Source organism: Arachis hypogaea, chromosome 18 (genome assembly GCF_003086295.3).
Source record: "Arachis hypogaea cultivar Tifrunner chromosome 18, arahy.Tifrunner.gnm2.J5K5, whole genome shotgun sequence".
Classification (NCBI taxonomy): Eukaryota; Viridiplantae; Streptophyta; class Magnoliopsida; order Fabales; family Fabaceae; genus Arachis; species Arachis hypogaea.
In genome coordinates this window covers 131,757,611-131,818,686 of record NC_092053.1, presented here as the reverse complement: position 1 = coordinate 131,818,686, position 61,076 = coordinate 131,757,611, and the positions used below count along the sequence as shown (strand labels likewise).

Sequence of the window (61,076 nt, the reverse complement as noted above, 5' to 3'; positions counted from 1 at the left end):
TGAAAGAGTTTTAGATGGTGCAACACTTCTCATGTTTGGAAGAGTATCTCAAAGTCTTTTGTTACTCTTAAGGATACCTTCTCTTGGTGCATTGGGTCACTTGATCAATCTTTTTGGTGTGACAATTGGAGTATTAAGGGCCGAATTGTTCAAGATGTCCCTTTTGTACATATATCTGACTCTGATTTAACTATTAGAGACGTTTGAAAAGATGGTCAATGAAATCTCCATGATGTTTTCTCTAACATTCCAAAAGATGTCAAACAGTGTTTGAATGCTGGAGAGAGTTCGGGTTGGTCGTGGGTGTAGCATCTTCTAGACTTTACTCAGTTAGGAGTGGATACAGTTGGCTAGTCAAAAGAAAGTTTGACTGGAATGAGCGTGATAATTGGTTGTGGGTATGGCGACTGCATATTCCTGAGAAGTACAAGTTCTTGATTTAGCTCAATCTTTATAATGCTATTCCTACGGCAGAGTTTCGTTTGGGTCGTGGCTTAGCTTTATCTAGCACTTGTCATCAGTGTCAGAATGGTTCTGAATCCATTCTTCATTGTCTTCGGGAGTGTCCTAGTGCCAAGGAGGTTTGGAACCTTTTAGACCTGTATTCAGATAACTCAGATTTACATGATTGGCTCTACAGAGGTGCAAAGAGTGGAGATGTTTTCTTTTCTTTTCGACCATTTGGTGGATTTGGAGAAGCAGGAATCATGACTTATTTAATACAGATGACTTCTGGAGTGCTAGTAAAGTGGTGAGTTTGATTCGTAGTTCAGTAAGAGAGTTCCACACTATTTTTGCTATGCATCAATCTTTGTCTCCTCCTTCGCTTTGTTTGCATTGGGTTCCACCTCCAGTTCATTCTGTTAAATTGAATTATGATGCTAGTTGTTTTGCTTCTTTTGGCTATGCTGGATTTAGTTGTATCATTCGCAATTCTGATGGATGTTGGTTGAAAGGTTGCACTGAGAAAGTCAAAGTGTGCAGTATTCTTTTTGCTGAATTGTAAGCGATTTGGAGAGGTTTACTTCTAGTTTGGAAAAGTAGATTTCGTAAGGTTATTTGTGAAACATACTGTTTAGAAGCTCTTTTCTTGGTAAACCAAAGAATGCTTGGTAAGGATATCTCGGAATGGGATTTGGCAAAGCATATACAGGAGGTTATGAATTGGAATTAGAGAGTCTCTATTCTTTTAATTCAGAGAAATGTAAATAGTGTTTCAGATTATATGGCTAAAGCAGCTGCTTCTGGCGCGGACATTCACTCGAATTGGAGTCAACCATGGAGTGAGCTTCAACATCTAATAGATTTAGATATGAACCTAGCCATTTAATTTGTTTTTGTTTCTATTTTTTTTTTCTTTCTTTTCTGTTTAGTCACAAAAAAAAAACTATATTTAGACTTAGTTTGGTAAAACTTTTACTTTTTAAAAGTAGCTTATAAAAGCTAGCTTTTTAAAAAGTTTAGCATTTATATTTGATAAATCAAATTAAAAATGACTTTTAATAAATACAAGTAGCAACAATTAAGTTTGGTAAAATAGTTTTTAAAATTTAAAAATATTATAAAAGACATAAATTTAAGCGTTAAATTTAAAAATTAGTTAATATACGAGGTTATATTAGACTTTTAAATTTTAAAAAGTACAAGCCAACTTTCAAAAGTTATACCTTAGTTGCTTTCAAAAGTATCACAATTGCAAGTACAAGCACATAGTATTTTTGATTTACCAAATACAAAATGAAGAGTTTGTGCTTTTAAAAAACACAAACAGCTTTTTAAAAAATTTTACTAAACCAAGCCTTAGTCGTTTTAAAAAAAAAAATGAAAGTAAGATCAACAAGTTGTCTAACACAAAATATTATACAAAGGAAGAAGATTTAATTTAATGTAAGTCCTAATATTGTATTATTTAATTATTTCAATAACATTTACAATTTTACATAGAGTGTGATAATAATAACAAAATCACTGAATGTGTGATGAATAATTAAACAAGTAATACAAAAACCAAGGCTATATATATCGCGCTTTAATTTGAGTACTATAATTGTGAGCTGAATGCCTTGAATTTTGAAAGGTCAAGCAAGACACCAACCACTGATCCAACAAGAGCAGCAAGTGTTACTAAGAGACAAAACATACTCAAACATTGTAAACCAATCCATTTCTCACTCCATTTTTGGATTTTCATTTGTTTGATGTACATCTCCACAGGGAAATAAACTGTTAAGGGCCAAAATCCTAATGCTCCAATCACTCCCATTATGTCATTAAAGAATGGAACCAACATTGATATAAAAGTTGTTACCACAACAAAAAATGATCTCCAAACTAGTCTCAATTTGTTTAGTTTGAAAGAGGGTAAAAATGGTATTTCCACCTTGTGTTCAATTTCAAGACTTGGCCATCTCTTAGATGCATGTTCTTCAACAAATGCAAAGAGGGGTTGGGAATAAACTTGGTATGCTCCCACAAAGTGAATGACTAGTGCTAAATTTGCAATGTCAATAAGCCAAATTGGATTATCAAATGCTGTAAGTAAATTTCCTGGTGCTGAGTTTCCAAATGCACCATAACCTATGCATCCACATAAGACATAGAATGTTGTTGTTGTTGCAATGCTTATCCTTGTAGCAAACATCATTGTTTTTAGTTCAAAAGGAGACTTTATGGTATCCTGTTTAGTCAGAGAAATATCATTATTGTATACTAATCAATTTATATAATAATAGCCAAAAGATATATTAAAATTTGTATTATTAATTTCGTTAGATCCCTCGAAATTATTGTTTAAAAAAATTAGTATAATTAGATATTTTTTAAATATTTTTTTATTCGATTTTTAGAGGAGAAAGAAAATAAAAAATAAGTAATTTTTTGAATTTTTCGAACAATTAGTATATAAAAATAGATATTTAAATTAATTAAATAATAACAAATTTTTAAAAAGATTGATTAAAAACTAAATTTTAAAGAATAGGTAGTATTTTTTTTAGAAAAATACTAATTTTATTTTCAAGTTGGGTTTTTAAAAAGTCCAGCGGATAAGGGTTTAAAAAGTCAACAGAAACAATAAATTTAGATAAAAAATAATAGTTCGATAAGACAATAAAATCAATATTTAATTTTGTTGTATATAACTATATATTAGATTTTCATTTGTTACCATTTATTTCTAACGCTTAAATTGATAAGTAGAGACACAAGAGATATCTAAAACTATTGCTCTTTTTTTTTTTTTTCTTGAGGTAAGAAAAATACTTCAACCAGGGACGGATCCAGAAAGTTTAGTATGGAGGGGCCGAATTTTAGATAATTTTTTTTTCATTTCATAAAAATAATTAACATATAGTTATTAGAGTTAGTTTTTTAAAAAAATTATCAATATATATATATATATATATATAAATTTTTTCACAATTTTATTTTTAATACGATAGTTACATAAAAAAATATAACAATATTAATAGTACATTATAAAATTATAAAGTACTAATAATTTATAGCGTGTTTAGTTGAAAATGATCACATATCTTATTAATTAAAATTAATTCTTTCAAAAAATTTTTAAAAATTAAAAATAAATGATAAATTATTAATTATTTGAAAGACACAATACCTTTATAGAATACAAGATATAAGATGTTTATATAAAAGTTTTTTTTTCAACAACGTAAATTTAGAAGAAAAATAAGTATTTTCTATAAAAAAAAGAATATCTAAAGTACATAATGTGATTACCAAAATATAACTACATAAGTTATTATTAATATAATAATATAAATTTTAAATATGTTAATATAAAATAAACAAATAATTTTTTTAAAAATAAATATAGAGATTATTATATAAAAACTAATTTGAAAGTTACAAAGACTTGAGGGTATGATATTAAATTAGTTAAGTGAAAAATATTAGTGAATTAAACAATTAAGACATAATTTTTTTTTTTTACCAAAGATAGGAGACTCGAACCCGCAACATCTTAATTGAGTATGGAGAGACTATGTCATTTGAGTTATTACTCATTGACAATTAAGACATAAATTTATCACATAATAAAAAATAATACATATAAAAATTCTAAATTATATAATATTTTTTATTTTTTAAATACATATCTCATATATAAATATAATTTCTAAAAATTTTGGGGGGTCGAGGCCACTACTCGCCCCCCTTTAGGTCCGTCCCTGACTTCAACCATGTTTAACACAAAAATTAGTCATTAATTAATTATTATGTACAAATATATATTTAGTATTCATAAAAAAATTGATTATGCTGTAAAATAAAGTTTTGGCTATTCTGTTATGATAAATTTTATTATTGTTCTATTATGTCAGGTTTGATTATTTTAATAATTAAATATTTTATTAAAAATTATAAAATAATATATATAAATATATACAAATATATAGTAAATAATTAAAAATATTTTTGAAAATTCATAAATATTCCCTCTCGTTTCAAACATTCTTCCGAAATTATCCTTATTTTTGTAAACAAACACCACCTTAATATAATTTAGATGTAATTTCACGTAAATACATTAAATTTCAAGTTTATGAATTAGTAAAAAAAAGACTTTTATTTGTCAATGAATAATAGCTCAAATGGCATAGTCTCTCCATACTCAATTAAGAGGTTGTGCGTTCGAGTCTCCTATCTTTGGTTTAAAAAAAAAAAAAAACCTTTATTTGATTAAGAAATTAAAAATGATGTACCTGAATTTCAATGAGAATAAAAGAATATGAATATGCAAAGGCAATGTTTCCAAGAGCTAGAAATATCCCCCACACTTTATCAATCGGTAATTCTCCTTTAGCTCCTGCTAGGGTACCCATTACAGTACCATTTTCTGTTTCAAGAACCAACCATAAAAAAAATATTAGCCAATAATATATTTTTACTATACTCTTCTATAGGGGTGTTTGCGATGCGGTTTGGATCGGTTTTGAGTAAAAAACTCAGCCGATCTGAACACTAATTTTACTTGCGGTGCGGTTTGGATTGGATGCTTTTAAAAAAAATTCGATCCGATCCGATCCAATTTCAAGCAGTTTGGATTGGATTTGCGGTTTATAAATTAAAAAAATTAAATATATATAACAAGTCTCAACATCAAATTTTAAATAATCAACAATGACATAATAAGTCTCAATAATATCTTAAAAAGTCAACGATAACATAACGATAAAAATAAAATTATAGGTTAGTTAAAATAAATAAATAAATAATATTTTGAACATAAAATATTTATTAAATAATAATAATATATAAATAATATAAAAATCTATAAAAAATTGAACATGTTATAAGTATAATTGTAAATATAATAATAAAATAATAATATTATAGCACATTGTGCGGTTTGGATTAGATTGGATCGGTTATGAAAAATAGATCCGAAATCCGATCAAATCCAGCAGTTTGTAAAAAAATAGAATCCAATCAAATCCAAATTAGTGCGGTTTTAATCGATTTTCGGTTTGAATTGAATTGGATGAACGGTTTAATTTGAATCAGTTTGGATTTGAACACCCCTAGTCCTCTACATCTCAAAATGATAAGCCATTTTTATTTTTTATGCTATATTATTCATAAACTGTATAAAAATTCTAATTTATGATTCCTGAAATTGAAAATATATTTTTTAAAAATAAAATATTTTAATTTTTAAAATAATATATTTTTAATCTTTACTCATCAACCAACCATTAATATTTTACTAATATATCATGTTTAGCAATATATTAGTATATCACATGAATGAAACTTCTCTGAATCAAACCGTATTTTTTTTTTAAATACAACTTTCAGTTTAATTTATGTTTAAATATAATTTCGATTTAATTATAATATAAGTATGTGAAAAAATAGAGAGAAAAACTTGATGTAGGAAAAGACATATATAACCTGCCATTTTGATAATTCCAAGAATGAGACCAATTATGGAATATGTGAAGGACATGGCTGCAGCAAGTATTGAGAGCCATGAAATATTATGAAAATCAGGAAGTTGAGAGAAACCAAGTTGGATTATTCCAAACCCCATTAAATAACGGTTGCCATAAATAATACATGGGTCTTTTCCTTCAGATGAGTATATGCAATGAATTTTTGTTATTGCCCTGCCAAACAAACCATGTTAAATTTCATTTAAAAAACAATGCAATAGGATAAAGTGTTGTAACTAATCCTATCAATTATTTCTTGATATTGAAGTAATTTTAGTAACATGATGACTATATATACAGTTGAAATTATTTTAAAACTAAGCTTACAATTTCTCTTAGAGTAAAAGCTTGATTTAATTAGTCCTCTCAAATCTCATATGTAACTCAATTTGGTCCGTCAAATTTTAATTGACTTATATATGATGGTCAAATTAATTCCGCGACTTAGTTTGGCTTCTTGATTTCAAATGATCCAAATTCGATCTTCAAAATTTGATGATATATAATTCAATTTGACATTTTATGTAACATGTTACACCTTCACGAAATTTATGGAATGACAACGAAAAGATCAAATTAAATTATATTGTCAAATTTGGATGACCAAATTAAATTGTGGAGTTAAATTTTTGTTTTGATAGGTTATTATGCTAATTAATAATTACGAGATTGAATTGAATCACTCGAAAAATTTGAGAGACCAAATTAATAAATTCTTATTCCAATTATTTATTTCTCTAGTTTTATCCAAGAGTTAATTTTTTTTTTAAAATATCTAGTAACAAAAAAAATTTAATCAAAATCAGTCAGAATATAAATTTTGGCTATTTTTTTTCTCTTTCTAGTATTACCAATTTTTTTTATTATAAATATGTAATGACAACCTATATTTGATGAAATGTTAGCTTAAGAAAGTTTTACAAATAAAATAGAAATTAAACCCATTTTTCAAATTAAAATTAAATCTAGTGAACTATGACTAATTGATTTGAGTTGACATAATAAGAGGTAATAGTCGTAGTAGTCAATTTAAATTATTCCAAATCAAAATATTTAAATAATATCAACTCAAAGATAAAAAGTTAGGGTTAATAACTAAACTCACATCATGCTAAGAGAGGCCCCAATTGTATATCCTATTGTAGTTCCATAAAGATTTGCATATTGTATTATCCCACAAAAATAAACATTTTTCCCTCCTGCAATGGTATGCAACATTTATGTGACTATAGAGTTTTAAAATTATTCACTCAATAGAATCTAAAGAGATGAAAAATATTTTTCACATAATCCACTCAAAACATATATAAATAATTAATAACATGACACATCATATTGTAAAATAGTTTTGTTAGGGAATTAACTTTAATTTTGTCACCCAATAATCAACCCACAAAATAATAGTAACAGATGCTCAAAGGTTAAGGAGACAAAAAGAGAAATCTAAAAGAAGAAAAAAATGTTATTTTAAAAAAAATTGATTCCCAATCTTTTTCAATTAAGATTCACTTCAACCTATTTATTTATTCGGATCTTATTTTAAAAAATCGTCCAATTAAAATAGTCACAACATAGCTGTCTTATCATATTATATTGTAAAATTTCAGTATCAATATATTAATAATGAAATAATTTTAGGTTGTCAATCAAGATCAATATAAAATTCACTTAAGATGAAATTTTGTCGAGTTTATATTTTAAATATTTCTTTTAATAAAATTTCGGATATTCTTATTTTTAAAAATTTCAGATATTTTTTTCTTTTATATTAATGTTAATTGCATATTATCTATACAATGTTTAACTTTTAAGATTTTTTTTATTATTGAATTACTTAACATAACACGTAACATTTATTTTTTACATAAAAATTTGCTCAGACAACTAGCATATCTAACATAGTTTTGTTTGTATTTACCGAGAATGTTGCCAATGGCTTCCATGTAAGTGTAGCTCCTCTTGCCAGTAATAGGGTCTCCAGCACGATAACAATTTGCAAGAAAATATGAAGTATACAAAGTGACGAGACTAAAGAAGATCATAATAATAGGGCCAGCAATCCAACCTAATTGTGCTATCGACCATGCTACCGACAAAACTCCAGATCCAATCACTGCTGTTATTATATGAGAACTTACCGTCCACACAGTTCCTACACCAAAAAATATATAGTATCATAACAAATTATTCCATTTAAATAATAATTAATAAAACCCCATTGAAAATCTCTTCATATATAATGAAGGACAACTTCAATTATTCTTAGCCTAGTGTTATCTAAATAACACAGCTGTATTTCGTTATTTTCAAGGTACATTTATTGAACTATATGAATAATGTGTGTTTAATATTTATTAAGTAAATATTGTTTCAATTTTTTATTTCCGGAAAAATCTGGAAAATTTGAGAGCCGCTAGCAAATCCCAAACTAAAATTCAATTTAAAAAAAAAAAAAAGAACTCGAGAAAATAAAATAGAACTGATTACAAGAAAATCATAAAAGACTTGAATTCAATTTTTTTTTATTCATCTCCGTTGATAAAACTAAAATGAGAAAGAAAAGGAAGAGATTGTGATAACATTATAATAACATACATACATGGATTGGATTAATTTGTATTGTTACCTCTTCGTTTCGGGCGGCCGTCGTCGTCGTAAAGTGAGGCATCGTGATGGTGGCTAACGGTGGTTGTTGCGGCGGCGGAAGCGTTTTCATCAATCATCTTTGGTGTGTTATTCGTTGGAGACACCAAATATGAGTTTTCAGCCTTGCAAGTTGCAACTAATAAGTTGCATTCAAAATTTCACAAATAAAAGATGCAATGCGAAAAAAGGGTTTGGTTCGTTGAATTAAATAGGAGCAATAATTATGGCGCTTTGAATAAAAAAGGTCAAGGATTGACACATGTTTCAAATTTTTTTTTTTTGGTGACTAACAACACGTGCCAAATTTGTTGAACATATATTTATCTACTCATTTTTCTTTTAATTTTTAAATAATTTTTCAAATAAAATAATAGACATGTGTTTAAAAAAGTAATAAATGAATTTTAATGGGATTTAAAATTGTATTAATAAATAAAAAATATTTTTAAATAAATGAACACGTGTAATGTAATTAATATCTATTCAACTAAGTTAATTAAAGGTATTATTAGATATTTCGAGAAAATAAGTTGATATTTTTAATTCATTTAAATTAGGAGAGTAATTGTTATTAAAGATGTATAATAATATAATATTGTATCAGTAAATGATGCGAATAGTCCTTTAAATTTTTTATGTTATTCAGTTTAATTGTAACATCTCAGTTTTTCTTTATCATATTTATTATTCAATAACTAATTCATTAATTAAATTCATAGTAATTTGAATTTTACTTTCATGATAAAATATTAAAAGATAATATACTAAAAACACTAACATATCTAATTTAAAATTTGAAAAATATGAAAATAAATCCTAACTAACAATAAATAATCTTAAACCTTTTAAAATATAGTCATAACTAATTTTATATTTATTGAATTTGAATAATCTTTAGCTACATAAAAGGATAAGAAAAATATCTTTATTCTTTAAGTTTAATACAAAATCAAATTCAAATTTAATTAGGTAGATAAATCTGTTAGAAGATTAAACTAAAAAATCACACTATAACCAACCAGCCTGATATACTAGCAATATTTCGTGAATTTCTCAAGTTGTTGTTATGCGAATGACTTCGTTCAAAGTTCGTTTTAAAGCTAATTCAATTTTCTATAAATTTTGTCTAATAGCTATTTCTAAATTTCAAATAGAAAAAAAATTTATAGGGTTTATAAAGTGACGATTCAGATTGGACATTTTACTTAAACGCGGGTTAAATTTTTTTCTAACACAATATGTACATACCTAAGAGTCGAAAAATCATTATCTCTTCTCACTTCCTTACCTTTATTCTAAACCTTCGTCAAACTATCCACAAATTTCGATCCACTCATATATTGTTCGAGAATGTATCCTCTCTAAACTATGTAAACTATGGAGACCAAGAATATGAAAATTTTCTTTCTACAATAAAACCAATACGGACTCAAAGATTTGCATAAGATTAATATCTTCTGCAAACTCAATATTTATATTGAATTCATCGAAAGAATGAAATCTATCTATTAGTCAAAGATTCATCATACCTACATCAAAACACACACAAAGTCTAGCCATAGAACAAGTCTCTCTTCGCTAACATATGTGTGGTTCTTTTTCGAATGTAGTTGTTGTCGTCTTTGAGCATCTTCCTTTTTGCATTTGTTCTTCAACAACATCGTTATTATCGTCGTCTTCTTCGTCTTAGCTTCTTATTCTCTTATATATGTTTAGAAAATTAGAGTACATCAATTTTAATTCACATCATACAAATTTTGATGAATAGCACAAAAATTTTGGTGCACACGAAAAAATACACAATGCAAAAAATTTTGACAGACTACATGTCTAAAAACATTGACACTCAAATAACAAAATATATATGCCATAGAAATATTTAAAAGATCACAATTCACCCATCTAATTAACAAAATATCTGTGCTATGGATAAAAATTTTTATACTATGTGTACAGTTTTTTATGTCATATTAATAAATTTGTGTTATGTGTAAAAATATTTGTGCTATATGTAAATTTTTATGTTATGTCAATAAATTTATGTTCTTTCTAACAAAAAAATTTTGTGCTGAAAAAATACAAAAAAAATAATATATGCACGCATTTTTTATTAGATTTGTTCCAACTTAATTAAATTTAATTATAAAAATATTTATATATAGTATTTTTCTTTTCTTTTTTTTTTGGGAGGGGGGATTTTCTTCTATCGTAGCAATTCAAACCTCGACTAAACATTTTTATGAGTTACCATTTTTAAAACATTTTCTTATAATGTATTGTCCATGTTTATTCTTTCACTACTCTTTCTCTCATGTTTTCCACTATTACATTTACTTTTTAAGAGACCGAACAACTTATTTCCCATCTTCTTACATTATATACATATTTTTTTATCTTTCATTTCAATTTTTGTTTAATTCAAGTGTAAGGATTTTTGAAAAACTACACTTTGGAGAAATTAAACAATGTATGTTTTTAAGGATTTTAATTTACTTTAAAAATGCATATATAACCTACAAATTCACAAAAGTCTACCAAATTATTTTATCATTATTGTAGGGTTATATAGTAACGCGGTCATTTTGTTTAAGTAGTATGAAACCCTAATCAAGGTTATATTCGGAATACAAAAACTCTCTTAGGAGTTAGGACCTAGGAGTTTGAAACTTGAAAGTATGAATCCCTTCTGTGAATCTTGAATGCGTTGTTGTTACTCAAACCTAGGAAAAATCAATTGACATGCATGACCAATTCATGCATATGCTTTTCTTTGTTTTAGTTCATTAAAAAGCATTTCTTTCTTTTTGGAAATTATTGTAAGCAAAATTTTTTATTATATTATGCCAACGAATTATAGCTCAAATGTTATAATTTTTCCGTACTCAATTAAAAAATTGTAAATTTGAGTTTCACTCCTAATTTAAAAAAAAAAAAAACTTATTATATGACGTGATTTTTGTGTCCTGCATGTATTTGGCCGGCACCTCATGTTTTATTATAAAAGTTTGATGTCTAACTTACCACTGTATCCAACAACTAAATCCAAAACCTCCATGTATAAATTATAATACTATTTTTCCCACTTTTTTATTTTGAATCTAATTGTTGCCATAGTTGTAAACTTGACGTTTTTTATTTACGACAAATATTGATCAAAACAAGTGTTCTCATAATTACGTCTTAATTAACTTTCAATAAAAATATTTATTTTAAATATTACTATAAAAAATGTATTGAGTATTGTCAGATTTATCATTTAGTATTAGTTTTTATTAGCAGCTTTACCAATAGATTTTTTAACTATTATTACAATTTAAAATTTTTTTGAGTAGTATGTGATAATAATATTTATTTGTCCCTATTAGATTATTAAATTTGACCTCACAACAATTTTTTACTCAACTTTTGGTACTTAACCGTCAATTTAAGAATTTTATATTAGATGTTCGTTAGAATGATCAATTCTCAGATTTAAACGAAATTAGTGTTATTTCTTAGAAATCAATTCGAAAGAATATTATTTATCTTCTTTTGAAATTAGCTTTAATTTTTGCGTAGCAATTACATTAATTGAAATAATTTTTCTAACTATGGATATCAATAAGAGTCTGCTTCTAATTGTGTTGGGAAGTGAATTTTTAAATAATTGTTTAGTAATATATATAGAAAGAGAGAAATTTTGATGGTAGTGTTAAGAAAAAAATTACTTAATTTTTAAAAAATATAAAGTCTAAAACGATAGAATTTTAAATTATATATTATTATTTAAATTACTATTTTAGTGTTTTAATTGGTATATTAGATATTTTGAAGGCTAATCGTATTTTACAATAATAAAATATAATCATAACAATAATCATGCTATATGTACATAAAAAATAATTACTCATATAAAATACATATTAAAATACAAAATACACATTAAAATAAGTTAAATAATAATGTATTTATACACAAATACATAATGGTTAATAGAGAATTTAATATTTAATTTTTTATGTACATATATTATTTTTAATATAAAATTATTGTCATGTTATATAAACTTTGCCCCCATTATAAAAAGAGTAAAGTATCGTTTTTGTCCCTAACGTTTGGGGTAAATTCTATTTGTGTCCTTAACGTTTAAATCGTCCTATTTGTATCCCTAACATTTGTAAAAGTGATTCATTCTCAATTATGTCTCACTTGGATGTGTTCGATTTTAATATTATACCCACTATTTGTGTTTAGATTCAATTATATCCCTAGAAAAGTGAATTATGTAAATGTTGTAGGAATTAGTTTCAACATTTGATAAGCTATTTTTCGGAGTATATCATCGATTCTATCCTAGACATTTGTATTCTAACTTCAAGAAGAGATTTTTAAAACTCAAAATAAAGCGCTCATAATATGTAATTAATGCTAGGATACTATTGAATCACTCTTATAAACGTTAAGGATACAAATAGGACGATTTAAACGTTAGGGACACAAATAGGATTTACTCCAAACGTTGGGGACAAAAACGACAATTTACTCTTATAAAATGTTTCTAGATCTGTCACTGAGTCTAATTCTCTCCGTAATGGCTTTCACTCCTCTTCATTCCTTCATCGTCGTCGCGACTCCCAAAATTATTCACCCCTCAAGTAATTAACTTGAACACACTTTAACAGAAGTGAATCTAAAAAGTCTTCATTTTTATTCAATTTTCTCTTATCTCATTTGACAATGATATATAATTTTTTGAATAAAACCCAAAATAGCCCCTGACAATTACCTCGAAAGACAATGAGGCCCTTAAAAAAAACCAATCCAGCCCTTGATAATTACTTCGAAAGGATAACGAGATTCCTGTGCCAAAAAAAGTTAATGTTATTTTTTTGGCACAAGGGCTAATCAGTCCAAAAATAAAATATCAGAAGATCGAATTGGGTATTTTTTTTTTCTTGAAGACCTCGTTGTCTTTTCGAGATAATTGTCAGGGATCGAGTGGCTATTCACTCTAATTTTTTATATCGGTTTTATCTAGCACTTTTAGTTTGAATATGGAAGAAAAAATGGTGTTGGACTCAGTCAGTGAATAGAACTCGGACCATGCGAGTTCTTCCTTTCATACAAAAATTGATAATAACAAACAACTCGGAGGGTCCGTTTTCTAGCTTCCGAAATTCATATTTGCCTAACCACAAGTCGGACCATGCGATTTATTAAGCAAAATTTTAAAATCAAACAACTCGCATGGTCCGATTTGTATACTCTGAATTTTTTCAAATTTTTTAACACAAATCGGACCCTCCGATTTGTGTACTCTGAATTTTTTTAACTTTTTAAACAGAAATCGGAGGGTCCGATTGTATACTCCACAATTTTAAAAAACACCAAAAATTGCCATGTTAAAGTATATCACTCATTTTATTTCCATATCAAAATTTTTTACCCTTTATCTAGATCTGGTAAGATTAAAATTTTAGCATAAATAGTTAGATTCATTTAAAAATTTAAAAGTTCACCGATTTATAATTTAGTAAAAATATATTGAAAAAGGACAAAAAAAAATAGATAAAATAATAATATTCAAAGTATTTAACTACTATCACGGTGACATCGTGAACAATTACATTGAAGGGTGATAATTAATAATGTGCTTCAAGTAATGAGAAGTCAAAAGTGTTTTTTTAAAAAGAATAATTTGAGAGAAAAAAAGAAATTTGGTTATTAATATTTTAAAAATTAAATATTCATCCATTTTAAATAATAATTTTATTATGATTAAAATATTAACTCTAATTAAATTGAAGTAACTCAAGTTATAAGTATAATTAGTTATCAGATTAAAATAATATCTAATTAATTAGAAGTTGATACATTATAGAAAATAAATTACATATTATTTTAAAGAAGATCGGGTAGAATTTATCCGTATATATATATATATATATATTTTGTGTGGATGAACTTCTGAGGTATAACTCGTTTTTTGCGCTATTGTTATTCGCCTTTTCTTTAATGGGGTGAGAATAACTCGGATATCGAAGAACATAGTAAGTGGGTACTTACAAAAGACACTCCGACGCTTAAGTTAGTAAGTGTTTAAGAGGTATAAGAATTCTACGATTATAGAATGTTAAATATGAAATAAAACTTATCATGTGTGTGTCTTGAGATATAGAAATTGGTGCCTTTTATAGACATGGAGTTGATAAATAGAGTTGATATTATGATCGTTGGTCATTAAGTCAGAATAATGGTTATTGAGATCGTCCGTTACAAACTTAGAATGAAGGCAAATAAAGTCGAGTTATGATTTATAATGCACAATAAAGACCAAGCTATAAGGTGACGAATCAAAGCTCCCAAGTTTTGTCCGCCGATCATATGATCAAAGCTAAGCTTAGAAAATTAAATGAGTTATAACTCGGTAAAAAGTTAGGTGAATGAATAATGATATGGTGAGCCCCAAGCTTAGTCGGGTTATTATGTCGGCATTTATTCAAAAAATAATTGAGTAGTAAGAGTTATTCAATCAAAATAGTTGTGTGGGGATACTTTTCCACTTAAGAACAATTTTTCATGACATACATATAACATTTGATTGTATGTGAACTGAAAAGTTCAAAAATAGATATCTATTGACGGAATTGATTGTATGGTCCAAGGATATAATGGTTAATTGTCTTGAAAATTTTTTCGGCTCACAACAACTTATTGATGACTTTCTCGCTCAAAACAATTAGTTATTGAATATTTATAATTTATAGTGAAAGTCATATGACATGAATAAGATAAATTGAGAAAATGAATATGTATAAAGTCACAACATAGATTGAATAATATATATTGTAAAAGTAAAAGAGTTCAAAGTAGAAAAATATACCTTAAAAATTGATAATGGTAGAAAAAAAGACGATATACATAAATGTCATACATGTCAAATGTGAATTATTTAATTTTATTTGTTAATATTTAAACTTTATTTCATAGAATTTGCATTAACTTGTTAATTGAATGATATAATAAATTTTATTTAGCTATGAAGTATATTTTTTGTGCAAAAATAGCAAATTTGCATGTTTATAATTATTTTTTATTTAATTTTCTGCATTAGACAAATAATAACATAAAATTTAATAGCATAAAGTATAGAACATATATTGAGAGGTGAATATAACTAATAAATTAGTAAATATTAGTTACACAAAATATAAATGTAAAAGTATGTGTGAATAAAATATATAATTTTACTTATGTAAGTAGAGAACTTTGAAAAAGTTAGCGAAATTGATAGGCGAGTTTGTACTCAAATTGGTTGAAAATCGAGTTTGTTCTCGGATTGGTCCATTGATCGATTATGAAATGTGAAATATTATGATACGTAAAAGGGAAGCAATTTGAATATATAAAGTACATACTTTATAAAAAGTTACGATAGATTGAAATTTGATAAGAGGTATTAAATAAAATCTTAAACAAGATTGTTGAAATTGGTTCAAAAATTTGAATGTAATTTAAGTTTTATGAACCTGAGGGGAGTTAAAATTATTTTACTCGTCCCATAGACGGCGCCAATTGTTCTTGTGTGGATGAACTTCTGAGGTATAGCTCGTCTCTTGCGCTGCTGTCATACGCTTTTTTTTTAATGGAGTGAGAATAACTCGGACGTCAAAGAACACAGTAGGTGGGTAGGTGGGTACCTGCAAAAGACACTCCGACGCTTAAGTCAATAAGTGTTTAAAAGATATAAAAATTCTATGATTATAGAATGTTAAACATGAAATAAAACTTATCATGTGTGTGTGTGTTTTGAGATATAGAAATTGGCACTTTTTATAGACATGGAGTTGATGAATAGAATTGATGTTATAACCATTCGTCATTAAGTCAAAATAATGGTTATTAAGATCGTCCGTTACAAATTTAGAATGAAGGCAAATAAAGTCGAATTATGATTCATAATGTCCAATAAAAATCGAATTATAAGGTGACGGATCAGTTATAATGTATTAAACTGAATAGTATAACATGATATCACTACTACATATAAGTATGCTACCGACAACTAATCAGGACCGAAAAATTTATCATTGGCCAAATCAAAATCGTCAATAATATCTAGACTGAATATGATTATTTTTTTGATGTGCCAATTTTTTTCACAAGAAACTATATTTAGGCTTTGTAGTTCAGTGTATGGGAGTCTTCAATTTAAAAAAAGAAATATGCTTTGGGATTATTTGTGTTTTATTAATTTAGGCCATAATGGACCATGGCTGTCCGTTGGTGATTTTAATGAGATTGTGGTGCCAGACGAGAGTACGAGTGCTTATTTTTTTTCTCACAGAACTAGTCTATTAGCTACTACTCTAGATGATTGTGAACTCTTTGATCTTAAAGTAACTGGTAGGAGATATACTTGGTATATAACAGTTCAGGTTGGCAGAGACTTTGCTAAAAAATTGGATAGAGCACTAGTTAATGAGGTGTGGATGACAATGTTTCTTGAGGGTTATTCTGAAATTGTTAGCAGGATTCATTATGATCATTGCCCTATTTTAGTTCATTGTCATGGTGGCCCCAGAGTGAAAGGTTCTCGTCCTTTTAGGTTTCAGGTTGCATGGACAACACACCCTTCTTATAAACATGTTATTAATAAGGCTTGGAATCAAGGGTTTATAGGCGTTACTAAAAGGCATAAGATGGTTCAAAAGGTTTCTTTGGATTTTAACTCAAAAGTTTTAGGAAATATTTTTGGGCGAAAAGGTAAGCTGGAATATCAGATTGATCAGATTTAATGACATTTAGGGATTACCGATGTGTTGTCTCTGAGAATTAAAGAAGCTGAACTTTTATTGCAAGAGAAACTTTTTTGGTACCAGAAATCTAGAGAGCAATGGGTCAAGTATGGGGATAGAAACACTAAATTCTTTCATCTTTAGATTTTGGTGCGTAAAAACCATAATAAAGTACATTGATTATATGTTAGAGATGAGTCTTGGTCTACTGATCCAGATATTCTCCAAGAAGAAGCCCTCTCTTTTTAACAAGAATCTCTTTGGTACAACGAAAGAGGTTGAGGTTTATTGTTTAGGAGATGTTCCGATGCCCACTCTAAGCACCGAGGCTTATGCTAAGTTAATTGACCCTGTCTCTTCTGCGGAAGTCAAGTCAGTAGTATTCAGTATGAGTCATTTTAAGGCTTTGGTCCAGATGACTTTCAAGCTTATTTTTTTAAAAGAATATTGGAAGATAGTAGGCACTGAGATTTTAAATATTATTCGGAGCACTTTTTGCGAGAGTACTTAAATCCTAGCATCATGAAAACTCTGATTGTACTTCTTCCTAAAATTAATAACCCTACCTTTATGAAGGATTTCATGCCTATTAACTTGTGTTTATAAAATTATCACCAAGGTATTGACTAATCGTCTTCGGCTCTTTCTTCCATATATTGTTAGTCCTTTATAAGAAGGTTTTATTCCAGGTCGTGGTGCTCCTGATAATATTATTGTGGTCCAAGAAATTCTGAATTTTATGAAGCACACAAAATTTAAGAAAGGTACTCTTTGTAAACCCCGTAAAATTAATAAATAATTAACCAACAAATTAATTTTAATAAAGGAGATTAGAAATACAAATTTTATAGTAAAATAAGATAGTGCTAATTAAAACGAGAATTTTGACACTAATTTTAAAGAATTTGGCCTAAAATTGGGCCAAACAGGCTATATCGGACAAACCGGACCCAAAATGAGCCCAAAGGCCCAATCCAACCCAGCCACTTAATTAAACTCAGCTTCCCTTGTTCCCTTTCATTCTCAGCCACGCTGGAAATAATTTGGAAAGGGGGGAGGAGAACGTGTTACAAGTCTAAACCCTTGTCCTCAATTCAATTTGCTCTAAATTTCTACTCCGAGTTCCGATTGCCGCACCGTTTGCACCCACGCGACTACTGCGTCGAGCTCTATGAATCTATCAAAATAATTTCATAGTTAAGCCACTCTATCACTCTTAGCCTCTCCTTTCTCTAATTTTTTGAAATTATGTAAGTGGTATTGAGCTTTTGCCTCTTTGATGTATTAGGATCCGATTAGTTTGAGGAAAATATTCACTCTTGCTTATACGATGCTTGGGTAAGGTGAGGATACTAGAATTCTAGCTAATTTTTTGAATTGGTGTATTGGATATTGAATTTGGGTATATGTGTGTGATATATGTGAATTTAGGTGTATATATGTATATGTTGGAGCTTGAACTGTGAGCTTTGGAACTTGGAGGAGGTTGGGTGCTTGTGCTTTGGTGATTTTGGACTTTTTGGGGCTGTACTTGGTGTCTTGGTGGGTTGTCTCAGAAAATACGTGAAAATCGGCCAATGTATGATTTAGATTTTGCATATTTAATATATAATGTTCTGTGAAACCTTAGGGTAGAGGACCATAGGATAGGTTGGAATGATTAAGCATGTTGAGTGTTAGTGTTTGTGATAATGGTTGAAGACATGGATTGAGTATGTATTGGTGATTATGATTATGTTGGAATTAGAAAGCTAAAGTGGTATTTGAATAATGATTGGTTTGTTGATAAGGTTGTTTGTGCATAATTAGTGGATTGCTCATAGTCTTATTATTTAAAGTAAGAATTTAGGTACAAAATTATGTAATGTTGATGTATGATGGATGATAGCAGGATGCAAAATTATGTTTCTGTGATATTGCATATTTTAGGACTAATTTTTAAGTGTGGAATGGTTGATATTTGAATGGTGAATCAATGAAATAGAGGGTGGAAGGTTTTTGTGAAAATTGGTTTTCGAACGAACTTTGGCGAGCCATAACTTGGCTTCCGGACCCCTGAATGATTTCAAACTTATTTTATATAAAAATTAGGTTCGTGAAGTTTACACCGTTCGAAGAATGGAAGGAAAATGATTTAAAACGAAAACGTTATGCGCGTCAAAAGTTTGGATTTGAAATTTGAAATTCTGCAGCTTTTTCAGACTTAGTAAAATTTTTGGAAAAACGTACGCCCACGCGTACGCGTGACCTGAGATTTGTGTACGCGACCACCTGCTCGCGACACGTCCACCCTTTCGGGTTGGGATTCACGCATACGCGAGTAGGGAGCTTGTGTATGCAAGCATGGATTTTCGCAGCCCACGCGTATGCGTGACCCCTGTTTTAGCAAATCTGGATTTTGTGTTGTTAAGTCGAATTTTAAACTTCTAAACCTATATTCTCATCCTTTTAGCATTATATCATAGTAATAGCTCTAGTGATGAGTTGAAGCTAGGAAATGGAGGTAACTTAAGAGTGAAGTAAGACTTTCAAATGATAAATTATGTACAAAAATGCAAAGACATTAGATGTATAGGTGAGACCAGGCTATAATGAATAAATGTAAAGGAATAATGATTACGAATTTTGAGAATAGATGGACATAACAATGATATTGATGAGTTTTGTGGGATGTGAGGAAGGTGGTAGGGCACTAATCCTCCGACATATTCCCTCACATTCTTTCTCTCTCTGTCTGCAAGGTGGTAGGGCACTAATCCCCGACCGGTTTGGCACAGCCTCACTAGGGGAAGGTGGTAGGGCACTAATTCTCCGATTTATTTTACCCTACTGTATGCCTCCGGGAGAAGGTGGTAGGGCACTAATCCTCGATCTTGTGCCTCTTGGAGATGCGCAGTCGAGAGACAGTATCCGGGTTAGCTACCGAGTATGTCGGGTTCTGGCAGCTAACTGACGAGTGAGCTCACGGCCAGTAGAAAAGGCATACATCATGTGCATATTGTTTGCTTTGTTGGCTATGCATTAATTGGGAATGCCTAGTTGATTATACTATGTTAATTGTGATATTTGCTATTTGCACTACTAGTCTCTTACCTGTGCTTGCAATTGTCTGTTTGTCTGTCTTTGCAAACTCACCGGTGATGGAGGAACGGAGGAAAGGTAGAAAGACTTAGTGTTAAGGTCAAGTTTAAACTAGGCTTAGATATCCTTAGAAGACCACCTGTTTTATGGTTTCTGTTTAGTAATTTAAGCTTTGTAATCTGAGTGTTGGCATTCTAGGATTGCCTCTGGCATTCCCAGGACCTTATATCTTATGTGTGTGGCACCTATACCATGCTGAGAACCTTCGGTTCTCACCCTATACTATGTTGTTATTTTTCAAATGCAGGTCGAGCGGTACCTCGCTAGGCGTCTGGAGTTCTGCTACGAAGTGGTTCATTTTGAGGCTCTACTTTTGTTATTTTGATATATATATATATATATATATATTAGACTCTCCTTATATGTATATGAATACTTTATCTTTGGTACCTCTTAGAGGTTTTATGGAGAACTAGGGCTTTTAAACATGTTCTTTTGGGCTTTTATTATGTATATACTGTATGTAAATATTCTCCGGCCAGCCTTAACTTCGCAGGCTGAGTTAGGAGCGGCCAGCCTTAACTTCGCAGGCTGAGTTAGGAGCTTGTTATATCATTTTCTTGTCTCTCTACTTCTACTTTCTATTTAGTTATGCTTTTAAACCATAGATTTCTTTACACGCAAGTAATCCTGTTTTCTGGGCGTTGCGCTTTTTATTTTACGCTTTTTAACTTATCCGTTTTTCAAGGCTCTTCGTATACTATATCATTTTCAATATTATTATATATACTTTATTTTAGAGGTCGTAATATCACACCATATCTACTTTATGGTTTAAGCATAAAGTTTTGTGTGGTTGGGTGTTATACTCTTGCTTTTAAAATTGATCTTGAAAAAGCTTATGATAGGGTGGATTGGAGGTTTTTGGAGAATTCTCTCATTGCTTTTGGTTTTCCAATCATCACTGTTAATTTGATTATGAATTGTGTACGTGTATCATCTCTTTCTATTATCTAAAATGGGAATAAATTGGATAGTTTTGCTCCTAGAAGGGGGCTTAGACAAGGTGATCCAATGTCTCCTTTCTTATTTGTGCTTTGTATGGAAAGACTTGCTTGTTATATATCTCATAAGGTGGTCGAGGGTGTGTGGAAACCAGTTTGTCACTAGGGGTAGCCCAAAATTTTCTCATTTGATATTTGCAGATGATCTCTTACTTTTCTGTCAGACTATAAAGAGTCAAATCCAAATGGTCATGCATTCTCTTAACATTTTTTACAAGGTATTTGGCATGAAAGTAAATCTTAAAAAGTCTAAAACTTTTTGTTCTAAAAATGTGACTACTCGTAAAAGAGATATTTTTACTAGTGTTTCTTCAATACGTTTTACTTTGGACTTAGGAAGATATATTGGAGTTAACATTAATCATTCTCGTACCAGTAGGGCTTCTTTTCATTCGGTGATTGAAAAGGTGAGGGAAAGATTAGCTAATTGAAAAGGAAGGCTTCTAAATAAAGCAGGGAAATTTTGCCGGATCAATTATGTTGCAGCATCCATTCCTGTCTATCATATGCAGGTATCTTTTTTTCCAAATTGGGTTTGCGATAAATTGTCTTCTATGATGAGACAGTTCCTTTGGAATGGTCAAGTTGATGGCAGAGGTCTTTCTCTTGTTAGTTGAAGGACCGTGTTCACTCCAAAAAAATTTGGTGGCTTGGGTGTTAGAGATCCTGCGTGTGTTAATATATCTTTACTTGGTAAATTGGTTTGGCAATTTTTTCATTGTCAGGATAAGTCTTGGGTTGCTCTATTGAGGGAGAAGTATCTGAAAAATGAAAGAGTTTTAGATGGTCCGGTCCCTTGCAACACTTCTCATGTTTGGAAGAGTATCTCAAAGTCTTTTGTTACTCTTAAGGATACCTTCTCTTGGTGCATTGGGTCACTTGATCAATCTTTTTGGTGTGACAATTGGAGTATTAAGGGCCGAATTGTTCAAGATGTCCCTTTTGTACATATATCTGACTCTGATTTAACTATTAGAGACGTTTGAAAAGATGGTCAATGAAATCTCCATGATGTTTTCTCTAACATTCCAAAAGATGTCAAACAGTGTTTGAATGCTGGAGAGAGTTCGGGTTGGTCGTGGGGTGTAGCATCTTCTAGACTTTACTCAGTTAGGAGTGGATACAGTTGGCTAGTCAAAAGAAAGTTTGACTGGAATGAGCGTGATAATTGGTTGTGGGTATGGCGACTGCATATTCCTGAGAAGTACAAGTTCTTGATTTAGCTCAATCTTTATAATGCTATTCCTACGGCAGAGTTTCGTTTGGGTCGTGGCTTAGCTTTATCTAGCACTTGTCATCAGTGTCAGAATGGTTCTGAATCCATTCTTCATTGTCTTCGGGAGTGTCCTAGTGCCAAGGAGGTTTGGAACCTTTTAGACCTGTATTCAGATAACTCAGATTTACATGATTGGCTCTACAGAGGTGCAAAGAGTGGAGATGTTTTCTTTTCTTTTCGACCATTTGGTGGATTTGGAGAAGCAGGAATCATGACTTATTTAATACAGATGACTTCTGGAGTGCTAGTAAAGTGGTGAGTTTGATTCGTAGTTCAGTAAGAGAGTTCCACACTATTTTTGCTATGCATCAATCTTTGTCTCCTCCTTCGCTTTGTTTGCATTGGGTTCCACCTCCAGTTCATTCTGTTAAATTGAATTATGATGCTAGTTGTTTTGCTTCTTTTGGCTATGCTGGATTTAGTTGTATCATTCGCAATTCTGATGGATGTTGGTTGAAAGGTTGCACTGAGAAAGTCAAAGTGTGCAGTATTCTTTTTGCTGAATTGTAAGCGATTTGGAGAGGTTTACTTCTAGTTTGGAAAAGTAGATTTCGTAAGGTTATTTGTGAAACATACTGTTTAGAAGCTCTTTTCTTGGTAAACCAAAGAATGCTTGGTAAGGATATCTCGGAATGGGATTTGGCAAAGCATATACAGGAGGTTATGAATTGGAATTAGAGAGTCTCTATTCTTTTAATTCAGAGAAATGTAAATAGTGTTTCAGATTATATGGCTAAAGCAGCTGCTTCTGGCGCGGACATTCACTCGAATTGGAGTCAACCATGGAGTGAGCTTCAACATCTAATAGATTTAGATATGAACCTAGCCATTTAATTTGTTTTTGTTTCTATTTTTTTTTTCTTTCTTTTCTGTTTAGTCACAAAAAAAAAACTATATTTAGACTTAGTTTGGTAAAACTTTTACTTTTTAAAAGTAGCTTATAAAAGCTAGCTTTTTAAAAAGTTTAGCATTTATATTTGATAAATCAAATTAAAAATGACTTTTAATAAATACAAGTAGCAACAATTAAGTTTGGTAAAATAGTTTTTAAAATTTAAAAATATTATAAAAGACATAAATTTAAGCGTTAAATTTAAAAATTAGTTAATATACGAGGTTATATTAGACTTTTAAATTTTAAAAAGTACAAGCCAACTTTCAAAAGTTATACCTTAGTTGCTTTCAAAAGTATCACAATTGCAAGTACAAGCACATAGTATTTTTGATTTACCAAATACAAAATGAAGAGTTTGTGCTTTTAAAAAACACAAACAGCTTTTTAAAAAATTTTACTAAACCAAGCCTTAGTCGTTTTAAAAAAAAAAATGAAAGTAAGATCAACAAGTTGTCTAACACAAAATATTATACAAAGGAAGAAGATTTAATTTAATGTAAGTCCTAATATTGTATTATTTAATTATTTCAATAACATTTACAATTTTACATAGAGTGTGATAATAATAACAAAATCACTGAATGTGTGATGAATAATTAAACAAGTAATACAAAAACCAAGGCTATATATATCGCGCTTTAATTTGAGTACTATAATTGTGAGCTGAATGCCTTGAATTTTGAAAGGTCAAGCAAGACACCAACCACTGATCCAACAAGAGCAGCAAGTGTTACTAAGAGACAAAACATACTCAAACATTGTAAACCAATCCATTTCTCACTCCATTTTTGGATTTTCATTTGTTTGATGTACATCTCCACAGGGAAATAAACTGTTAAGGGCCAAAATCCTAATGCTCCAATCACTCCCATTATGTCATTAAAGAATGGAACCAACATTGATATAAAAGTTGTTACCACAACAAAAAATGATCTCCAAACTAGTCTCAATTTGTTTAGTTTGAAAGAGGGTAAAAATGGTATTTCCACCTTGTGTTCAATTTCAAGACTTGGCCATCTCTTAGATGCATGTTCTTCAACAAATGCAAAGAGGGGTTGGGAATAAACTTGGTATGCTCCCACAAGGTGAATGACTAGTGCTAAATTTGCAATGTCAATAAGCCAAATTGGATTATCAAATGCTGTAAGTAAATTTCCTGGTGCTGAGTTTCCAAATGCACCATAACCTATGCATCCACATAAGACATAGAATGTTGTTGTTGTTGCAATGCTTATCCTTGTAGCAAACATCATTGTTTTTAGTTCAAAAGGAGACTTTATGGTATCCTGTTTAGTCAGAGAAATATCATTATTGTATACTAATCAATTTATATAATAATAGCCAAAAGATATATTAAAATTTGTATTATTAATTTCGTTAGATCCCTCGAAATTATTGTTTAAAAAAATTAGTATAATTAGATATTTTTTAAATATTTTTTTATTCGATTTTTAGAGGAGAAAGAAAATAAAAAATAAGTAATTTTTTGAATTTTTCGAACAATTAGTATATAAAAATAGATATTTAAATTAATTAAATAATAACAAATTTTTAAAAAGATTGATTAAAAACTAAATTTTAAAGAATAGGTAGTATTTTTTTTAGAAAAATACTAATTTTATTTTCAAGTTGGGTTTTTAAAAAGTCCAGCGGATAAGGGTTTAAAAAGTCAACAGAAACAATAAATTTAGATAAAAAATAATAGTTCGATAAGACAATAAAATCAATATTTAATTTTGTTGTATATAACTATATATTAGATTTTCATTTGTTACCATTTATTTCTAACGCTTAAATTGATAAGTAGAGACACAAGAGATATCTAAAACTATTGCTCTTTTTTTTTTTTTTCTTGAGGTAAGAAAAATACTTCAACCAGGGACGGATCCAGAAAGTTTAGTATGGAGGGGCCGAATTTTAGATAATTTTTTTTTCATTTCATAAAAATAATTAACATATAGTTATTAGAGTTAGTTTTTTAAAAAAATTATCAATATATATATATATATAAATTTTTTCACAATTTTATTTTTAATACGATAGTTACATAAAAAAATATAACAATATTAATAGTACATTATAAAATTATAAAGTACTAATAATTTATAGCGTGTTTAGTTGAAAATGATCACATATCTTATTAATTAAAATTAATTCTTTCAAAAAATTTTAAAAAATTAAAAATAAATGATAAATTATTAATTATTTGAAAGACACAATACCTTTATAGAATACAAGATATAAGATGTTTATATAAAAGTTTTTTTTTCAACAACGTAAATTTAGAAGAAAAATAAGTATTTTCTATAAAAAAAGAATATCTAAAGTACATAATATGATTACCAAAATATAACTACATAAGTTATTATTAATATAATAATATAAATTTTAAATATGTTAATATAAAATAAATAAATAATTTTTTTAAAAATAAATATAGAGATTATTATATAAAAACTAATTTGAAAGTTACAAAGACTTGAGGGTATGATATTAAATTAGTTAAGTGAAAAATATTAGTGAATTAAACAATTAAGACATAATTTTTTTTTTTTACCAAAGATAGGAGACTCGAACCCGCAACATCTTAATTGAGTATGGAGAGACTATGTCATTTGAGTTATTACTCATTGACAATTAAGACATAAATTTATCACATAATAAAAAATAATACATATAAAAATTCTAAATTATATAATATTTTTTATTTTTTAAATACATATCTCATATATAAATATAATTTCTAAAAATTTTGGGGGGCCGAGGCCACTACTCGCCCCCCTTTAGGTCCGTCCCTGACTTCAACCATGTTTAACACAAAAATTAGTCATTAATTAATTATTATGTACAAATATATATTTAGTATTCATAAAAAAATTGATTATGCTGTAAAATAAAGTTTTGGCTATTCTGTTATGATAAATTTTATTATTGTTCTATTATGTCAGGTTTGATTATTTTAATAATTAAATATTTTATTAAAAATTATAAAATAATATATATAAATATATACAAATATATAGTAAATAATTAAAAATATTTTTGAAAATTCATAAATATTCCCTCTCGTTTCGAACATTCTTCCGAAATTATCCTTATTTTTGTAAACAAACACCACCTTAATATAATTTAGATGTAATTTCACGTAAATACATTAAATTTTAAGTTTATGAATTAGTAAAAAAAGACTTTTATTTGTCAATGAGTAATAGTTCAAATGGCATAGTCTCTCCATACTCAATTAAGAAGTTGTGCATTCGAGTCTCCTATCTTTGGTTTAAAAAAAAAAAAAAAAAACCTTTATTTGATTAAGAAATTAAAAATGATGTACCTGAATTTCAATGAGAATAAAAGAATATGAATATGCAAAGGCAATGTTTCCAAGAGCTAGAAATATCCCCCACACTTTATCAATCGGTAATTCTCCTTTAGCTCCTGCTAGGGTACCCATTACAGTACCATTTTCTGTTTCAAGAACCAACCATAAAAAAAATATTAGCCAATAATATAATTTTACTATACTCCGCTACATCTCAAAATGATAAGCCCTTTTTTTTATGCTATATTATTCATAAACTATATAAAAATTCCAATTTATGATTCCTGAAATTGAAAAAAAAAATAAAAATAAAATATTAATTTAATTTTTAAAATAATATATTTTTAATCTTTACTCATCAACCAACCATTAATATTTTACTAATATATCATGTTTAGCAATATATTAGTATATCACATGAATGAAACTTTTCTGAATCAAACCGTATTTTTTTTTTAAACACAAATTTCAGTTTAATTTATGTTTAAATAAAATTTTAGATATCATTGAGAGAGATAGAATGAGAGACAGCGAGCGAGCAAGGGTAGGAAACACTTGGGGGTAGAAGGTTAGGTCAGGTTAAAGATCCTCGTGTTTGGAACCGAGAAGAGTATCGACGTTTAGAGCACGATTCATACTCAATATTTGTGGATAATCTTCCAGAAGACATTTCTAAGAGGGAGCTGTTCGAACTGTTCAATTGGACTGGTCACATAAACGACATATACTTATCAAGAAAACAAAAACATGGTGGCTTATACATTTTTGCGTTCATACGGTATACCACGAAAGGAGGAGCCTTGAAAGCTATAGCAGACATGAATCGTCTGCGGTTGAGAGGGAAGGTAGTATTCGTGGGGGAAGCTAAATATCGGAGAACGTCTACTGTGAAGGAAAGGAACAGTGTGCAACCACGAGGCCAGCAACCACCAGAAGAAGAAGAGAAGCAGAAAGATTCAGCGGCCGCTGCTACAATCCTAACTAAGGAGAAAACAATCAAAGAGCCGCACAAGAATGGGTGGACAAAAAAGGTGGAAGTGGGGGTGGCGACAGAAAACTTGGTCTGGTTGCAAAGAAGCCTAGTTGGGGGAACGACGAAAGCCATTGACTTTAGATCTTTAAAGGAATCGGTTGCGAAGAACTTTCCTCAAGTAATTCAAGTGCGAGAAATGGGAGCGTATAAAGCTCTGTTGACCTTCGACAGTTTGCTGAATGCGGAGGAGGCTTATACATTCAAAATGAATAGTCTGCTACAGTTGTTTCATAGGGTATGGAGATGGGATGAGTCGGAAAAGAGTGAAACTCGAAGAGTTTGGTTGGAATGTTTCGGGGTGCCGTTGCATGCGTGGTCCATGGATACTTTTAGTATAATAGGAAGCCTATGGGGTGAGGTGGTTGGATGCGATGAAGGAACGGAATCGTGCCAGTCCTTTAGTGTTGGCCGAATCCAAATTGACACGTGTGTGTTAGATGTGATCAATGAATGGGTCCATATCACGATTGACACCAGTGGCTTTGACGTGTTGGTAAAAGAAGTGGGACGTGAAATTTTTGGGATGAATTGTCAGGCAGGAATTATGGAAGGTGAAGCAGTCAGATGCGAGCAACAGAAGAACATATGTGCAAGGGATTGTGATGTCACAGTTAGGTGGCCGGAAAATTCAATAAAATCGACGAAGTATACAGATCAAGCTGCAGAAGTAATAATGGAGGGACTGCGTGAGAAGGTTGAAGATAAGGACAACGTGGTAATTTCAGAAATGATTTTAAACGAATGGAGTTATGAACATTTAAGTTCTGATCAAATGAAATTAGTACCGTTTGATCCTCATAACTCTGGCATTCATGGTTCAGCTGATTTAGTGGGATATGAAGGAAGTACTAAAGGGGATTCAGAAGCTACGGTTTCCTGGAACTATTGCTGCAATGCTATTGGGCTAGCTAAGGAATATACAAGGCCTGCTACCAAAAAAACCAACCATGGACCCACCAAAGAAATAAACACCAGCACTCCTTTGTTGGGCCACGAACTAAACTCTAATGTAATGATACAAGCTGGAGACACGGGAAATGCTATTGGGCCGGGTTGCATGGGAACGGGTCAGCCTGGGGCAGTCTGGCAGTGTGGAAAGGCGTTACTCCATGCAACAACCACGCGCGAGGTGCATCCGATTGTGGGAGGCATGGTCATGGGACTCAGGCAACGACCACGATCTGGAGTTGGAGGCTGCGAGGGGTCGACGGGAAGGGGAGGTCCGGTGTAGCGGAGAGAAGCCGGGACGGAAGGCGGCGGTAATGGTTCATTGGCGAGACCGAGGATCCCCGTAGAAGCCGAACCATGCGAATCTGCTGGGGACTCCGAAGTGGCTACTGATGATAGGCGAAGAAAGGTCGGGAGCAGAGGAGATCTGATAATGGAGGGAGGATGCAGTAAACTACAAGTGTTTGGGATGTCTGAACGGGCCCGAGAGTCCAAGGATAGAGATGACGGACAGAATAATGGACACTGTAATGATGTGTCTTATGAGAACAGTGACGAAGATCAACGTAATGGCTGTAAAGCACCTGAAATTGAAGTGACTTGCCACCAAATTTTACCAGAGATTCAGGAACGAAATGAACTTAGTGATGATAAGGATAGTGAGGAGGACAGAACGCTTGCGGAGGATAATGAAGTTAGTGATAATGAGAGTTCAAGATTGAAGGAGCAGCTGATAGAGAACAAAAGGGTTTGGGAATTGGCAAAAGAGTCAGGAGCCAAATTATATGATGAAGAAGAGGATATTATGGCAGGACTTCAACAACAGAATGAAGAAATTGCTCGGAAAAAAAGGCTGGCAAAACAGAAGGCAAAAGCTAGACGAAGCAGACCCAAAATACAAAAAAAGGTGTGCAGTATTTATTTAAAATGATTATTAGTTCTTGGAATGTTAGGGGGTTGAGGGGTGACGGGAAGCTGAGAATGGTGAAGGACCTGAAGAATAAATATAGATTAAACATGCTAGGTTTGGTAGAGACTAAAAGACCGTCGGTAACTAGATTTGATATTTCAAGAATATGGGGGGATAGTTGTGTTGGTTGGGAATATGTTGAGGCTACTGGGGCGTCTGGCGGGTTGTTGCTATTATGGGATGAGGGTTTTTTTTATGTTAGAAATTGCTATAAAAGTGAGAGATGGTTGTGTGTTGAAGGAATTCTGCCGCAGAATAATTTTAATTGTGCTTTTATATTGGTTTATGGTGCACACGCTAGAGATGAGAAGCTTGTTGTGTGGGAGGAGCTGAGTTACATAGTTGGTCTATGCCAGGTTCCCTGTTGTTTCATAGGAGACTTTAATGAGATTTTACATGTTGAAGAAAGGAGAGGTACCGATAGCTTATCCTTGTCGGCAGAGGATTTCAAGAACTGGGTACAAGACATGGGTTTAGTGGATTTGCCGATTACCGACCGTAAGTTCACCTGGTTCAGAGGACGTTCTTGTAGCCGTATTGACAGAGCCCTGGTGAGTTTGGAGTGGTTAGAAAAGCTCCCGGAGACTCGGTTACGAGGTGGTCCAAGGGGACTGTCAGACCATTGTCCTCTTATAGTGGAAGATAAGAGGTTGAGAGATGGCCCTAGACCGTTCAGAAGCCTTGACTCGTGGTTTACACATGAAGGGTTCTTAAGAATGGTAAAAGAGGAATGGAGAGGGCTACAACAGATGCAATTCACAGATAAGCTGAAGGCTTTGGCAGGTCCTTTGAGAAGATGGCATAAAGACACCTTTGGAGACATGAACAAACAAAATTTTGAAGCTGGAGGAAGAGATTAAGAAGATTGATGATATGGTGAGCGAAGGGGCCTATGATGAAACGGTGGAGGCAAGAAGGAAAGCGCTTGTGACATGCTGTTCGAAGTGGTATGTTAGAAAAGAACTACATTGGAAGCAGATGTCGCGCTCAAGACATGTCAGGGACATAGATAAAAACACAAGATACTTCCACAACATAGCTTCGGCGAGAAGGAGAAACAATAGGGTTGATGCATTGGTTATTAATGGAAGATTGATAAGGAATCAAGCTAGAATCAAGATTGCAATTAGGGACTTCTACAAGGACTTGTATCACCAGGAGAAGTCGCCGTTGGTGGGGTTTAGAGACAGTTTGGTGGAGAAGATTAGTGAGGCTGATGCTTTGGCTTTGGAGATACAACCGACATCTGAGGAGGTTAGAGAAGCAGTGTGGGATTGTGAATCATCAAAGGCTCCTGGTTGTGATGGCTATAACATGAATTTCATAAAGAAGTGTTAGGATGAAATTGGCTCTGAGTTCACGGGAGCGGTGTTGGGCTTTTTCCAGTCCTCCAGTTTACCGGCGGATACTAATCTCACTTGGGTTGCATTGGCTCTTAAGTTTACTGGAGCAAAGGAAATCAAAGACCTTAGGCCTATCAGTATGGTTGGATGTGTATACAAAGTCATTTCTAAGATGCTGGTTAGGAGAATGCGAACAATAATGCCACGGCTTGTAGGTGAGACACAGAGTGCTTTTGTTAAGGGCCAGAAAATCCATGACGGGGCTCTTATTGCTTGCGAAACTGTTCAGTGGCTTAAAATGAGAAAAAAGAAAGCAGTGATAATAAAGCTAGACTTCCAGAAAGCATATGATAGAGTCAAGTGGAGCTTCGTGGATCTTGTTCTACAGAAAATGGGGTTTGGAAGAAGGTGGAGGGGGTGGGTTATGGAGTGCGTCAGTACCTGCTCTATGTCAGTCTTGATAAACGGTTCGCCCTCTAAGCCGTTTAAGATGGAAAGGGGTCTACGACAAGGTGACCCGCTGTCTCCGTTTCTGTTTGTCCTTGTCGTTGATGTGTTACATAGGATGCTTGGGGAGGCGGTTAGAAACGGACGCATATCTCCACTACTGATAGGTAGAGATCAGGTTGAGCTGTCGCACCTTCAGTTTGCAGATGACACCATTCTGTTCTGTCCTCCGGAAGAAGAGACAGTTAAGAACTACAGGAGAATTCTTCGCTGTTTTGAACTGATGTCGGGGTTAAGCATCAACTTTGATAAATCTAGTTTGATTCCTATTAACTGTGATGCTCAGTGGGTACAACGTATGTGCTACGTCCTGGGGTGTAAGGAAGCCTCCCTTCCAGTAAAATACTTGGGGATCTCGCTAGGAGCTAATCCAAGGTTGGTGAAGACTTGGAAGCCAATTGTTGACAAAGTGGAGGAAAAACTCAGCATTTGGAAAGCCAAAGTTCTTAATAAGGCCGGTAAGTTGGTGCTCATTAAATCTGTACTAAATAGCCTCCCTGTATATTATTTGAGCCTGTATAAGATGCCAAAGGCTGTTGCGGAGAAGCTTATTTCCTTACAGAGAAGATTTCTATGGAGTAAGGAGGATGGTAGGAATGGTATGGCTCTGGTCAAGTGGGAGGTGGTGCAGGCGCCTAAAAAGCTTGGTGGATTGGGTGTGGGGGATGCCATGCTGCGAAACACAGCCCTTCTCTTTAAGTGGTGGTGGCGCTTTTCAAAGGAGGATTGTCCGCTATGGAAGAAAGTGGTTTGTGCTTGTAATAACCTGGACCCAAGTGTGCTGTTGTCCTCCCAGGTTTTACCTACCAAGGGGGGCCCTTGGAAGGATATCTGCCAGATACAGTTCAAGAATCAGCAAGTGAGACAAAAGATGATTACTGGGTTGGCTATGGAGGTGGGTGATGGAAGAGGGACTCGATTCTGGGAGGATGTTTGGTTGCGTGGTGGTGCTCTGAAAGATCAGTTCTCGAGACTTTTCTCGGTCTCAAACCAAAGAGGATCTGTTATAGGGGATTGCGGGTTCTGGGATGGGGCTGAGTGGATATGGAACTTCCAATGGAGGCGAGAGCTATTCCAATGGGAGTTGGATCTAGTAAACCAGCTGCATGATATATTAAGGCTGGTCAAATTGGATTATGGCAGTGAGGATAGAGTTGTATGGAAATTTGATAAACAAGGGGTCTTTTCTACTAACTCTTTTCTGCAGGTACTACAGGAGGACATCATGCCAGAGGATATAACAAGCTACAACTTTACAAAGACAATCTGGAAAGGTTTAGTTCCCCCAAGAGTTGAACTATTTGTCTGGTTCGTGTTGACTGGTAGGATCAATACGAAGGAGAGGCTGAGCCGGTTGGGAGTTATCCGCCACGAAGATGTTGCATGTGTGTTTTGTAACAAGAGTATTGAATATGGTCACCACTTGTTCCTTGGTTGTGATTTCTCTTGGCAGGTTTGGTGTGCGTGGTTATCATTTGTTGGGAGGCTATGGTCTTGCCCGGGGACGTTGAAGGAACATTTCATAAGTTGGACTGAGATATCAGCTAGCAAGGAGGACCGCAAGAGGTGGTTGATGGGTTTCTGTGCGATTACATGGAACATCTGGCTAGAAAGGAATCGAAGAATTTTTCAGAACAAAGGAAAAGGAGTTGATGAGATCATTCATATGTCTTTCATGAACTATAAGGAGTGGTTAGGTGTGGATCCTTTTTGTTGTTAATGGCAATGCCGAAGATGACAAGGGGATAAGCATTAGTGTTGTTAGGAGTTGCCTATATTGCTTTATGATGCTCTTTGGTTCTTTCTGTTATTTCGCTCCACTTGTTGTGTTGAGCTTCTCTCTTTCAAAAAAAAATTTATGTTTAAATATAATTTCGATTTAATTATAATATAAGTATGTGAAAAAATAGAGAAAAAAACTTGATGTAGGAAAAGACATATATAACCTGCAATTTTGATAATTCCAAGGATGAGACCAATTATGGAATATGTGAAGGACATGGCTGCAGCAAGTATTGAGAGCCATGAAATATTATGAAAATCAGGAAGTTGAGAAAAACCAAGTTGGATTATTCCAAACCCCATTAAATAAGGGTTGCCATAAATAACACATGGGTCTTTTCCTTCAGATGAGTATATGCAATGAATCTTTGTTATTGCCCTGCCAAATAAACCATGTTAAATTTCATTTAAAAAATAATGCAATAGGATAAAGTGTTGTAACTAATCCTATCAATTTCTTGATATTGAAGTAATTTTAGTAACATGATGACTATATATACAGTTGAAATTATTTTAAAACTAAGCTTACAATTTGTCTTAAGAGTAAAAAGCTTGACTTAATTAGTCCTCTCAAATCTCATATGTAACTCAATTTGGTGCGTCAAATTTTAATTGACTTATATTATATGATGGTCAAATTAATTCTGTGACTTAGTTTGGCTTCTTGATTTTAAATGACCCAAAAATCCAAAATAGTTATTAAAATCTGACTTTGTGATCCAAATTCGATCTTCAAAATTTGATGATATGTAATTCAATTTGACATTTTAATCCCTCATGTAATATGTTACACCATCACGAAATTTATGGAATGACAACGAAAAGTTCAAATTAAATTATATTGTCAAATTTGGATGACCAAATTAAACTGTGGAGTTAAATTTTTGTTTTGATAGGTTATTATGCTAATTAATAATTAAGAGACTGAATTGAATCACTCGAAAAATTTGAGAGACCAAATTAATTAATTCTTATTCCAATTATTTATTTCTCTAGTATTATCCAAGAGTTAAAATCAGTGAGAACTTGTGTTATTTAGTATTTATTAATTGTTGTAACAATTAATAAATATTAAATAATACAAGTTTTAGTCACCAAAAAAAATAATACAAGTTTTGACTTTTTTTTTCTCTTAGCATTATTAATATTTTTTATTGTAAATATGTAATAACAACCTATATTCGATGAAATGTTAGCTTAAGAAAGTTTTACAAATTAAATAGAAATTAAACTCATTTTTCAAATTAAAATTAAATCTAGTGAACTATGACTAATTAATTTGAGTTGACATAGTAAGAGGCAATATATAGTCGTAGCAGTCAATTTAAATTATTCCAAATCAAAATATTCAAATAATATCAACTCAAAGATAAAAAGTTAGAGTTAATAAGTGAACTCACATCATGCTAAGAGAGGCCCCAATTGTATATCCTATTGTAGTTCCATAAAGATTTGCATATTGTATTATTCCACAAAAATAAACATTTTTTCCTCCTGCAATGGTATGGCATATGCAACATTTATGTGACTGTAAAAGGAGTGACTTTAGAGTTTTAAAATTATTCACTCAATAGAATCTAAAGAGATGAAAAATATTTTTCACATAATCCACTCAAAACATATATAAATAATTTTGTCACCCAATAATCAACCCACAAAATAATAGTAATAGATGCTCAAAGGTTAAGGAGATAAAAAGAGAAATCTAAAAGAAACAAGAATGTTATTTAGAAAAAAAAATTGATTCCCAATCTTTTTCAATTAAAATTCACTTCAATCTATTTATTCTGATCTTATTTTAAAGATGCGTCCAATCAAAATAGTTGCAACATAGCTGACTTATCATATCATATTGTAAAATTTCACGTATCAATATCAATATATTAATAATGAGATAGTTTAAGGTTGTCAAACAAGATCAATATAAAATTCACTTAAGATGAATTTTTGTTGAGTTTATATTTTAGCTGTTTTTCTTAATAAAGTTTCGGATATTTTTATTTTTTAAAGTTTTAGATATTTTTTCTCTTATATTAATATTAATTGTATATTGGATTAGTTTAGATTCACTTTTGAAAAAAATATTTATTTATTTTATTTTTTTTGAAAAATTTTTTTAATAGACAAATTATTTCACACTTGGATAAATTTTTTAAAAAAAATTTTTAAGTGTTAAAAACATCTTTTACTTATATTTTTTTTAAAAACAAGGTATTGCTAGCTTTTAGAAAAAGTAAATAATTTATTTTTTTAAATAAAGGTACTTTTTTTAAAAGATGTATTCAAATAAGTTTTAAATTAAATAAAAGTATTTTATTAAAAAAAAATATTTTTTTTACTAAAAAAAGCCAATCCAAAACTAATGGGTTTTTTATTTATATAAATTAAATAATTATATTATTTGCCAATTTCCATTGTTTCCAATTTTTTTACCGAAATCCATTTTCAACTGTAAGTTTTCAGGTACTGAGATAGAGACTAAGAGACTGAGATTTAGTATCGTGTTTGTTAGTTTAGAGACTGGTACTAAAATTTCTGTCTCTGTCTCTAAAATTTCAGTATTTCAGTACCTCCAAAAAGTAGGGACACAAGGGACTGAAATTTTTAGAGATGGAGACAGAAACTTTAATAACATTTTATACCTAAAATACTTTCATTTCAATTAATTAATTCCAATTTTACCCTTTGTGCAAATTAAATTAGAATTTCATTCTTGTTTCAATTCCTGTCTCCCATTTTGCACCAAATAGAATACTGAGATTTATTTCAATTCTTGTTTCTTAGTCTCTATCTCTCAGTCTCAGTTTTTCCGTCTCTGTCTCTACACCAAACGCTACCTAAACGAATTAATTTTGCACGTATTTCGTTTACACTGTAAACGAAATATAGTAGATATCATGACACGCGTATATTTTATTTACAGTGTAAACGAAATACGTGTAAAATACACTATAAACGAAATACGAGTACTTGTAATTATAAACAATTTAATTTTTATAGGTATAAAAATATAATTTTTAAAATGATAAAATTGTATTAAAAATATAATTTTGACCAATTTAAAAAATAAAATTCGATATACATTTGTTAATTTATATCTTATCTATATTTTAAAATTTAAACTAATAATTTTCTCACGTTGTTATTCTAAACGTTTCAATTAGCATGGGAGATAAACGGTTTTAATGAGCGGTTTTAACTCAAGTCACGTAATTTAAAACTGCCCATTCAAACACGTAATTTAAATTTGTCCATTTAAATCGTAGCGATAAAATCATAATTTAAAATGGCCATCACATTATTTTCTAAAAACCATCTTATTTAAATTAGTACTCAAAAAAATAAAAACATAAAAAATTTTAAAATTTTGATTATATAATTTAAATTTAAAAATTTTAATACAATTTGAAGGATATAATTTGAACATTTTAAATAATAAAGAGTACATGAAAAATCTTATAAAATTTGTTTTATTAAATGGCCAGGTTTAAATTATGTCACTTCAATTAAAATCGCTCATTAGTTGAAACGTTCCCATTTGTAGAATAACAACTTAAAAAAGTTATTAGTTTAAATTTTAAAACATAGATGAGATATAAATTAATTAAGGTAGATCTAAAAGTAACAAACATATATCGAATTTTATTTTATAATCGGTTAAAATTGTATTTTAATACCGTTTTATTATTTTAAAAATGATATTTTTATACCTATAAAAATTAAATTTTTTTTATAACTATAGGTACTCGTATTTCGTTTACACGTATTTCGTTTACACTGTAAACGAGATATACATATCTCATGATATCTACTCTATTTCGTTTATACTGTAAACCAAATGCACTATATTTCGCTTAAAGTGTAAAACGAAATACGTGCAAAATTAATTCGATTACACTATAAACGAAATATGCTTAAAAAAAATTCCAAAAAAACACTGAAAATGATGGAAATTTGTAAATAATATAATTATTTAATTTATATAAATAAAAAATCCCCAATCTAACACATTATCTATACAATGTTTAGCTTTCAAGAATTTTTTTTATTATTAAATTACTTAACATAATACGTAACATTTACTTTTCAAATTTATTTTTGACATAAAAATTTTTCACATAAATATTTACCAAGAATGTTGCCAATGGCTTCCATGTAAGTGTAGCTCCTCTTGCCAGTAATAGGGTCTCCAGCACGATAACAATTTGCAAGAAAATATGAAGTATACAAAGTGACGAGACTAAAGAAGATCATAATAATAGGGCCAGCAATCCAGCCTAATTGTGCTATTGACCATGCTAATGATAAAACTCCAGATCCAATCACTGCTGTTATTATATGAGAACTTGTTGTCCATACAGTTCCTGCATAACAACATTCACATAATGGGGTGTGTGTATATATACAGAAAAATTGGAACATGGATTGATGGAATATGGATGTGTACCGGTTCGTTGTGGACGGCCGTCGTCGTCGCAGAGTTCTTTAGAGATGCCAAGGGTAGTGGAAGAAGTGTTTTTCAAGGATTCTACTTTTTCGATCATTGTTGGATGATGGTGTATAATTGACAAGAATATAAATTTCAAGTCTTTTGTATTGTTTTTGAGAAGACAATTCGGAACTTGTGCTGCACTCTTTACTTTGTCTGAAATATATTAGTATTTGTTAGGTGTTTAGACTTTTATAAAATAAAAATTTTTGATAACTTACAAATATTGAGAAAACAAGTTCACATATTTATTCATCGCTTTTGTTATTTAGCAACTATTATTGTTTAACAAATCCGCAAAGAATCTTGAATAATTATATAGCTAAATTCTACAAAAATCACAAAGTATAATAGCACGAACAATAATATAGTTGCGTACCAATTGCAGAGTTCTTGTTTCTTCCCAATTATTATTTGATGATATTTGTGTGGTTATAGAAATGCAGTAACAGATTGAAATGGCAATAAATTGTAGTTTGGACCCAAAGGTTGTGTTTGGAACAATTCAATACTCTTTAGGAATATATATGAATCCCTTTTAATTGATGAAGATTTCAGTCAGTGAAGGACGTCTTCAATCTTAGAGAAAGAAAGAAAAACAAACAGTTTTAAAGGAACATTAAGCGTTATTTGAAAAAATATGGTGATAATCTTTTGACCAAAGTAACACTTTGTTGTAATTTTATTTTTTTTCAGTGTAATTTTTTGTATTTAACTTGCTAGCTTTCCCTTGCTTTTAGGCTTACAGTAGTGGACTTGCTGATTTTACTCCCTTTCCCTTCTTTGTTCCGTTGAGCAGAATAAATTAGTGAAAATAAGTTTATCAACTTAGCTATATTTTTGGTTGGCCAAGTCAAGCATCTTAAAACTGTTTTTTTCTTTTTATAGTAAATTTTATGGTAGATAATGCAAGTTAAAACTGAATTATTAGGGTTTTATTTTTTTTCGATAATTGATAAGAGAGTATCTATTTCGATGAAAACTCAAATAACTACAAATGATATTATATGGTTTATTATATGGTTTAAAAAAAATCGATTTATTTTATACAAATGATTTATTTAAAAAAATCGGTTTGAGTAGATCAAATAACTACCTTTAAAATAATTTCAATTTTTTCTGCGTGTTATTCCTAAATTCCTAACAGATGAATTTGGTACGTTCTTCTTCTTCATTCTTATTGATCAATTTTTCTTTAAATTTATCTGAAAGTTTATTTATTTAATTTTTGTCAAATATATGTATACAAATTGTTTGAAAAAGTAAAATTTAGTATTCTGAAAAAGAAACAAAATTCACGTTTTTTTTATAGGAATGGCATAAATGGTATCATATGTCATTTTTTTTTTGTCTCTGTTTCTATCTTCTTGATGAGTTTTGTTTTGTTTTTCATAACTTACATTTTCAATTGCTTTCAAATTAAGCTGTAAACAGATTTTAAATTAAGCTATAAAATATGTTCAATTACAAATTTACCGTTAAATTAAATTTTATGGTAATCAATCAATTAACTTTTATTTTACTAATAAACTATTTTCATGTAAATTATTGTTGATTTTTCAATATTATTCTATAAATAAATTATTTCTTTAAGATAATAAGACGATAATTTACTTGTCTAGAAATTATGATTTCACTGTCATGCACGTTTTTGTGTTTTTACTTACCAACTAGAATTTATTTTTTAATGAAACTAGAATTTATTTTCAATAAAACAAAATTATCTAATCAAAATATTAATTTGGTCTCCTTAAATAATTGAACATAATATTTTCGTCCCTGACCTTTTTTTTTTCGCGGACATTTTCGTTCTCAAGGAATGGAAAATACATTCAAGTCCCTCATCCCCGAAAAACGTGGACATTTCAATCCTTCCGTCGAATTCAGGCGTTTGGACGGGACGGAAAAGTCTGACCTGGCAGAGGTGGCGCTGACTTGGCCGTTACGGAGGCCACGTGGCAGGGAGCATTTCAAAACAGGACATATAAGTCCCTGGAGACAAAAACGACGCCGTTTTTGTAACCTCTCCCAATCTTTCAAATTTCTCTGCCCTTTTCTTCTTCCTTCTTCCTTTTTCCCTTCCATTCTTCTCCCTCGGTCCCTGCCTCCATCACCGCCGCACTGCCGCGCCTCCGTCAGCCACCATCAACGCCGGCAACCTCCCCCTTCTTCTCTTTTGACAACCACTTGTTGATGTCCAAATACTTGATCTGTTGACAACCACTTGCAAGGCTTATCAATCCATAGTTGGTAATATTTGTGCACCCTTGCAATCCCAGTTTTTTCATATTATGACAGCTTTTGGAGAGAGCTTCTAATATACCATCCGTAACGAATCTGCAACCGGCGAGATGCAATACCCGTAAGTCGCTACAACCTTTAGCGACAGCAGATAGTCCCTTGTCAGTCAGCTTTCTACAATAGGATACATCCAATGACTGCAACAAGGAAAGACCTTCGCCAATGGCTTTCATTCCAACATCTGAAATTCCTGTGTACATTAAACCAAACAAAAACATTCCATGTCAATCTTATTGAAAGTTTTACTCCCCATCAAAAGAAAAGCAACATCCCAAAGGTGGTAGATAACCTTAAATCATCACTCAATTTGACTATCATGACAACAGCACTCAAAATTGTTCATTTTCAAATTGCATAATAGAAACAACATCAGAACTCAGAAGCACAATCATTCCAAGTGATGAGTTCAAAACTACTTCATATAACCAGTTTCAAAAGCAAAAATCAAGAAAAAGCAACAGCAGTAAACAAATCCAGCATCTTAGGGGGGGGGGAACTGAAATTTAAAGCTCAATATTTGAAAAAAGAAAACATGAAGAAAAAATTGGCGATGACGTCGAGGTCAGGATCGGTGACGCCGGGATAGAACGACCGCAAAACGGATTGGGCAAGGTCCAATTCGAGCAAGCGCGTGAACCTATCAGGAATTATGCGAAGCATGTGTGGACCTGCACGCGCCGCAAGCTTCTTCCTTTCGGTGCTCTGCAATCGGAGCCACCTCTTACACACCAACCCGAAGATCTCCTTGTCCTTCTCGCTCTCCAGCTTCGCCAGGATCAAACGAAGCTCGTCGTCAGTGAGAGTGTCATTTATGCAGAGGTTCGAGGATCCCGATCCGGCACCGTTCAATGTTGTTGGTGCAGAGGAAAACTCTAACCCCTCGAGATTTGAGACTAATTTTTGCAGAGAGGCGGCGGCGCAGCAGCAGTGGGTCGCCGAGAAGGTTGTCGCGAATGAACGGTGGGTGGAAGGAGGGTGAGAAGAGAGAGAGACTAATGGGAGTAAGGGAGTGAGAAAGGGAAGAAGACGCGAAAAGAGAGGAAGGAGGAGGTCGCCGGTGTTGATGGTGGCTGACGGAGGCGCCGCTGTGCGACGGTGATGGAGGCAGGGGCCAAGGAAGAGGAATGGAAGGGAAAAAGGACGAAGGAAGAAGAAAAGGCAGAGAAATTCGAAACAGGATTGGGGGAGGTTACAAAAATGGCGTCGTTTTCGTTTCCAGGGACTTATATGTCCTGTTACGAAATGCTCCATGTCACCTGGCCTCCGTTACAGCCACCTTAGCGCCACCTCTGCCAGCTCATCCTTTTCCGTCCAGTGCAAACGGCTGAATTTAATGGAAGGATATAAATGTCCACGTTTTTCAGGGGTCAGGGGCTTTAATGTATTTTTCATTCTTTGAGGATGAAAATGTCCGCAAAAAAAAAGGTCAGGAACAAAAATGTACTTTACTTTATTATTAATTTTGTCTACAATAAAAAATTTTAATAAATTTTTTTAAAAATAAAATCGACCCAAAAATAGAAAAAAAAATAGAACAACTAATGAAAATATTTATTTTGGCATGCCATCAAGAATAGGATAACCATAGAAAAAATTCAACCAAATAAAAAGGACCTAACTCATACAATTAAACTACCATCATATCATCACAATAAACTATAACATCACCAACTAAAGAGACATGTAACAAATATGGAAGAGATCATGCCAAAATTTCAACTATGCTTATGCTATCAACCAGTCCACAATATACCATAATTACATTTTTGTCTTTCATCACATGAAATTGCGATGAATTATCTTGGCATTTATGATATCTTCGTTAGACTTGTAAAGAATCTCTATTTTCGTTTTTTCTGTCTTCATATTAACCAACTATGTTAAACACGATTCCCACAAAATCATTGACACCAAATTTCAAACTAATATTTTCTACATATTCCATTTGCTAGTACAATTATTTCTTTAAAAAAATAAAAAAAGATAAATACATTCTACACATATCTTTTAGACTTTTTTATTTAAATAAAATAAAAAAATTAATTTTATTTGATTCTCTTAGATCAAATTCAAAAACGTGAATCTTCTAAATCTATTACATAAATCATGCTAGAGTAACGTGTATTAAATATTATATTAAACACCACAATCTAGGATAATTTATGCATTAAACTCCTTCAAAAAAGTTCATAAATCGTTACACGGCACCAAATATCCCAAATTATATGCCTGCCGCTTTTCTATTATTTTTTAAGAAATTATTTTTTTATTAATATATTATTTATTTTTTAAATTTAGTAGATAAATATTTTTGTTATTATTTTAATATTGACGTGACCTTATTTATATCATATTTTTTTACCTTAAAACTACTATAAAAAATTTTTAAAATATTAAATTATAAAAGTACCAAATAAAGAGATATATATATTATCAGAAAAAACATAGTTAAAAAAATAATGATAATAATATGATCCAGAACAACAACTCATCTTCTCTATCTCATTTTCATCTCTATTTTAATAACGGTTATAAAAAGAAATCATATGTAACTTCTTCTTCAATTCTTTTACTCTATTAATTTACCTTTTAATTTGTTTCACTTTTTTTTTTCAATTTTTCTTACTTTTATATCCAAGATGCACTTCTCTATATGGAACAATTATTATTAGAATAAAAAATAGTTATTTTGACAAAAATAAAAAATAGTAAATAGAAAATAGTAGAAAAAAAATAGTTATTATGATAGAAATCAAAGTTGTCAATCATATAGTGGGAGTATTTCAATTGGAAAAAATTAAAAAAAAAAACCGAATCTAAATTTATTAGATATTAAACAAAATAAAATTACATAAAATATTATTATTTATCGTATAAATTAAATAAAAAATTACCAATATTTTTAAATAAATATTTTATACGATAATTGCTAAGCAGAACTCATTGAATAAGAAAAAAAGAATTGAACATCAAACTCCCATATTTTCTTTGTATATTGTTATTTTGTTATAGTATAAATAATAATTTTAGAATTATCTAAATATTTTAATATAAATTATTTAATATTGTCAGAGCTAAAAAAATTAAGAGATAAAATTAATATTTCTTTTAAGAATGATTCTTTTTAAAATTATAAATACACAATAAAAAATTAGAGTACATTAAAATAGTACCATAATAAAAAATAATTCAAAAGATAAAATTAACAAACTAATTGAATATATATACACAACTAACCAATGTTATCATCATTCAGTATATTATTTGGACCAATTCTAATACTTGAATATTTAAAAATAAATTTTTAACATATAAATAATATTTTTTGAATTACTTAAATCTTTTAATATAAATGATTTAATATTGGTTGGACAAAAAAATTAAAAAATAAGATTAATATTTCTTTTAAGAATGACTTTTATAAAAATTATAAATACATAATAAAAATTTAGATTACATTAAAATAGTACCATAATAAAAAAATGTAAATATTAAATTAATATTATAAATATTTTAAGTGAATAATTAACAATCATAATACACTGTATTATAGATATATGTAACATAGTATATTAGAAATAATTGAAAGTTTACTAAGTATGAATTAAAGCTTTTAAAAAATGATAATTTATACCCACTAATATTATCATCGTTCTATCTATTACTTGGATTTGGACCAATTTTATTATTATTATTATTATTATTATTATTATTATTATTATTATTATTATTATTATTATTATTATTATTATTATTATTATTATTATCTGAATGTTTAAAAGCAAATCTAATATTGGCATGAGATTAATGTATTTTTAAAATCTATTAATGTATTTAATAATATTAATAAGAGATTAAATCAGAAGAGAAAAATGGGTAAGAGGTGAAAGATAACAGGTGAAAGTTACGTCAAAGTGGCCAAGTGGAGTAATGAGAGTTTTTTCAGAGATGAATAACTGACATTAAGTGGATAAGTTAATTAGAAAGGATAATACTCGAAAGAAATCTTGGACACCAAACTCATGTATTGTCATTATATATTGTTATAGAAGTATCTGAATGTTTAAAAGCAAATCTAATATTGGTATGAGATTAATGTATTTTTAAAATCTATTAATGTATTCAATAATATTAATAAGAGATGAAATCAGAAGAGAAAAATGGGTAAGAGGTGAAAGATAATAGGTGAAAGTTACGTCAAGGTGGCCAAGTGGAGTAATGGGAGTTTTTTCAGAGGTGAATAACTGACATTAAGTGGAGAAGTTAATTAGAAAGAGTAATACTGGAAAGAAATCTTGGATACTGTACAAGATGTTTCTGGTACGGGTTGAGAGATGGATTGGGAACCTGCGGGTCAAGGCAGATGCCGGATTATTCGACTGGAGCGATTGGGGGAGGTACCTGCAAAGACACTCCGACGCTTAAGTCAGAATGGATATGAGAGGTATAAGATGTAAGGAGTGAATGAATACCTGGAGGGACCTGGGTCCTCTATTTATAGGTGATGGTAGCTATCTTATCTTATCTTATTTGACTAAGATAAGGGAGACGTTTGAATTCGAAAGCTGGTTAGGAACTCTAGTAGGCCGGTTCCTGGCCTTCTAGAAGGTTTCGGTGGGTCGGGCCCGGGTAGCCGGGTTCGGGGACTATCCTTGGTTATGGGATCCGTGGGCCGGATCCGTAACAGTTTCTCCCGCAGCGGGAGAGCGAGCGAGGTCGGTCTGTCGCTGGGAGATGTGGTCTTGACCATTTGTGGCCTTCTTTTGTTTTCTCAAGTCGTCGTTTGACGTTTTTGAGGAGAGGTCGGTGCTCCGGCCTCGGTTTTTGTGGCTAGGCCGAAGTTTCGCCTGGCCGTTTTGGTCTGACACGACTCTTCTGTGTCCTTATGCCTGTTGCATTTTTCGAGGCGTACTTTATTGGTTTCTTTTTTCAAGGGGGCATTTATTGTGAGGGGACGTTTTTTGGGTAGCTTCCCTTTATTGCCCCTACGCCCACTTTTACTTTTCAGGGCTATTTGCATCTTTTTACCTTTTTTGAAACCGTTTTGGCTTTCCTTCTTACTTCCCTCGTTTGTTTCATTTTCTCTTTTACTCTCTTTTCTGAAAAATCTCTTTCTCTCCATTGTGTTCTGGCGTTTCTTCGCGGTTAAGTTTCTGCTTCCCTGCTTCAGCATTTTTCGGGCTTGCTCTCTGCATTATCAGGTTGGTATCCTTCTATTTCTTCTTGCTTTCATCATGTGGTGTTTTGTTGTTCTGTATTTGCCATGCATTGTTTTGCCATCTGCTTTCTTGTACTGCGTTTTTTGGGTGGTGGTGGTATTTGTGTTTTAAAGGGGCTGAGCACCACTGTGTTGGATTGGTAGTGGGTAGTAGGTTTTGGTTGTCTTCTCTGCTTCTGCATAGGGTTAGTAGGCTGATGGTGGTGCTCCTCCCTGTTTTAGGTATGGCGCGTCGAAGGGCCGAGGGTGTGAGGGCTCCAGTGATACCAGCGGGGGCGTCCCTGCCCTTTATTCCTGGGTAACCAGTGATGTGTGGGGGGACCCCGTCGCGGATGACGGAGGCGAACCTCCAACGGCTTCGTGACGAGGGGGCTGTTTGCGGGGGTGGTGACGCGGAGTGTCATTATGAGTTTTCTGTTCCGAGGGTTGACGAGAGGGTTTGTTATACTAATTTGGATTCGCCGACCGTTCCGGATTGGTTATGGGTGTACGAAGCAATGTTCACCCGTCTTGGCGTGCGGTTGCCCTTTTCCCCTTTCGTTCAATAGTTGTTGAGCCGATGTTCCGTGGCGCTGTCCCAGCTGCATCCGAACAGTTGGGTAGCGATCCGGACTTTTGAGCTCGTCTGTGAGTTTTTGGAGCTTCCGGTATCTGTGAATGTATTCCTTTTTCTCTTCTTGTGTACCCTTCCCTCCAAGGAGGGGAAGCACAAGAAGGGATATATGTCTTTTAGGGCTCAGCCTCATCGTCGGGTTTTCGGCTTGTATGAAGATTCTTTCCATGGGTTTAAGAATGGGTATTTCAAGGTCCGTCCTGCAAGAGGGCATCATCCGTTTTGGCTGACATTGGAGGGTGAGTGGCGGTTCCCCACATATTGGAATTTTGGGGCGGGGCCGTCTATTCTTACCAGGGTAACGCAGGAGTTCTTGACTGCGGAGGACCAGGATGTCGCCCTCGTCTTGTGGCAGTTGTTTGGGGTGCATCCTCTTAATCTCAGGGACGTGATGGGTGACCCGGTCACTTGTCGGACCTATGTTGGTGTGTGATCTATGTCTTGTTTCCACTTTTTTTATTTTTTGGGTTCCGAGTTGGGTACTTACGCTTTTTTCTTCTTTTGATCTTTTTTGCAGTTGAGATGGCTGGGGGTTTGACGACTCTTGCAAGGTTGAAGGCTCAGTTGTCTCAGGGGACTCCTTCTGGCGGTACTCCCTCCACTCCGACCTCACGACCCACTGATGATACGAGAACCAAGGTTCTAAAAATCGAACCGGTCATCGAACCGCTCTAGCTATTGGTTCATTGGTTCATAGGTTCAACCGATTAAACCGTGGTTGAACCGAAAAAACTATTTTATAATAGAATAATAAATAAAATATAAATAAACACATTAAAACATAATTATAGTCTAATATAAACCTTAAAATTTATCCAAATTAAAGTACTACATAAACCAGAATGTTATGATCTTATTCAAGTATAAACTCAAAAGTCAAATAACAAAATAAGGCAACCAAACATAAAATGCCAACATCCAAACTTATCATCAATCATCAAAATCCACCATAAATCACAATGTTATTGATACTAATGCTGCATGCCATTAATTCTGGATGGAGTCATAAATTAAGGAATGGAATAATATATATCATCCGGCTTTCAGTTTGCTTATTGATTCCATAATATATATCTGTTCACCAGTTTTGTAATTTATCATCCACAAAAGGGAAATTACAATCTAGTGAATCCACAAAGACCTCAAACTTGTCAAGTTTCAAAAATTTAACAGCAGCAATTCAATATCCAGCAGCACATCACTAGGCAAAGAAATCATAAAATCCTACATAACTGAAATAAAAAATCATGAAGACAGTCACCATTTAAGCATAATTAAATCACAAAACAGTAAAACAAACACAAACACACACAAAACAGCAGTAATTCAGTTTCGTGCAGCACATCACTATGCAAAGAAATCACAAAATACAAAATATCAGCACAACAACAGCAGAGCAGAACATATGCTGAATTAACTAACTTAACAATCTAAGCACAATTAAGCCCAAAGCATAGTTTTAATTGACTTAATTAAACACAAAAATACTCAGCAATGAACAACAAAGAGCCAAAAAAGCATAGCACAGCAGCGAAGAAGACACAAACCAGGGTAAAACACATCATAGCAGTAGTGAGCAGAGCCATTCAATAATCAATATAATTTGATAATTTATGAACTAAAAAACAAACACGAACAGCAAGCACTAGCAGTGAGCTATGTGATACAAGTATTCCTTTAGGCAATGAGTACAATCAAGAAACTTTAACAAAATTTAACAGCAGAAAAAAATAAAAGCATGTACAAACCAGTATCAGTTTATCATCAATCAGTAGGAGGATTGGCATTGGGGGAATGGAAGGGCCTTCGAGCACCACAAAATAGGAAGATTGAAGAACGATCACGACGAACCAGGTGGCGACAGTGCGACCAACGGGGGCGCGATGGAGGCTAGGGTTGTGTTTTGGGGAGAAATAATGAGAGTATGTATGAGACTGAGGAATCGGGAATGGGGCCCGAGACAGGGGCAAGGGCTTCAGGTCACTCAGGACGACACTGCGCGACGGCAAGGAATGGTGGCGGTGGCTGCGATTTCCATGGCTGACTTCGACGGAAAGGGATGCGCGAATCTCCAAGCTGACTCCACGAACTTGCGACGGTGAGTGACTTCGATGGAGGTGTTACGACGGCGGCGGTGGCTCGAGGTAGAGACTGCATGCGTGGCCACTGAGTGCGAGAGGTGAGAGTGGAGGGCTTTAGGGTGGATGCTCGAGAGTGGTGTCTGAGTGAACTGAAGAGTGAGGACCGAAGACTGAAGGCTAGGGTTAGTTTCTGGATCAAAACGCAGCGTTTTTGACAAAATTTTAAAAACCGGCCGGGTCAAGGTTTGGTTCGACCGACCGGTTCCCGGCCGGTTTGGCGGTTCAATTTTGATTCTTAAATTTGGCGGTTTTGCCTTCTGTCTGAACCGTATTTGTTAACGATTTCTCGTTCGACCGGTTCGATCGGCCGTTCGAACCGGTTTTCAGAACATTGACGAGAACTGTCTCTGAGGATCTCGTGTTGACTGAAGGTGGCATCGAAGGGTCAGGTCGGGGTGTAGGGGTTGATGATGATGTGGTAGTTATGTCGCTGGAGGGTGCTTCCCGAAAGCGAAAGCGGTCAGAGGATGTTGATAGTGAGAATTTGGTGGAGGGGGAGGGTGCGGTCCCGTCAGTGATGGATCGTCGTTTTGACGCTCCTGCCTTTATCGATGAGTACCTTATGCCTGACATGGAGGATTTCTTCCGTGAATGTGATGTGACCTTTCAGGCTAAGTCCCTTTATTGTTCCCTTCTTCGTTCCGCTGTGATTGTCCGGAAGGCCGAGCCCGTGATGGCTCAGGTGGGCCTTTTGGATAAGAAATTTCCTCAGTCTCAGACTGAGGTGGCAAGATTGAAGGGGTTGCTTGCGGATGCCGAGTCGGCGAGGGAACGGGCAGTGAAGTCATCCGAGGAGTCTGGTGCTGAGATCCTTCGCCTTTCCGAGGTTGAGACTTCTCTTTTGTCTCAACTTGGGGAAGAGCGGAGGAAGGCTTCGGATGCCGAGTCTCGGGCAGCCGTGCTTTTGGCCGATGTTGGTACGCTGAAGTATGAGGTGGCTGGTTTGAAGGCGGAGGTCGTAGTTTTAAAAGAGGAGAGAATTGTGTTGCTTGCTGATGCTAAGGAAGCTATTACTGCTACCGAGGAGACGATGAAGGCTCAGGCTTTGGTGTTGGCGCCTGGAGCGGACGAGTCTGTGATGGGAGCTTTCAAGACTGTCCGTGATGGGCAGATCGTCGACCTTGATTAGTTGTGATTATGACTTTTTGTAGTATTTTGCTTGTGTTTTTTGGCCGTGTGGCCGTGTGACTGTGGACTTATGGCTTTGACTGACTTCGTTTTTATGCCGTTTAGGCCGTTCGGGCCTTTTTGTGTATTCGGTTTTTTAAGCCGCTTTCTTTTTTGGTTTTTATTTGTTCCCTTTGTTTGGGATGAGCGAACCGTCGTGAGGTCGATTTTTCGTGGATTTCCGTATCTCGGGCCTGGGGGTGATCGGTCCCCAGTTGTGGCCGTGTTTTTATTCCGTGTTTAGGAAACAAAGGAAAAAAAATAACTTGATTAAATTTTATTAATGTTTGGGCCTCGTTAAAACCCTCCGTTTATGGCGAAAAAGAGTACCCGGGATTGACACTTGTGCGAAAAAAATTGTGGTAAAGAGGGAAAACAAATGTAGTAAAGAAGGGAAACAAGTAAAAAAAAGAAAAGGGTAAACAGGGTAGGGGACGACCTAGGGGGTCGGTCTAAGTGTAGTATCGTCATAAGTTGGCGGCGTTCCATGTCCTCAGAATTTCGTCGCCGTTAAGTCATTCGAGCTTATATGCTCCCTTTTCGATTGCAGCCTTGATTCTGTACGGGCCTTCCTAATTAGGGGTGAGTTTCCCTTCCCCTGGGGTCGGGGTTCCGATGTCGTTTCATCGTAGGACGAGGTCGTCGGGTACGAATTCTCGTCAGATGACGTCGTGGTTGTACCTTAGGCTGATTCTTTGTTTTAGGGCTAGCTCTTTGATATGGGCGATGCTTCTTACTTCCTCGGTGAAGTCTCGTTCTACTTCCTCATCGTTACCCCCAATCATTCTCCTTGGGCTTGGGTCTCCTATCTCCACTGGGATAACAGCCTCCACGTCGTATGTTAATCAGAAAGGGGTTTCCCCGGTGGCCATTTGGGGGGTTGTTCGGTACGACCATAAGACTGATCCGAGTTCGTCGGCCCACAGTTCCTTGGCTTCGTCGAGTCGTTTCTTGAGTCCTTTGACGATTATTTTGTTTGTGGATTCCACCTGCCCGTTTGTTTGGGGGTGCTCTACCGAACTAAAAGGGTGGGATACATGTAGCCCTTCTAGGAATTCTCTGAATTTTCTATCGGTGAATTGGGTTCCGTTGTCCGAGATGACAATCTCAGGGATCTCGAATCGGGTTATGATCTATCGCCAGAGGAATTTGCGGCATTGGGTTGCTGTGATGGAGGCCAGGGGTTCGGCCTCGATCCATTTGGTATAATAATCTATGGCAACGATGAGATACCGGAGTTGTCCGGGTGCCGTAGGAAAGGGCCCGACAAAGTCGATCCCCCAAGTACCGAATGGCCATTCTGCCGATATGATGCTGAGCTGGTGTGGGGTGGCCTGGTGGATATTGGCGTGCCTTTGGCATTTATTGCAATTTTTTACCAGCTGCATGGAGTCCCGGATAACCGTGGGCCAGAAGTATCCGGCCCGGATGACTTTTTTGGCCAGGGTTTTACCCCCGATGTGGTGGCCGCAACAGCCTTCATGGACTTCGCAGAGTATGTACTCCGTGTCTCCGGGTTCAACGCATTTGAGCAGGGGTTGCGAGAATCCACGTTTGTATAGTTGTCCTGCGATGACTGTGTAATTGGCGGCTTCCCTTTTTGTCCGTTTTTCTTCCTTGGGGTCTTCTGGCAGTGTTCCGTTGAGGAGATATTGTAGGATAGGGTAGGTCCATGATTCCCGACTAGAGAGTTTCAGATAGGCATTAGTCGTGGTCGATATAGAAGGTGATCTAACGACTTCCTGAATTAGCAACTTGTTGCTGTGTCCTGGTTTGGTGCTGGCTAGTTTAGAGAGGAGGTCTGCCCTGGCATTCCGTTCCCTAGGAACGTGCTGTATGGTTACGCGATTGAATCCTTCTTTTAGTTTGTTTACCTTGGCGAGGTATTGTTGGAGTAGGGGATCTCGCATTTGGTAGTCTCCGTTAATTTGGGAACTGACTACCTGTGAATCGGTATTTACTTTCAGGACCTTTGCTCCGACTTCCTTAGCTAGGGCTAAGCTTGCCAGGAGGGCCTCATACTCTACTTGATTATTTGACACTGGGAACTCGTACCGCACTGACTGTTCGATTATGACCCCATTTTGACTTTCGAGTATGACTCCGGCGCCTCCGGAGGTGATGTTCGATGAGCCGTTGACGTGTAGTTTCCATGACTCGAGGGTGGAGTTTCCCGGCGTCATCTCGGCGATGAAGTTGGCCATGGCTTGTGCTTTGATTGCATTTCGGGGTTCGAACTTGATTTGAAACTGGGACAGCTCGATGGACCATGCTAGCATTGTTCCTGCTAGGTCGGGTTTTTGTAGTACTTGTTTGACCGCTTGGTCAGTTCGGACTATCACGGGATGGGTCTGAAAATACTGTCGCAAACGTCGGGAGGCCGTGAGGAGTGCGAAGGCTAGCTTTTCTAGGCGTGAGTAGTGGGTTTCCGTGTCTTGAAGTACTTTGCTTATGAAGTAGATGGGTTTTTGTTCTTTTTTCTCGTTTTCGCGGATGAGTGCCGCTGCGAGTGCTTCTTCCGTTATGGAGAGGTATAGGTAGAGGGTCTCCCCTGTTTGGGGTTTGGCGAGAACTGGTGGTTCCTCTAGGACTCTTTTGAAATGTTGGAATTCTTCTTCGCATTTTGCGTCCCATTTGAAGGGGGCTCCTTTCTTCATCAGTTTGAAGAAGGGGATTGCTTTTTGTGCTAATGCCCCGAGGAAATGGGATAGCGCAGTGAGCCGGCCGGTGAGCTTTTGGATGTCATTAAGGTTTTTTGGGCTTGTCATCTCAAGGACGGCACGACATTTCTCTGGGTTGGCTTCAACTCCGCATTGTGTGATCATAAAGCTGAGAAACTTTCCTGTCTCCATTCCGAAGGCGCATTTTGCCGGGTTGAGTCGCATTTGGTGTTTTCGTAAGGTGCTCATTATGAGCTTGAGATCGCTGATGAGTTGCTCGCCGGATTCGGTCTTGGCGAGCATGTCGTCTATGTAGATTTCTAATTTGGTCTTGGACAGGTTCTGGAATCTTGTTGATGAGCCATTGGTAGGTGGCTCCGGCGTTCTTCAGGCTGGAGGGCATGACTGTGTAGCAGTACGTCCCGTCGGGGGTGATGAATGCCATTTTTTCTTCATCAGGTCGGTGCATAGGTATTTGATTATAGCCGGAGTAGGCGTCCATGAAGCTGAGGTATCGATGGCCGGATGCGGCATCTACCAATCCGTCGATGTTTGGTAGGGAAAGGCGTCCTTTGGACAGGATTTATTGAGGTCCGTGTAGTCGACGCACATTTACCACTTTCCGTTGGATTTCTTTACTAGCACGACATTTGCCAACCACGTTGTGTAGGGTAGATCCCTAATGAAATTTGCCTCGAGTAGGGCTTTTACTTGTCTTCTGACCTCGGCTGCTCGGTCTGGAGACATTTTTCGTCTCCTTTGTGCCACGGGTTTGGCTTTGGGATCTACGGCTAGCTGGTGGGACATTAGGTTGCGGTCAATTCTGGGCATGTCGGCTAGTGTAAATGCGAACAAGTCTCTATTTTGTTTCAGGAGTTGGGAAAGATCCTCTTTAAGGTCATACGGGAGGTTCTCGTTGATGAAGGTGTATTCGTCTTTGGTTTGCCCTACTTGTAGTTTTTCCATGTCGCCTTCTGGTTCTGGCCTAGGTTGGCCGTCTTGTCGGGCGTCCAGGTCGGCTAGGAATATCCCAGCCGCGTCACGAGACTTCTTCCGTAAAGCTAGGTTGGTGTTGTCGCATTCTGCTGCGACTTCCCGGTCTCCATGGATAGTACCGATGTAGCCGTCTTCTGTTGTGAACTTCATAAGGAGGTATTTGGTAAAGATGACGGCGGAGAAGTCATTGATTGTTTTTCTTCCGAGAATGACATTGTAGGCCGTGGAGTCTTCTAAGACCACGAATTCGGATAGAATTGTCTTCCTTTGGTTACCCGTCCCTATGATGAGGGGAAGGGTGATGGAACCGTCCAGTTTAAGGAAGTTGTCTACGAGTCTTGTGACGCCGTTGCGGTGTGTTTGGAGATTGTCGTTGCGGAGTCCGAGCTTGTCGAAGGCTCCTCGGAAGAGGATGTTGGAGTCTGCACCGGTGTCCACCAGTATTCTTCGTACTAGTCCTGTTCCGATTTTTGCCGAGATGACGAAAGGTGCGTCTTCGGCCGAGGTGCCGTGTTGGTAGTCCTCGGGTAGGAAAGTTACCGTGTTGTCGGCAGCGGTGGTTGGAGTTTGGTTTCTGACGGCGAGGACTTTGAGGTCCTTTTTAGTGTTGATTTTGACTTGCCCGATACGTCTTTGCCTGTGATAACGTTTACTATTATGGTTGGGTCGTCCTCTGGGCTATCCTTGGGTTGTTTTGGCATTCTTGGGTTGCGCCATTCTCTTTCTGTCGAGCTGTCTCTTTCCGCGCGTTTTGGTTCTCTGATGATTTTGGCGAACTCTGGGAGCTTGCCGTCTCTTATGGCTTGTTTGAGTGCGTCTTTAAGGTCGAAACAGTCTTGTGTCCTGTGCCCGTAACCTTGGTGGTAGTCGCAATAAAGGGTTTTGTTGCCGCTCGTTCTTTCTTTGAGTTGTCGAGCTTTTGGGATGATACCTCGGTCTGCTATTTTGTGATATATCTCGGTAATTGGGGCTGTCAAGGGTGTGTAATTGGAGAATTTGCCGATTCTGGGTGGTCGGTTTGCATTTGTTGGTTTGGGATGGTCCCTTTGATTTTCTCTGGGTGGTGGGTTATGTCGGGGTGACGGGTTGCCGTGTTGGGTGTTGCTGTGTTGCCGTTTGTTGGCAGCGACGACCTGGCTGACCTCCTCGTCATTTATATAATCTCTGGCGACGTTCTGGATCTCGTGCATGGTCCACAGTGGTTTGGTGGTAAGGTGCTTGCGGAAGTCTTCGTTCATGAGTCCATTTGTAAGGCAGAGACTTGCGACCAAGTCTATGAGCCCGTCGACTGTCAGGCACTCGTCGTTGAATCGGTCGAGATATTTTCTCGTAGATTCGTCATGTTTCTGTGTGACTCCCAATAGGCTGATGGGGTGTTTGACCTTGGTGATTCTGGTGGTGAATTGGGCCATGAACTTCCGTGATATGTTACGAAAACCGGTTATGGATCCGTTGGGGAGGGCATTGAACCATTTGATTGCTGGCCCGGCTAGGGTCACTAGGAAGGCTCTGCATCGGACGGCGTCGGTGGCGCCTTCTAGGTTCATTCTGGCTTCGAAGGCCGTTAAGTGCTCCTGGGGTCTTTGGTTCCATTGTATTTCATGTCCGTGGGTTTATCAAATCCTTTAGGGAGCTTTGCTTTCAAAATTCTCTCCGTGAAGGGGGTGGCTCCCATTATCACGTGGTCATTTCTCGTGCGTTTGGTTTCTCGGTATCGTCGGTCGTCGTCCGTATGAACAGGGTCGCGAGAGACGCTGCGGTCGTATCTTTTGCTGTGTCGCCGTTCTGGTGATCTGTTGTGTTTTAGGTCACGCGAGGTGCTTCTTTCGTGTCTCTTGGCATGTTGCCGTTCTGGCGATCTGTCGTGGCGAGACCTGGATCTGGAAATCGCGTGACTTCCGTTTTCGGTGTTGTGCTTTTCCTTGGTGGCAACCCGACCTTCGAGTTCCTGTACTCAGTGGCAGAGTTCTTGGATTATTTGGGCAGACATGTTTTCCGGATTCTCAGGATGTCGAGTTTTTGCATTGACTGGGCCGTTTTCTTTGTTATGGACGGCGCTTGCTATCCTTCCATGGAGTATGGCTTCTTGGTGTTCAGGAGTAGGGTTTCGTGTTCTAGAGTCGTCTTGGTGGCTGATGGAATGCTCTTCAAGTCCGTCCGCCATTCCAACTCAATCGGTGCCGGTCCCCACAGACGGCGCCAATGTACAAGATGTTTCTGGTATGGGTTGAGAGATGGATCGGGAACCTGCGGGTCAAGGCGGATGCCGGATTATTCGACTGGAGCGATGGGGGGAGGTACCTGCAAAGATACTCCGACGCTCAAGTCAGAATGGATCTGAGAGGTATAAGATGTGAGGAGTGAATGAATACCTGGAGGGACCTGGGTCCTCTATTTATAGGTGATGGTAGCTATCTTATTTTATTTTATTTGACTAAGATAAGGGAGACGTTTGAATTCGAAAGTTGGTTAGGAACTCTAGTAGGCCGATTCCTGGCCTTCTAGAAGGTTTCGGTGGGTCGGGCCCGGATAGCCGGGTTCGGGGACTATCCTGGGTTATGGGATCCGTGGGCTGGATCCGTAACAGACACCAAACCCATGTATTGCCATTATATATTGTTATAGATGATGAAAAATAAATTATATTACGTTTTACGTTATATTTAGATAAAGTGAGAATGATCCATGAGAAGATGGATGAAAAACGAAGGAAGTTACGTGAATAAGGAAAAAAAAAGATAATAGTAATGTGAAGGGAGAGAGAGTAAGGGAAAAAAGAGATAATTATAGAAGTTATGTAGATTTATGAGATAAGAGAGAATGTGAATGAAGATGAGATAATGGGAGTTTTGTAACATGAAATAACTGACGTATACTGGGGTAGGTTATTAGGAAGGATAAAAGTGGAAAAAAAATTTGGATACCAAAACAAGTTTTCCCATTATATATTGTTATAGATAATTCATCCTAAGATAGTTTATTTTTTTTTTTCACCTAAACCACTATGGGATAGCACGATTTACGTTCAACAACCTATCCCACACTATCCTAACACACAATTAAAAGAACATGCCTACATTTTAATACATTCATATTATTTTTAAATTAAAAGAATATATTTATTTTAAATAATAAAAATATATTTATTTAAAATTCTAAAATTTTGTATCAATCTAGTGGTATTAATTTCAAAATGATGTAAAATACTATAAAGATCTCCTCCGAACCATAATCTGCATCAGGATCTCCTTCATATTCCCCCAAATATTCAGTGGGAATGATCGATATTGTCCCAACCATGTCATCATCACCCTCATCGAAATATTCTTCATCCACATCAACATCTTTGTGTTTATCAACTCCAGAAGATTGGGCTACTGCCTTGCCCTTTTCCATCTTAGCAGGTGATGGAATTTCTTTAGGATAAGTTTCTCCATCGGAAGGAAAAACTATTCTTGAATGCACAGAAGGCGTTGCCCCCTTGCTTAGTTCCTTGCCTGTCTCAATCGAAAGTTTCTTATTCTGAATGAAACTTCTCCTTCCTCCTCTTCCTCGGGGATAACCCCTAGCACGACCTCGATAATAAGAATACTGATTTCGAGAAGGTGCTCGATGCCCCCACTATGGATTACGCCGATACAAATGATCACATCTCTGGAATTCCTGACAATTCCTGATCCACTGAACACCTATAGCCTGAGAACGGCTTAAAGGTGTGCTTACATTCTCTTGAGGTGTCTTCGAACTAGAGCCCTCTATGTGCCTGAGTGGCTGTCTCTGACGCGCCTGCTCTTCCCTATGAGCCAACTCCTTCTTCATCCTTTCTTTTTCAAAGATTGCTGCTGCCTCAGCATCAAAAATAGCATTGCACCGCGGACACAGAGATACATCCCGGTCCTTGATCTTTTTGCTGAACCAAGAAATCTAACAAACCGTCCCCTGTTCTAGGGTATACTGATCTGACTTGTGACTCAAAATCATCAAGAGCCACATCAAAATTGTAGGACATTCCACCATGTTTACTCCAAAGCAAGGTTCAACATAGCTGGCATCAACTTCGAAGGGATCTACATCAACCTTCATTTCTTTCTTGCCATCATCGAATTTCAACCGTCCTTCCATTATCGCTTCTTGAATTAAGTCCCTGAAACGGACACAGCTATTAGTCGAATGACTTGTTGCTTGATGAAACTTACAATAAGGCTTTCCTTTTAAATCTTTCACAGAAAGCAAAGTTCTACCCTCAGGTAAAATTAACTGTTTATCTTTAAGCAACACATCAAAAATCTAATCAGATTTTGAAATATCAAAACTATATTTCTTTCCACTTTTTAATTTTGAGTCATTCGACTTTTCACTACTTGGCAATTTCTTCAACAAAGAACAAACATAAGGAGGGCCTTTCTTTAGTTCGGCCAAATCGATTTCTGTTTCGAAATCAAATTCCTCTTCGGAAGACTCCATTGTTACATAGGCAAACTTTTCTTTTCGAGTAAAAGGTTCACTCTTCGATCTTTGTTCACTCCTATATTTCACTTTTTCTTTTTTCATAAGTTCGGTCTGTCGAACCTTTTCAGCCAGATGGGCCAAATTGGGAATATACACATTAAGCAATTTTCTACGCATATAGAATCCTAACCCCATAGTTGCTATTTTCACTATCTCATTCTCAGGTAATGACACATAACATCTACTTCTAGCATTTTTGAAATGTATTAAATGACCATCAATGGTCTCACCATCTTCACGTTTCAAAGCCACTAAATCGGTAACTGCTACGTTCATTTTACCTCGATAGAACTGAGCGTGAAAGGCAGTTTCTAACTGATTTCATATTGTAATCAAATTTGGTCTAAGATTTGAGAACCAGGTAAATGCATTCTTCGTCAATGACGAAGGAAAAATTTTCATTTTTAAATTTTTATCATTAGCTAAATTCCCGATCTCAACCAAATAATGAGCAACATGTTCAGTAGTTGATTCTCCAACTTTACCAGCAAATTTTGTAGTTATTTTTGGATTTTTCAACCCCCTCGGCACTTCTGCCATTTGTATCGCTTGGGAAAAAGCAGACACAAAATGTGGTTGATTCATAAAACCAACATTTAATCCAACCCGATTCGGTACTTCTTCTACAATTCTAGTGACTTGATAGCGTTCACCACCGTACAATCTGGCTAAAAAGTCATCAGCATTTTGACCTCGGGGAACCACGTGAGGATTTTCTCGATTCGAAATATGGTTTTCATTTTGAAAAATATTTTCCATTCCTTCGTTATTTCCCCTGGTATTATGCCTCTCACCTTCATCATAATCAACAATTCGAGCAATCCTCTCGACTTGTCTAGCAAGACGCTCGAATTTTGATTCATGATCAGCTATCATGGGATTCAGAATTGTAGTCATTTGCTGAGTCAATAAATTGACCAAATCATGATGACTTTCCTCCACTTATTGTCGATATACTACCATCGAATTCGCAGCATTCGAAGTGGAGCCCACAGTATAATCACGAGAATACTCAGAATACTGTTGTGGGTTTTGAATATTATTCACTCCATTCCCATTCCCAAAGCGGACAGGTGGCACGAAACCACCCACCGGCGGGGTATAACCAGGAGGAAGACCATAAAGAGGCCAACCAACGGTTAATGGAGGTTGATATGGTGGCACTGGGCCACGTGGACGAATATTGCGTCCAATATTCCCAGTTTGAATAGTCGTAACGACTATACTTTCAGTCCCAATCGCACCTTTCGAACGTGAAGACACGTCAGCTTGTTGTATGGACACTGGTATCCTATCATTGGTGGATGAACCACCATTCACATTCGATAATTCATCAGCCATGTGAATAATCTTCCCACTTCGTAATCGCATACACTAGAAATTGCTGGAAAAATATTTACACACTTTGATTTAAAACTGTCCCACCGGACGTGCCAATTTGTTTTGTCGATTTTTAGCAAATCGATGGTGGTTCGATATCTAGTGGTCTGTGTAAGACCCAAAACTTTTGAAAAGCCTTATTCTAAATTAATTTCAATTTATTTATTCATTAAAGACTTTAATTTTAGAAATTATTTAATTAAAGCTAATTAAATCAAGTTTTGATAATTAAGTTAGAATTTTTCTCTAATTTTATAATTGTTGGATAATTTTCTATATTTGAACTATAAAATTTAGTAATTGTAAAATAATAAGAATTTTATATAAATTGATTTAAAGAATTGAGATTTTGAAATTTAATATATTTTAATTTTTATGAATAAAGAAAATTAATTATATTATCTCTAATTATTGAATTAGAGTCTTTATTTAAAAAGAATTTATAAATTGATAAATAATTAAACCGTATTTTTACAAATATTATTAATGGATTAAAAATTGGTTTTTGATTTTCAATTACTCCTAATTTTAGTGAAATGACTGAATTATCTCTAACCCTAATTCCCAAATTTGGAACCCTAATTCTAAATCCCTAATCAGAAAATCCAATTTCCCTTTCCCAGCCGCCATTACTCCTTCCTCTTTCTGAAAGACCAACACAGCCTCACCCTCTCTCAATGTAACAAACACACGCACACTGGGGGAACAAGAACTAGAGAGAAATAGATCAGAGAAGAGAAGAGGGAATCCGAGAGAGAAGGAGCGCGCCGGTAGAGGGAGGAGCTCGCGCCATCCTCGTCTACTGTCGCTGCCTCACGCCGTGAATCCCGTCGCCCCTACTGCAGCTATCCGTGCCGTTGTCCGTGTCACGAAGCCAGAGCCGCCGAGCCAAGCGTCGTCGCGTCACCGCGGCTGTGCCGTCACGGATGAGGAGAGAGGCGATAGAGGGAGAGAGAGAGAAAGAGTCCGCGGTGGAGAAAGGGAAAGCACGCTCGCGAGGTCGCCGCCGTCACCTCAAGGCTCGCCATCGTCATCCTCGGCGGGTGCCCTTGCTGCCGCTGGTGGAGTCGAATCAAGCCGCTGGTCTGAGCTAAGAAGAAACGCATGGAGAGGTGGTGAACGAAGCCATCGCAGGAACCACCGTCTAGATAGGGTTCAGGTCTCCATTAATGGGGCTAGCCAGAACTGTTTCGAGGTTTTTGCCGTTGATTCTGATTTTGTTCTGTTTCGGTTGAAGCCGTTGCTGCCTCTAGTCGCCGGAAAACCACCACTACTCCTTCTGCCCCGCCCCTGTTTCGTTAGGGTTTGCTGCTTTTCATGGTGAGACTGGACTTGTTTTGCCTCCTTCACCATGTCAGTTGGTTTTAGTTTCACCTAATATCCATTTTATGTTAATTTTAATTTGTCAGAATAAACTGTTACTCTTCGGTGTTGATGTTGCTACTGCTACTACTGTTGGTTCTAATGCCATTGCTGCTGTTGCTATTAATATGGAATAAGTGGGTTTGTCACCTTTGCCTTCTTGGTAAGCGTTTTTACTTCCAGAACTTTTGAAATCAATATTCCAATATAAGTTATTAGAGGCTCTGAGCTGTTAGTTTTGTAGGATTGAGTTCTGATGATTGTATATCAAAGTTAAGGTTGCTGTTGGACCATCGGAGGTTCTGGTCACTGTCGGAGCTGCCGCCGGATCAGCTTGGGATTGCGGCTGTTCCATTTTGCTCTTACTGTAGGTATATCTTATTGCAAACCATCGCCGTTAGTTTTCTATCATGTGTTATTAAGGTTTTCGCGATATTTATGTTTTAGGATTGAGTTGTCGGGATTGCCTGTTGCAATTAAAACCATTTCTGCTATTACGGAAGTGAGCAGACCTGTGATTGAAGCTACAGTTTATTTTGGGCGGAGAGGAATGATTCTTGTGACGCCTTTAGTTTATGGGTTCAACTTTTAAGGTAGGAGTTTTTCTTAAAATCTATTTTACATTATAGAGTTGCGATA

At 34.5% G+C, this 61,076-nt stretch overlaps 4 protein-coding genes across 4 annotated transcripts; all 4 read right to left on the bottom strand.

The window, feature by feature from the left end:
- Window positions 1-1,881: 1,881 nt before the first annotated feature.
- Window positions 1,882-8,834, bottom strand: LOC112772891 (amino acid permease 4-like). Its single transcript, XM_025817902.3, has 6 exons — window positions 8,587-8,834; window positions 7,879-8,112; window positions 7,066-7,159; window positions 5,920-6,134; window positions 4,728-4,861; window positions 1,882-2,677 (listed from the first exon to the last, which is right to left on the bottom strand). The coding sequence occupies exons 1-6, from the start codon at window positions 8,681-8,683 to the stop codon at window positions 2,042-2,044; spliced, it is 1,410 nt and encodes a 469-aa protein (XP_025673687.1). The 5' UTR covers window positions 8,684-8,834; the 3' UTR covers window positions 1,882-2,041.
- Window positions 8,835-24,166: 15,332 nt separating this feature from the next.
- On the bottom strand, window positions 24,167-37,929 carry LOC112773226 (amino acid permease 4-like). The gene is made up of 5 exons (XM_025818298.2): window positions 37,732-37,929; window positions 35,002-35,095; window positions 33,766-33,980; window positions 27,031-27,164; window positions 24,167-24,985 (listed from the first exon to the last, which is right to left on the bottom strand). Exons 1-5 carry the CDS (start codon window positions 37,853-37,855, stop codon window positions 24,350-24,352), a joined length of 1,203 nt encoding a protein of 400 aa, XP_025674083.2. The 5' UTR covers window positions 37,856-37,929; the 3' UTR covers window positions 24,167-24,349.
- Window positions 37,930-50,663: 12,734 nt separating this feature from the next.
- On the bottom strand, window positions 50,664-52,493 carry LOC112770584 (uncharacterized). Its single transcript, XM_025814920.1, has one exon. It carries the CDS (start codon window positions 52,491-52,493, stop codon window positions 50,664-50,666), a length of 1,830 nt encoding a protein of 609 aa, XP_025670705.1.
- A 1,229-nt stretch (window positions 52,494-53,722) lies between these two features.
- LOC112770582 (uncharacterized) lies at window positions 53,723-54,733 on the bottom strand. Its single transcript, XM_025814919.1, has one exon. It carries the CDS (start codon window positions 54,731-54,733, stop codon window positions 53,723-53,725), a length of 1,011 nt encoding a protein of 336 aa, XP_025670704.1.
- Window positions 54,734-61,076: the final 6,343 nt, after the last annotated feature.

What these genes read in the sequence shown, in the direction of transcription:
- LOC112772891 (XM_025817902.3), bottom strand. Translation starts at nt 8,683, where the DNA reads ATGATTGATGAAAACGCTTCCGCCGCCGCAACAACCACCGTTAGCCAC. An exon ending in AGCCATTGGCAACATTCTCG is followed by an intron (nt 7,160 to 7,878) that starts GTAAATACAAAC and finishes ATACCATTGCAG; the next exon opens with GAGGGAAAAATGTTTATTTT. An exon ending in GGGGCCTCTCTTAGCATGAT is followed by an intron (nt 6,135 to 7,065) that starts GTGAGTTTAGTT and finishes TTTGTTTGGCAG; the next exon opens with GGCAATAACAAAAATTCATT.
- LOC112773226 (XM_025818298.2), bottom strand. Translation starts at nt 37,855, where the DNA reads ATGATCTTCTTTAGTCTCGTCACTTTGTATACTTCATATTTTCTTGCA. An exon ending in AGCCATTGGCAACATTCTTG is followed by an intron (nt 35,096 to 37,731) that starts GTAAATATTTAT and finishes ATACCATTGCAG; the next exon opens with GAGGAAAAAATGTTTATTTT. An exon ending in TGGAATTATCAAAATTGCAG is followed by an intron (nt 27,165 to 33,765) that starts GTTATATATGTC and finishes TTCTTGAAACAG; the next exon opens with AAAATGGTACTGTAATGGGT.
- LOC112770584 (XM_025814920.1), bottom strand. Translation starts at nt 52,493, where the DNA reads ATGCTCGCCAAGACCGAATCCGGCGAGCAACTCATCAGCGATCTCAAG.
- LOC112770582 (XM_025814919.1), bottom strand. Translation starts at nt 54,733, where the DNA reads ATGAACCTAGAAGGCGCCACCGACGCCGTCCGATGCAGAGCCTTCCTA.